This window comes from Columba livia, chromosome 11 (assembly GCF_036013475.1).
Source record: "Columba livia isolate bColLiv1 breed racing homer chromosome 11, bColLiv1.pat.W.v2, whole genome shotgun sequence".
Taxonomy (NCBI): Eukaryota; Metazoa; Chordata; class Aves; order Columbiformes; family Columbidae; genus Columba; species Columba livia.
Window position 1 is genome coordinate 8473291 of NC_088612.1, and position 72089 is coordinate 8545379.

The window sequence follows — 72089 nt, forward strand, 5'->3', positions numbered from 1 at the left end:
GTGTCTGCCTGTCTCAGTCCTGCCCATCTTCTTTAGCCAACTTGACAAAGTGGAAGAAATATGACATGTGAATTATTAAAGAGTAGGCAGTTGACTCCTAACCTCTGTTGCTTTTTCTCAGAACCCATTACCTGAGAATTTATCTTGCAGGAATTACAGTGTCTGAAAGCTTTGGGAGGAGCAGCGAGGAGGAAGAGGGGCGTTTGAATAAGAGTTTTGAAGAAATACCGCTGAAAAGCACCAGGTTTCACCTTAGCATTTGCACCACTCAAGAGATGGATAACGTGTTAGAGAAAACAAGCCATTCCTCCTTAGAAGCGGATCAGTTCGCCACAGGGAGCCGGGGAATAAAATCCGAACTGAATTTAAAAGGGCTATCTCCACTTAAATACTTTCAAAAGTAGGAAGGGAGAAATTGAGAGCTTTTTGTGGTTAAAGTTTGTCCTTTAGCCTCGTCCTTAAAGTTAATGAGGGCACTTTCTGGGCATTTGACAAATAATCTCCCAATCCGCCCCGGGTGAAGCAGAACTCTGCAGTGGGTCCTGCTCAGCCTTCGACACCCAGAGACATTATTCACCTCCCTGGCAGGAATGCAGAGCCCGAAGTCCTGGGAGGAAAGGCACAAACTATCGCTACAGTTTTCAACGTTCAGAGGACCAGCAATAATTTTCCCTACAGGAGTTTCACAGTGCCCATGTAACAGGCCGGGTAGTACGGGGACTGATTTTTTTTTTCCAGGAACTGCTTGCAGAGGGGCGTGTTGAATGGCACGGATATTTTATATTTTTTTTATTTATATTTAATTTAGAAATGGGGAAAAAACACACTCGGGGGGGGTGGTGGTGGTGGTGAGGTGTGATTATTATTTATCTATTTATGTGTTTATTTTTAATTTAGAAAGGGGAAAAACCCACTCTGGGAGAGAGACAGAGGGGATGATTTTTCCGGTCCTTTGGGCATAGATTTGTATCTACCGCTGCCAAGCTGAATGTAATAATTGAATCTCTCCCAAATCTTGGTGATAGAGCAGTCAGAAATGACTCCATCTGACAGCAGAGCCATGAGGCAAGTGATGGATACTATTGTCCAAGCCTGACCCTCCATTAACACCACCTATCAGCATCTGTATTCTGTCACCAATTCCCATGCCGGAGCCAAGAGGGGTGACTCTAATATTCTGAGCACATTGAAGGCTTCCATGCTGAGTTCAACCCTGCATCAACTAAATGGGTGGAGAGGATGACCTAAGCCTTGCTCTCTCTATCTCCACTCGCCTTATTACCCCTCTTCAATCCCATTGTTTTGCAGGTGCCTGCAATTTGCTCCTTATCTCCTCACTGTTTATGAGGGCTCCTTTTTATTAATACAAAAGGAGAAATGTTATTAATATTAATTAACAAAATAAAAAATGAAGCAGTTTTGGGAATCCACCAAATGAATAATCTCATCCCCTAATTGGAGATGAAGTGTGGGGGGGGAAGGAGGTGTAAGAGAAACAGATGACCTACTGGGTGACAGGCACAGGTTGGAAGGGTGACATTTTATTGTAAGCCTCCCTATGAAAGGAAGAAAAGGAAAGGACCAGTCAATTTAATGCAGGGACCAAGAGTGCAAGAGTGTTGCTAAGAGACAGAGATGCTGCTAAAGTTCTGTGAGAAGCTGTACCCTGACCTTATGCAAATGGAGGCTTCCAACTCTTTGTGGAAAGGCTGCAAATTCCACCCACTGTGTCACCAATACCTGGCATCGAGCCTTTTATTCAAATGTTCTCTAAAAACACACACGCAGAGGATGTGACAAAGCATGACACATTTAGGGCTGGAAGGAGGGGACGCGGAGTGGGGAGCGGGAAGGGGGGAAGGACGGATCTCGTGGTGGAAATGTCACCCATCCGTACCTCCTAGAGCCTGTCATCTCCCCGGGCTGAGAGACGAACCTAAGGATTCGTAAATTACCTTAATCCAAATCTATTAAGAGTCATGAATAGCGTTTATTCCTTGTGTGTGTGGGAAGCTTTGGGAAAACAGGAACCACCACGATCTGCTTGCTAACAGATATATCTATACCCACATCTGCAGCACCTATAGCTGGCCAGGGACTTCCTTCTGGCTTTGATTACTCTCCGTGGTCAAAACACTGCAGGGAAAAATCAGCTCTAGGTACAGTTTAGCCAGGGCCCAGACTTATAGGAAACCGTTAAATCTGGCCAAGCAGGGAGGTGAAACACCCAGCGAAGTTCAAACACAACCTTCACTAAAGATTCAAGGTGAAGAGAGTGACTTTACAGCGGCTCTTACTGCAATCAGCAGAAAGTAAATACCCGTGTATATCAATATGATTCCTGACGGAAAACAAGGCTGATTTTTTATATTTTTTTTAAATTTTTTTTTTTTTTTTTTTTTAGGAATCTGAGTTGCAGACCAGCATCAATGTAATTAATTATCGGGCTGGGGTGGCGAGGTGGGGGAAGCTATAAAAATCCCAGGTCATGCCAACTTTTTCCCTAATAATTTAACACCTGCAGCTGCTACATGCGGGGTCCCTAAGGCACTCAGACTTGGGTGAAGAGCCGACAGCCACTCTGGTCAGAGCTGCATCTCGGCTTCTCCCAAATCTGCTCCTTCCTCTCCGTGCACCTTGCTCACATAAAAGTGGCAAATTTATATTTTCCCAAGAACGTGTGGATTTGCAATAGATTAAAAGGAAGGGCTGTTTGCACTCGGAGTAAGAAAGAAAAAATAGCAGAATGATGCTGGGTAGCCCCTCTCTCAAATGAAAGCACATAAAGTGCTCCAAGAGAGGCTCCTCATGTCGGTCTAAGTTTGCACCGGTTAAATTCAATACTGCTCTGTTTTCCACGCGATCTGGAAATTATCGGTTTACTTTCATTTCAGTTGATCCTTGGGGCACTTTTGGGACTCTGGCGGCCAATTTTCCTTTCACAGGAGATAGGGTTTCTCTATCCGCCCTAAGAAGTGACTCAGCTGCAGTCTGCAAAGTAAGTTGATGCCCGATTACTCATCTTTTAGACGCACAGGGTTTGCTTGTGCTTCAAACCGGCTCGAAAAGTCGAGCTGAGGGGAGACGGTTAAAAAAATCTACAACTCCTCTGGCCCCATCGGATCCACCCGGCAACCCCTTAGCCCCATCCCTTTGCGGGAGAAAACATCTCCTGTCCTCAGGATGCCCCAGGCCAGATGGAAAACGTGACCCTTCAAAAGCAAACGACCCAACGCCGTGGATGGAGGTGGCACTGTGAGGGGCGTGTTGCTTCCTGCGGTGCTACCCGCACTGCCCCGCGGTTCGCCGCGCAAACACCGCGCTGCCGGGGCTGCGGATCCTCTGGTGCGAGTGGACGCAGTAAATGAATTTACCCGTGCGAATTGCCCAGTAGATATATTTTTTAATAGTAAGAATTTTCATAATGTGCACAATACTATTAATATTTCATATTAGCACTGTGTGTACGTTGAACTTTGTAATGGGAAATTCAATCGCCGCTGTAAATATTAATGGAATATGAAATGAAGCCACAGCTTCCATGTAGCACTGACAGTAAAACGGAGTGAACATGTGGTGGCCCTGGGGCAAGATAGGCCTTTCCTCTTGTCTCTCTCGCTTTATTACATTAGCCCGAGCCTCTCCTTACAGTTCTGGGCTCAGAAGCTGAAGTTCACAGGTCAGCCATGACAAATGTCCCTACGTCTAGCCAAACAAGACCCCCTGGCCTCGCCATTACATCTGCCCAACAAGCCCCTGGAGAGTGCTTAAGGGTGTCTGTTGCAGGTAAAGAGCCTCTTTAGCGCAACTTTCCAAACAGATTAGAGGAGCGGAGGCGTCCGCAGCTCCTCCAGGGCCGGCTGCGGGGACCTTGCCGCCTCTCCTCGCCCCCTCTCGGCCCCCGCGCCCACGCGTGGGTTGTCCGTGTCCCCGGCCGTGCTTTCCCGGCGCTTTCGTGCCTTCCCGCGGTGTCCCGACGGCTCCGCGGAGCTCCGGGCATGCCCGCGGCGCGGGGCGGGGCGGACCCGCTGGTCCTTCCCGGCTGCAAAGCGCTGGCGGCCGCACCTTGGAAAGGACAGGGCGTCAAACGCCTATTTTGGCTCATCAGCCCCGAATTTCAGCTCCTGGGATGACATCATACCGGCACTGCCAGCCTCCCGGGCTTTTATTTTCCCCTCTTTCCCCCATTTCCAGGATTTCACTTGTATGAACATCACTTCCAACCGTTTCCTTTTTTTACAGTGGGCATTAATCTTCATTTGTTAGGGGAAGCTTTGTCAGAATTTCCTCCCGCCTTTCCTCTTAGAGGTCTCGGCTGCCCAGTGATTTATGCCTTATCTCCTAGAGGTTTGGCGCTGACTTTTCCCGTACCTTGAGAAGCTTCAGGTAGGCGGGAGAGAGGCTCGGTGTCCGGGGGAAGGTGTTTAACCCCGAACTGCTGCCGACATCCCCGCAAACATGCTGGGGGCTTTACAGCCCACAGGGAGGGGACCGGATAGGATCGGGGCCTGCCACGGGGTAAAAGTGGCACAAAGCACCGCGATGAAAATTGAAAAAGGGACGCGTTTAAGTGAGTGGAAAAGGGGAAGACAACGAACGGGCGAGAATCCCAAAGCGTTATTGGGCGACAGCCCTTTTTATTTCAGTAGGCAAGACTTCTTCCATTTTCCCTTGCCTGAGACGGGGAAAGATCATTGCACCCCAATAACCCCACTCCTTCCTACCGGCAGCGAAAAAATAAATTCCACCCAAAATCCCCCGCGATCAGTCACTACCAAAAACTTTTTGTTTCAACAAATACGCTGGAGAATAGATTTATTTTAGGAAATTCTAATATTTTATTATTTCTATGACAAACTATTAAAAAACTAAAAAAGCATCAGTGTCTCTTCTGTTCTTTCAAGCGCTCGAACTGTCCAGCAGCTCCGGTAAAAGCTGAACTGGGACGGAAGAGCCCCCGGTCGCTTTCTCCTTGGAGGTGCTCGTTCCTCACTTCATGTCAAGAAGAAACAGTCCTCGGGAGCCTTTCGGCCACCCGGGTTGTGAAATCATGAACGAAAATGAAATAAACCCTAATGCGCAGCCTGGAATCGACTCTGGCCACTTCTACATAGACTTGTTCTTTTAACAGCTTCTGTATTTTTCCAGCATCGTGGCTCATGTGCTTTGTACAGTGTCTGTGGCTTCATTAAAAGCTTTCTATTATATCCCGCAGGAAAATGCAACTGTCACCTCTCCTCGCCTTTCAAGAAGAGTTGCACTTTCAAAGAATATTTTTCTCCCCCTTTACTAAAAGAAACAGCACTGGATTCAGGTTTTGTAAGTGTTAAATAACTTTCCCAGCGTGTATTAAAGGAAGATTGTATTTTATCAACAGCTGATTGATGCGGCCATGTGATCCTCTCGGTTTGTCTATAGTATCATATTTATTTAACCTGCTGGGGGACTGTGTTCAGGGGCCGCTTGCTCCCGCTGGCAGGAGCACACACATTACACACTACCCCAGGTATTCTGATTGATTGTTCCCACCCCACAGCCTTTGGATCATAATTTAACACAGCAGGTCCTACAGCACAGAGGAGGTTTTCGGGAATTACAGTGAGGAGTTTCTGTGAACTGGTACCGCACAGCTACTAGGCGTTTCTGAACTAAAAATTTGAAATACGGGGAGAGTTGGAGGAGTGACTACACAAGCATGACGCGCACGGTCGCACAAACAAATACCTTTACCCTCCTAATTTAATCCAAGTCCTTTATTTTTAACAAGTTCTTCCTGCAAATGAGCATTTTCTGGGACTTCTGAAACACCTGATTACAGCGCCATCAGCCACGTCAAATGCTTAATAACGGCGCTCCGTCAATTATATTCAAGCATATTTAAAATGCGGAGAGTCAGACGTCAGTTTTCTCCTCACTTTCCCCAGATGAAACAGTTCATAAAGTCTTTTGGCTGTCAGCTGCTGTTTGCCCCTAGAGAGGAGTTAAAAACATCCCCCCCCCCAAAGGAAAAAAAAAAAAAAAGAAAAAATCACCCAGCCCACAACATTCCCGCCCTGCAAATTGTTTAACAAGCTCTGTGATGAATTAATTTGCGCAAGGAGGTCTGCTTCCTGGCGGCTGTTCTCCGCAGCGGGGCTGCTGGTCCCATCCCGGGCAGCCCGTGAGCGGCGGTACCGAGGGGGGCGACCCCGGGCGGGGTCCGTGTTGCTGCAGCCCCCAGCCCCCTGTGCAGCCTCGCTACCGTTAATCTGGGGCAGGTTTAACTAAGGTACTACTTTTTTGTTATTACTTTGCGTGCTTCCCCTTCGTGTAGCCACGCTCTGCTACGGGGAACAAACTTTTCCACCTGCCTTTTTTTTTTTTTTTTTTTAAGATATTATTATTTTTATTCCTCCCCCCCCCCCAACCCCCTCCCCGCTTCCTCCTGCAGGTTCAGGGATGAGCTCCAGGGAAAGTTCTCGCCCTTCTCACCCCCGCAGCCGGCTCTCCGTGCCTGGGTGACTTTTTTTCCCCCTTCCCTCTGCCCCGTATGTGCGCTTTGGAGAGGTGGGGAGCTGAGTAATTTGCTCTCTGAAAGCTGCCCTTCAGCCTTCCAAACCCAACCTAAAGCCCACGCTCGATGCGAGGCCGAGCCCGTGACTTGGGCCCGGGGCAGGGAGGTTCTCCCGGCCCCGGGCAGGTACCCCTGGCGCAGCCTGGTACCCCGCGGTGTTTACCCGTGACTCAGGGCCAGGCGAGGGATGCAAAGGCTTAGCAAGGTGAGGGAGATGGCAAAAGAGGTGCCAGGTAATAGATCGGTTCCAGTCCCGCGGGGCAAAGGCGTATTGACAGATCACGTTAATCAGTAATTTTTTTTTTTTTTTCCTGTTGGGTGCCGCTGACAAATAGCTCCAGTTGCTCATAACCCTTTCGTGGCCAGCACCCCCTCTACCTGCCCATCCTCCCGCCTCACTCACCCTTTGGGAAGCCTCCGGCGGGTGATACCCAGCGGGAACACCCTCCCCCGCCTCTTCCCGAGGGAGTCCGGCTGAATTGCCTTGGCATTTTCCAGGACATTTCCCCTTTCCTGCTTATTTTTGCTCTGGGGAAATCCTGTTATTTAGGGCGACCTGTACTGGAACCTCTTTAGCTGTCCGGGAAAGTTGGTTTTATGGTCCAAAAGTCTGTTTTGGAGGAAGGGACGGTGAACGCTTTGACTCTACACGACAGGGACTCCCCACATTACCTGTTGACAACGTGAAGTTAATCCCACTTAAAAACATGATTCCTGGGATCTGTGCGAATGAAGCATATATGTTTTTAGGGCTTGCTAGTACCAGGTCATATCGACTGATTTCTGAATTGTTGCCATTGTGCCGCGCTTGCAAAAGAAACCCGAGCAAACACCGCCCGAGAGAGGTTTGCGGTTTTCCTCCACATGCCGGCTGCAGCCTCGCACCCCACCCTGCCCCTCGCAGCCAGCCGCTCCCTCCCCTTCCTAATCTCTGCCTTTTAAATTTGTTTGGATAAGGGGGGGAGTAAAAAATAATTGCAAGGAAGGTGGGGAGGGAGAATGGATCAAACAACAAGGGGGGTGGGGGTGTTTAATACACCTCCCAGGCAATCGCGGTGCAGGCGTCCCCTTGCCGTAATCAAGAGATGGAGCGCGATCGGGTGTTCCCATCGCTTTTCCCGTTGAGAGGTTGTTTCTACCTGCCCAGGGAAGGGGATAAGACATCCCGCTGGTGGGCTGTGGCGGGGCTGGATGTGGATTTTGCCCTTGGCGAGGTGCCGAGCCGGCTCCCGGAGCGCCGGGGCTGCGCAGGGCCGGACCCGCCGAGAGCCCGGGGGTTCCCCCCGCCCCTCCCCGAGGAGCTCTGGGAGGAAAACAACAACGTTTGTTCATTCCAAGCCTCGGCAAACAGCTAAACTAGTTTACACAGTTGGTTTTGACGAACGAATAAATTGTTTTCTTTAAGTACACCGTCCTAAGCAAGCACACACTTTAACTAGATTTCCTATGAGACAGCTTTTTACTAGATTGCTTTTTCATTGCGTGGCTATCGAAATGAGATAATGACCAAAGAGGTGGAACCTAATCAGCCTTTTAGTTGAGTTTAAAGAGTCTAGAGGTAGTTTAAAGGTAGCTTTGGTCATGTTTGCTGGCCAGCTGCGATGTTTGCACTGCCACGTTATGATGGGGAGAGTAATGTGTTTGATAGATAAGGGAAAGAGGCTAGCCAAAAAGCAAGGTCAGATGTGATAAGACTTGACATTTTTACTCATTTTTCACACACATAAAAGGAAACTTTAAAATATGAAGAAAAAAAAAAAAGAGCAAAGCCTCGACATGCTAACATCTATCATAAAAACTGTACATTAACAAACCTTACCTCTTATTTAATTAGCCCAAAACCTTATCATAGTTTGGAACATGTCATGCCATTAAAAGAAAAAAAAAATCTATTTTGTTAGCAAATAGATATGTTCTCAAAAACCTCACACTATTCATGGGATAATTACACAATTCCCTTTTTCATTTTTTAATGTTATATCTTCACTTTCTAAATAGTGAATCAAATAAGTTATAAGCTGAAGATAGGAGCCTGTGAGTGTAATCAATAGCAAAGGGAGTACACAGGATTTTAACAGAGGACAAAAATCGTGGAGGAAAAGAAAAAAAAAAAAGTCACTCTGGAGTTAAAATCTGTGCAAAATAAAAGCACCAGGTACCGATGAAGAAATATAAAGTGCAATGTAACCAAACAATCAATGGAAAAACTCCCATTAACTTAAATAAGACCTGCCGTGACTTGAATGGTATTTTAGAAATACTGGTGTCCAGGAGCCCAGATACATATTATTGATCCTACATTCTATAAAAATGAATTGACTTTTGCTATATACACAAGAATTCTAAATCAGAACTTATTACATTTTTCTTTCAGGAAACATTTCTGCCATCTTCAGTTGAAATCTAAGCTACACAGTGAAGATCAATCTCTCGTCAACACACACCTTCCACAAGTGAATAATTTCAATCCCCATTCAACAAAGTAATAGTAAGATAATATTTGCAGAGCCATCTAAAACCAATTTTCAAAGGTGACTTAGGGTAGGTGTACAAAGGCACTTACACACCTATGTCCAAAATGTGGCTTCTCAAAATGTCTGTGCAGCTGCACGTCAAAATAAACCCAGAGTTTGTAAGTAGTGCAGCTTTTCTCCTTGGTGCCTGGCAAGAGCCTAGAATTTGCCTGCGGGCAGGTCAAGGGTTGTCTGTCCCTTGGCAGTGCTGAACAGCTTGGTGTTTTCTGCTTTTTCTCTGGTACCTTCACAAGTGAGGCCTCTGTGCTTGCTCAAGGGGTCTTATCGAGAGGGAATTCCCAGGGCTTTAAAAGAGAAAATGAACTGGTTGAAGAAAGAGGACTGACCTGTTGTCTTTTCCCTCCTGGAAAGTCTGCTTTCCCTGCCCTTCCATCAGCCCTCCAGGGACTAGAGTAGACCCAAAGGGATGGTGATCTGTGCTCAAGGTCCTCCTCCACCTGAGAGGTTCTAACCCGTGCCCCAACTCTGCTGGGAGATAAAGGGGAGAAATCGACCATGTTTTCATCAGTTCCTCCTCAAGTGGTTCCATTTTGCAGCAAAATTGTGCCAGAGAAAACGTGCAAGTTATGAGCATGGCGCTGTATCTCTGTGGCTAGAGCAGGGACCGGGGAAGCAGAGGAGGAAATGTAGCTCTTGGGTGAACTTGGTAAATCCGGGATCACCTATGGTGTCAGGCACCCAGTCTCTAAACTCTGCAATTGCTCATGTTTCAGCTTATAATGGAAGGAGACAGGCTGTTGCTTCCCTTCTTGATTCCCACTGTATGTTGGGCAGCAGGGTAGATTCCCAAGGATGGACTGGAAATTCACCCAGGGAAGCCTAATCTTGGCATAGCTTTCCCACAGGGCTGAGTTTAGAAGTCCCTGAGCAAACAAGAACTCCCGTCCCATGGTTGGTACGGTCAAGCCAGCATGGCCCTGTGCCAGCAAACAGCTCCTAATCATGTGTGGCTCAAATACCTGCATTGTTCCCAAAGCAAGTGCATTTGATGTACACACATAGGACACACTTGAACTCAAATATAAGGCTTATGGGATTTTGGTGCCTAAACACCTGCAATACTTTGGAAAATAAGTCTTGCGTGCCTGAATCACTCAGACATTTTTTTATAATGCTATTCTTAAGCACTTGCTTAACTAGTACTACATGGGGGATCTCATAGATTTCATTGAGACATTTTGTATCTAAAATAAAATATGAGATGGAGGGCTTTTCTGAACAGGGAGGAGATCACTCACCCACTTAGAGATCATGCGATGTCTTAACATGCTGCCGAATCATGGACAAGGCAACGTAAGTACAAAAAGCAAGCATGGGGCAAAGAAGGTGAAGAGCAGTTTCTCAAGCTTAACAATAGCCTCAAAAATAATACAGCCCAGTGTCCTGTGCAAAACTTATCACTTCGCTTCCAACAAGGACTAGTGTAGGAATGACCAGGGCTTTCCCACATCACCAGTGCATGGGACACATTTTCATTTGCATTGTACTTTTCTGCTCCTGAGTCCCACAGGCAAATGACTGGTAGGTGCAAACTTTCCTTAGAGTAACGGGCAGGCAACTGTGGCTCCAGACGGATTACAATTTCAATTAAAAAAAATATAGGAAACGTAGGTCTTCAGTAATTATTTTCTTCCTATAGGGGCCACCTTGTACACTTTTTTTGGTCTCATTTTAATAATCTATATCAGTGTTGTTTTTTAGCTGATTTTAATGTCATCTAGGGATTAATGTGTATTAATTAAATTGACTGTATTTTCTTTAATGAGCACAAAAGGATTTTATGATAATACTGATGATCCTAATAAGGATTCTCTCTACTTATCTGTATTTTCTCAACATCCTGAATTATTTTATTAGGAAACAAATTAATTTAGTTGCTAGCACAGGGTAAAAACAAAAGCTATCAGGTTACTGCTAACTGGCTCTGGCAATTAGCAAGCTATATGATGATTAAGCTGTAAACCTGCACAGAGTTGCAGAAACATTCATTGCAATGCATTATTTTAGACTTAATTTATACCTTTGTTGTTTGTCATTGACCAACTCTTTTCTGGATTTAAAGCCACCAAATACCCGAGTAACCTTAAAGGAGATGCTGGAAGTGAAACGTGAGTTAGGGTCTGTACCCCTTTCCTTGGAGCGAGCTGCTAACAAGTAGGAAACAGAGGATTAGCTGGGACCAGATGCTACAGAGTGATTACAAACAGGTAGGCAGGTATTAATGTGTGACCCCCTTTCAGCTGTTCAGGTTGATAATGTAAATTAGTTTCCAACTTGTTAAAAACCTATAATATAATAACAATCATTCACAACAAATGAAAGAAATACATTTATTTGCATGCATGAATATATCTGTGTCAATATATTTTTATACATCCACAGCTGTTCCGAGCTTGAAAGACACTTGACTTGCTGAGCAAGCATTTAATAAAAAGCCCATGGAAATGTTAATTAATGGTATTTGGTACTAAATGCTCACTTTGATTCTAAAATGTTACGCTGCACAGATTTAAAATTCATTCTGCATTTTTTACCCTTGTTACCATCTGCAAATTTCTACCCCACACCCATTCTCACATCAGGTTGCTGAAATAATTTCATACTATTATAGCATATGCCAGTGATGAGCACCAGGGCTGGATTCTGATCTCACTACACCTCTTTAACATTGTGGCTTTCCATTACATGATTTTTGTCAGCTTTTTGGCCCATTCATCATGGTTTAGATGATGATTCCAACTTAAAAAGCCCTTGGTTCTGCACAAACATAATGCACCTCAAAGAACCACCAAGAACTTCAACAGCTGTCAGCTCTTCGATAAATAAGAGCAATTCCAGTGAATTCAGAAAAAAAAAATACTCTGCTGAACAAAGTTGCTCAGGCATAAAATGGTCTGTGAGACCCAGCAGCAAGGAGAGATGTAAGAAACCTGACAGCTGCTCTAAGGTGCCCTGAGAGAGCGCGATCTGAAGGATTTTGGAGGTTTGAAGCCCTCTTTGCCCAGCCTGAGCATGGAAAGGAGCTGTGTGAATCAACCCTGAGTCTTGCTGAAGGTAACTCTTGTTTTCTAAGCCCTGTGGTATTAGGAAATGCGGCCAAGAAAGTTGTGAATAAACTTTTTAAGGGCTGATAACAAAGCAAATTGCAAAATCTTTGAAAACATACATGATTTAAAGTAAAAGTTGCTTACATTTTGAACACTTTAATTATAAACTGTGTTTATAAAAATGTTACTGACATGTTTGCAGAACTACTTATTTTTTGATTTATATTTGTCCTCAATAAGAACAATTCTCCATGTATCTCAAATCACAGTAATAATTTAAACATAACTAAAAAGAATTCCTTTTGCTATAATATTTCAGAAAGGAATGATTTCCTCCAAGAGACCAGAAAATTAATTTTTTTTAGCTTAAAGTTCCCATTGAAACAAAAAAAAGTTGCAGTTATCTGATTTGTGAGTAGAGAAAATAACCTATTAGAAATCCAACTATTTTATGAACTTGCAGTAGATACATGTGTGTGAATACATGTATGTTTAGGTATTTGTTTCTTTATAATGTTTCTTTATACTTAGGTCAAGTTTTGAACTGAATGTTTATATGGGGCTTTAAAAACATTTCTGTTTACCTTGTGTCTTTCTTGACAAATTAACCTTTTTCAACAGTAACTATAAATTACATAATCGTATCACATAATTAATTAAAGATATTAATAGACTACTTATAATTAATATAAAATAATTGCAGAAATTATTGTTAGCTTTGACAATCTGGAGCTCAAACTCTATTTATAATATCTCATGTCAGAATTTCTTAGTGTGATTGCAGTGTATGTTACAGTAAAATATCCTACTATCATTTTAATAGTGTGCACAGGAGAATTAATTTTTATGCCCGATATCCCCAGTGTGTCCAGTCATTGATTTCTACAAAATGGACTGAGGACCTAATCGTGAGCAGTGCATTTTGCATAGGCCACCAAAGAGCGTCAAACCATACAAATATAATCAACATCTTCCACCACATGGCAGTTCCCCACTAAATCCCATGGAAGAACAGGGCTGTGGCTCATCTCCCAACACCTTTGTGATAATAACATTCATAAATGGTAAGTGAGGCTGGGAATTGGCTTCGTTTTATATACTCTTAATCTGAGTACACAGCAATCTTGCGTGTTTGAATTAAAGCCATGTAAAACACAACATCAGAAAAAATGATCTGCTCTGTGTTGTTACAAAAATGTATTTTGGAAGACTGAAATTTCTTTGTTTGTTAGGATACTTTAAAAATCCTGCACAGACTGAAATTTCTTATAGAGCATTATTTTCTGCCTTTAATCTAAAGCAATTTTGAAATTAAACTTTATTAAAACCAACAAATGTAAAATAATATTAAAAAAATATTCCCCTAAATAAATCCATCAGTTTCAGTTTACACCACTGGTGGACATTTAGAAAGGGAAAAATTAATGAACATCTATTCAATCTACTATTTATGACTTACAATTTGAAGAATGAAAGAAAACATTTTGCTTTCAAGATGAAAAAAACACCTTCCTTAATGTCATGGTATGTATAGTTTAGTAGTTTCCACGTAGTCATATAGACATACTGTTTTTGCTACAAAAGCATCTTCCAGGGCAATATTTCTGGAGCAGGTGCTTTGGTCCTATGGTGAGAATTAGGGGGACAGAGGCGGAGACATTCATACCAGTTAGAACAGCTGACGTACTGGGTGAAGCGGTGAGCCTGCACTGCAGCTACTGCAGCACCGGTCAAAGGTTGGGATGGCTCCTGAGGATCACACCGGTGATTTCCCACAGCCGAGGGAAGAGAATCCATTTTTAGAACATTAATCCACTCCAAAGCTTTTTTTTTTTTTTAAATTTTATTTTTATTGCTGTTGTCCGTGCAGGCTGCTAGTCTTTGAATACTCACTGATTTGTGCTGGCATCTGATTGTTGTCCTCTAAGTCTGCTCTTTTCGGTTCTGCCTGGCAGCTTCTGACACATCCATCTCAGTCCTTTTGGAGCAACTCAAATGTAATAGAACTAAATGTCTAACTTTGCCTAAGGAAATTCAACTGTAACTTGACAAATTGGCCAAAAAATTGTCTTAGGGGTTGCTTCTGATTTAAAAAAATGCTTTCTGAGACAGTTAATGACCTACCCTAGCCTATCTAACAACTGGACATGGAAGGTAAGAACACACCAGAAGTAGACTCGAGTGACTCTGTTTAGATCTCCACTCTGGACGATTTCTATACATGAAAACTAGACCATAAACTGATCAAAGTCCATTTTCCTTGAATTATCCTTCTAATGGTGTTCTATATTTCCCTTTTTTATACTTTATTCCCCATTTAATAAAATACATAACTCAATATACTGACTTGAAACCTTGGCTTGCTCTGCCTTCAGAGACTGACTTTGAATTCTCGGTCCTAGAAACAAGGTGAAACTTGCTAACAAAAAGAGTAAGGCAGGCTTCCAACTCCAAACTATGGTCCTTCTCTTTCCGTGATGAATTGTGAGATTCAGTCACCCCACAGTTTGAAGGTAAAACTTTCCATGTTAAAGTTTTACAAGGAATAGGCTCATTTGCAAATATTCAGCAGGGCTCTGTAGCCCTCCCCAGGGGCACCCTGGGCAGAAATGTCAGCCTGAGAACTGTAGGACTTTCAAGAGAGTAAAACCACAAAGCTCTGATCTGACTATAAATGTTACATTGCATTTCATTATTGGTTTGGCACATGTGTTCACAAATGAATATAGACGGCTTCATCTGTAGGTTTGAATCTCTGTACACGTATCTGTCACGAGTGGTATTTTTGAGGTTGCTGCCTTGGTTAGATGAAGACAATAACATCTATTTGTGCAGGGATGTTGGCATGTGCATAAATGGAAGCTGTAGTCAGAAAATACAATCTATAAAGGTTTAGGGGATGTTGTTCAAAGCACACGAATCTATGCCTTGTTCACACACATATATAAATACCTGTGTATCGAGGCATCAGTGCCCAGTCTAGATCATGGCCTTATAAAAGCAGCTCCTGTGCAAGAGTTCACTTTACAATTTCCTCTGCTCTAACCACTTCCTTTCATTGCAAGCTTAATGAGTGCTTTCAAGTGCACGACAAAAATGAGATGTGAGAGTTTGGGGAAACCTCCTTGTCAGGGAAAACCAACACCTTGAATTAAAGGCGTCAAGTATTTGAGCCTCCGCAGTCAAAGCTGTGTTTTCAGAGTATAAAACTAATAATATGCACTGAACTACTGAAATACTATAAAATAAAGGAGAGAAGTCCAGTAAACACAGCCCCTAAACCTGCAAAGAGATGCTTGCTTTTGATCTGCAGGAGTCTCTGCTTCTCTGTGTTTTGTAGAAAGAACCACTCAGCTTAACCTGTGGGTGCTGCCTACAGCAATATTTTAGCAATTTGATATTCTGACACCCTCCCTGCCGTTTCTCGGGACTCTTATCATTCCCTTTTCCCTGTATTATTTTTGTGTGTGTCATTGAACTAAAGAACAATGGGATTTTTTTCTCTTCTTGTTTTGTCCATAAATTGATTTTTGTTACAGTGGGTAGTTGCATTACACACCCTTGTGTAAAACATGCTAAACACTAAAGAATAACTGGCTACCTACCACCTGAAGATTAATCTTCTCTCTGTTTGAGTATCTGAGACTACAGGGCACTCACAGCTGGAAAAGAGCATTCCAGCTACAGGTTTGTGTTTTTAATAGCATATGAAAGTTGTTGTCAGGGTTTGTTTTTTTTTTTTTTCTGTAGTATTTATCAACATCATCACCAGAATAATTCATTGTAATGCTACTGTACATTTAATCCAAAAACCTCAGAGTGTTTCACAGGCATTAATTATCCCAACCAACTCGTGCAACATGTAAATGAAGCATAGGGATAATTTAACAACTACTAAAAGGAGCTAACTGTGAGGTAGCTCTATAGAGGTTGTAAATTAGTTGTATGAGCTATTTGCATGAGTTAGTTGCAGCCTGGGAGAGCTGAGAGGTACACTACCCAACCGAAATAGCAACATGGCATTAGCAGGCAGACTATAATTATGATTTGGTCAAGTCATAGGATCAAATAATCACACTATGATAAGATTCGCGCTGAGATCTGTAAGGGCACTCAGTGCCATGTGGCATCTTTGTGTTCTCAGTTCGCTAAGGATGATGTGCATTGATGCAGTTGACAGAAGAAAAATAATTTTCATCTAGGCAGGCCAAACGTGTAACTTTTGGCTCAAAAATTCAAGGAAGAGAGGGGAGGATTCCCCCTCATTCCTTTTTCTTTTTTTTCTTCCTAAGAAAATGAAACCATTCTTCATAAATTGCATTCACAAAGCTGTTAGTTCTCAGTTGTATCCCAAAGCGTGAGAAATGCCACTGTTCTGCTGGTATACAGGTCACTTTAACTCAGAAATGCCAGCAGCAAACCATTACCTGGTGAAATGTGGCAGGATGACACAATAAGGCTGAATGTATATATAGATGCAAATATTTCCCTTATACCAATACAGGACCCAGAGGAGATGTCTCCTGCATTACTAGGCTCTTGATGTGCTCCTAACCTCCAAATGGAAGTAGCTTAAAAATCATATTTCTAATGATTTGTGGAAACTTTAATTAAGAAACAGGAATCATCTTAGTCTTGAAGGGATTGCTGCTGTTTTTAAACTTTACTGAAGGTGTAGTCTGTGGAATATTCATGGTTTAATAACAGTATTAATTTTCTCTTTTCCCCAGGATTTATTAAAAGGTAATTGGCCATCACTACTTCCCGTCAGCCGCTCACCTCAAAATGGTTGCTGTCTCTGACATAAGTCGGCTGTTGCCATGGGAAAGATTAAGTTGTCTTAATTGCACATGTTGCCACTTAAAAACATCAGGGAAAAAAAAAAAAAGGGCACAACCAAAAGGTATGATCAGCGAACATTTAGATACACTTGTAACAAAGGCTGGAATAAATACACAAGCTATGGAAACTATTACTCGTCTTAAGATCAGCAAGTTCAGTTTGCAAACAACAGTGCTGAAAGTGAGGTTTAGGGATGCATCTTGTCTCATCTCACCTCTTCTCATCTCAGCTACAGCAACTCGCACCCAGGTATTTCAGGGGGAAGACACAAGCTTTCACCAGCTGAAGATGCGACCCCTGTGTCTCACTGAGATGCCATGTGGGTACCGCTGTCCCCTGGGCTTTGAAGAGATGTGGAGTGCTAACCTGTTCACATGTGTGGGTGTCCTAGCAAAAGGCTTGTCAACAGGGTTCAAGGTCAATGTATATAAAAAAATGAGGCTTGGCTAATTTGCTTTCATTCAAGCACTTAGAGTTAAGCAGCAAAGAAGGGGTTAACCAGAAAGTATTTCACCTTGAACCTTGCACTCTCTTTATCTAGCACACCATAATAAAAGATCAAGAGTTCCTGCTTATTATCTTATTTTTCCTCCTTGTTCCACTAGGCTAGGGCCCAGACTAGTTATGGATTAACACTGTGATCAATAGGAAGCTTGCTGTCTCACTCTCGGCAGGGGAAAATGAACTCAAAATGCAGTCAAACTCTTATTGATCAAGGATATAGGTCTCACTTTCATTACCTCTGTCTCCTGATAACCCACATATAATGTGATGAGTTGCTAATCTCTCTGATTTTCAATGGACCCTTCACCCCTTCTGTCTGCACAGCAGAGCTTTTATTTTTGCCTCTTCTATGTAATGTTTGTAGCATTAACTCTCACTCTATTACCATCAGACCTTGTCAATCAGGACCCATAAAAAGACTTTCAAAAAGAACTGGGCCAACTGTGTTAAGATTATATTTGGGTATATCCAAGAAAGGGAGTTATCATTCAGTAATAAACAGATGAGAAAGGTAGAGGAGAAGACTGCTCCAACTACAGCCTTAACAAAGATTGGGTAGTTTGGGCCACCCAAACCCATTTCAGAAGATGATGTTTTAATGAATGCTTGCATTAAAAACATATGCTGTGCCATAGTGCATTTATAGTTTTTAATCTTTTGTCCATTGTGGATAAAGACCTGTGTCACGTCCATAGGGCTTACCTGTAATTTTGTATACTCACAAAGAAATACAAATAAACTTTGTTTGGTGTACACAGATGAGTGCATTTGGTATGCGAATATAACATTTCCTAATATCCCCTGGAATCAATATCTCAGCACCAAAAGAAAGGCAGAAAATCAGTTTATTGACAGTGGTACTTATAACCAGGGAAATGCTGAGTATTCGGTCATCTTCTGCAAATTTTTAGGAAGCTCGGGAGCAACTTTCAGTTTAGAATTTTCAAATGAAGTATTTTCCTTCTGGAACAAAATAAGTTGTTTGACTGAAAAAAAAAAAAGCTTTATGTTGATTTCTTCATTGAATTTTTAACTCCAAATTATAAAAAATGTTCCTTTTTGATAAAATCTAGATTTCCTTTATATATTTCCCATTTATATTAACAGTTAGAATGACAAAACTGAGATGAAATTAAAAGCAAGTCAGAGGCTTGAAAGAAAAAATAATAATAAAAATAAAATTGAAGGGCTTTTTGTCTGATTTGGGGACAAACAAGTTTTTAGATACTGGAATTCTCTGCAAGATGAGATTCCCAGTGTCTGCTAACCCTGCTATTCTGAAAAAAGATAATTTGCTGGTGAGCTAAGTCACAGAATTAAAGTAATCAGAACTGTGTTAGAATGTGTTAATCGATGTCCCCAAGCAGTGCTTTCTCCAGTTTGTCTCAAACAAATAGTCTACATACTTCTATCAGGTAATTGAACCAGGTCCCCTCACATACAGTGTCACAGGAATTCAAACGACAGTCCTTGTAGATCCAGTCCTTGTAGATCCTACAAAGTGAGTCTTTATTTGCATAATTATTTGTGTGATCTTCAATCAAGGATGTCATCGCATTTTCTTAAACATAATATAGATTAAAAATGAGACATTATTGATTGGCTCTGAAAGAGAAAGGTCTCAAGTTTCATGTGTAGTGTTTGCCTTCAGTGGTAGTTTTCTTTATACGTTAGATAACACTCATAACCTTGTAGCCACCGTGAATGCTGAGCTTTCTTTTGAAGCTTACATCAATCATATAATTAAGACATCTTAGTACTACTATTGCAATCTAGCCAGATTGCGATCTGTGCTCCCTGGGCCTGTTTCTGAAACTTCAATTCATGTTCTCTCTTTTTTGTATGTGTGCATGTGTCACGTAATTACTGGTCTTCTTTCTTTATGCTTCTTCCAGGTACTCTTTGCGGTTGGTCCAAATTTCTTTAGATTAGCCTTCCTGTTAGCGCTAAGTCTTTCTATTTTATTACAAAGAAAAATTAATTGGTTTCTAATAATGAGGTAGGCATGCAGGGCACTTACCAATGAAATACAATTGTTTGTGCATAATAGAATCTCTATGGTGGCATCTGCTTGAACAGCTAAATCAAAGACCAATGAAAATCACTGGTTAGAGATAATTATCTTTGCTGTAAAACATGCTCAGATCTAGATGGTAAGATAAAAGCTCACCCATGGTATCACTAACCAATACCTTTTTTGGGGAGGGCAGTGGGGTGGGCACTAATGCGTTAGTTAAAAAAAAAATGTCATCTCAGATCAAAATATTCACATGCTCCAACATTAAACACCTGACCTTTCATTTTATCATCTCAATAAAAAGGGGTCTGAGCTTCAAAGGGGTTGTTGACACTTTATACTACCCTTGCTGCTATGTCTCTTTTTTGTTTCTTCTCAGACCTGTCTTTTGATACCCAACAATCTCTGCTAAATGTGACATGTCATCAGTTTGTGTATTAGAGTTGAAGTTTCTTAAAAATCGTTCATTTAAAGGTAGTAGACCTCCCCATATGATTTTCTTCAATACTTCAATTCTACATTGAACAGGCATGAATAGAAAACGAAAAAAGCAGATGTGAGAAGGAAAAATATTTTATAACAGAAAATATTTTTGTAAGAAATGATGAAGGCCTCTATCATCAAGAAGAAAAGTGAGCTGAATTTTTGATGTATAAATCTGAGATACAGTCCTGCGTGTGTCAAATGGATATGTCAGAAAAAGTGACAGTGGTATTTTGTCACTTTATGACCCAAACTGATTCTTATCAAAGTCAGATGTGGCCCATAGAGATCATGGACATCGACTACCTGATAGACCTAATAAGGCAGGTTTTGTCTTACAGTCTCAACCGCATTTTGTCATCAAAGACCTAAAGTACACTTAAAATTTTGCATATAAAGCAATGTAAGCCCAGGGTATGATTTTATAAGACATGCGAATGCTGGCGAGACCCTCAATTATATCTCTAGCAGGTACACTCACAATGCATAGATTTGGTGGAATAGCTGTAGTGGTGAAAGAAAACCGTTTAACCTTTAAATACAGAGAAGGGTTGAGTTTGGTACCATATTTGTGCTACTTCTTCACTCAACTCTAGGCCCAAGTTCTACATTTAGTTATTATTCCCTCTTTCTCCAGAGAGACAAGCAGGGACAGGCCATCACCATGTGAGTTAATGAACTGCTGGCAATAATTACAATTATAGTTGACAGTCACGCTGCAGTGCTCTACCTACTAGTCATGACACTATGAACAATACCTGAGAGGAAGAATTAAATTTTCCAGAAAGGAAAGAATGGGTTAAAAAGGCATATGGAAATTTACACTAGGGATAATTTAAAGCAACTGCTAAGATTAAAAAAAAAAAAAGTATAATCACAAAATGTCCACCAATTAAGCCTGAAGAAAATATCCTTTTTTTTCTTTTTACTTTCGTGTTTTGAGATACAGAATTCACCCTAGAGCACTGAATTTCCATTCATGAGCATAGTACATACATAATTAATGCAATCTGCTGTCTGTTATGACTAGAGATGACAGGAATTTATGTGACAGCTACCAAATACGTATATATTTGGTTGTTGTGTATGTGGCCGTTAATAGGTTTGACTGTATCTGGCGCTGATAATATGCCACCAATGTGGTGAAGTTAAACCTATCCCACGTCTTTCAGGCCTGGTGTGTGGTAGGGCTATCCGATTTGAAAAGCTCCTTTATGTTCTTTTTCAAACCAAACGTTTTTATTTTTGTCAATAAACTGTGTCATTTATTATAGTTAAGAAAACTCATGTTGTTTGAGGTCTTTATCAGAGTTCCTACAAATCAGGTTAATTGGTGATCAACAGAGCTTTTCTGCCTTTAATGAGGCCTGGTAGCCTAAGGCAAGGCCCAGCTCTTGATAAGGGACTTTCCCTTTCCTTATTCAGGACTCTTTGATCACTTTTTTTTTACTGGGAGAACAACCGCCGGGAATGTCATTGTTTTTTAATTGCCTGATTACCGAATGTTGGAGATAAAAGATAGATGTTCTCAATTAATAACATTTACATAGATTAGCATCACTAACAAGCCTCATTAGTAGCTGCTGACTTTTGTTTAGACTGCATCCCATGTCAGTTGTGCTCTGATAGTGCACTGGTAAGTATGTTCTCCATATAAAAATATATTTTTTTTCTAATCTATTTCCATTAATCAAGCTATATATTTGACATTTTAAGGCACAATGAGACTTTCATTAAAGTTAACTCTTACTTCTCGGAGCATTCAGTCCAAAGTTGGGTGTATTAGGAGGCTTTGCATCAAAAAAGCCTTGCATTCAGGAGTCCTGAGGTAAGTTAACGTATTTAGCATAATAAACAAGTCACAGCAGCCAGTTGTTTAGAATTCTTCTGCAAGTTCTGGTGCTTGTATAGTTATTAATTTTGAACCACCACTGTGCCTCAGTCTATTCATCTATAAATGGTATATAGTGATAAATTTTCCTTAAAAATGCTTTGAATACAAGGGCAGAAAATATACTGGTGGCATTTACAACACATTTGATAAATATCTGTTTTGAGAAAGTAAATCTCTTGTACACTGTTCTTTCACTGCAAGTGTTGTCCTTGAAATCTGTACTTCTGCTGAGGCTGTTCCTCAGCAAAGCACCTCGTCCTAATGATTAAATCATAGGAGAAGTCAACAGTCTTCAGGTTTTCGTTCCAGAGAGATGAAAGGGGAGTTAGAATTTTCTTGGTCCTTACCCTGAGATTGACTTTTCCATTGGCCAATGCACTTGCAAGCGCTGTTGGGATAGGAGGAGAAGCTTCCCTCTCGCCTTCAAGCAAACCCTCATCAAGTTGGTTGTACTTTAAACACACTTGATTTCTGGCCATAAAAATCTATGGGAGAACTTGTGCTTTTCTGCTTCAAGAACAAAACAAAATAAACAAAAACATGTATCAAGCAAAAGAAAGAAAACAGCACAAGAGCACTGTTTAAAAAAAAAAAAAAAAGCTTAATGTGTGTAGCTTGCCACAAGGGAAGGGAAAACAGTATTCTGACTGAACTGTCAATGAAATCAAACCTAAAGCTGAAAGATATATAAAACGCCAAATATTTCAGGAGATAGAGATGCATGTCTTTGTATGTATGTGTACAAGTGGAGATACAAACATGTATGGACTTGTGCAGATTAAAACATGCTTCTATTATTTTGATCAATGATCTTCTTTCTTATATTTTCAACACCTACTGCACCGTTACACACAAAACCAATATTTTTTACTCCATCTGCTTGAAAATCTCTAGTGTCATGGCCTTTGCTTCAATGTTGAAGCTGCTTTAGGATTGCACAAAAAAGTAAGCTCTATAGTTCAGCGAAGCATCAACAGTGAAGTGCTAAAGCAGAAGCTTTCGTGCTATCAGTGGATGGATTAAATAAATAAATCAATCAATAGTGGATGTAAACTTTTTTTAATCTATCTTTCTAGTAGAAAAACTAAGGTATAGATTCTTCTACCTTTAAGACAGAAATAGCTTTGTTGAACTCCACTAGAATCTGCAATGTAAGATATTTATCCCTTGTCAGCAAGGAATATCAGAATGTGAAATCAAACAGAACTCAGGAGGGATAGCACATTTTTATTTGTCACATTTTTCAGCCTTTTGGTCATGCATGTTTCATTGTTATGTTTTTTAAAAAGGGAGAAAACAACCCCATCTCTTCATTTTATTGATGAATGTGCTTCATAGGGCAATACAAAGCGTGGAACAGAAAACAAAGGCAAGAAAGACATGGGAACGGGATATTCCATTTGTGTCTTTGCAGCATAAGATGACAGGACTGTGATTACAGGTATGTACATGTATTTATTTTTCAATTAAGTATCTGTTTTAGAGTAGAAAACGTAGTATTAACATTCTTAGTGTGCACAGTACCCAGACTACTAAGCACCATCATGCATGGTGTCAGACCCCTAACATGACAGATGTTTTCAGAGAGGGAAATTCATCTTGGTTCATAAGGCCAATGCGGAGCCTGTGAACCAATTAAAGGCTGTTATAAGGCAGGGACATGGACCAGAAACCCACCACATTTTGGCCCTTGAACAGCCCATGGGTGGCTATTGCTTCAGATGTCAGCTGGGTGCAAGCCATCTTCCCAAGGGAAATGGTTCTGTGCCGTTATCTGTCTCCTGAACTATCTACTCCACAAATACAAGTTGTTATTACTTACATTTTAGTTCTTCCACGTTTTTTCTTTGTAAACCTCCAACCTTTGTTTGTGACCAACACAAAAGAAAAATAGAGAGAAAGATGAGTGTAAATAAGCAAGCTGGGTCCTTCTCTATACTTACATTCCGAGTCCAGGTAATTCCAGCATTCTGGTCCTCCAAATTCTTTGATTCATGTTCAGCCAACCAGAATGTTTTCCCTCTTGACAAGGTATAATTTTAATGGAGCTGTGTTTTGTCTCTGTATGATGCACTTCATATTTTTCACGATTTTGCATCCCTCATACAACACTCTGTCAATTAAAATGATAGCTACTTATGTGGGACAATAAGTGACTAGGAGGGAAGGGATTTGTGGAGGCAATTTACAACCTCTAATTCAGCTCCAGGGATGTGCTCCAACAGAGCTATCCTGCAAAGGCTGTGCCAGGTAATTTGCTGGAACACTCCACTGAGGCATCAGCCTGTTGATTGCCTGATGTGTAAGAGGCCTCAGACTGGGTCATATTCAACAATTAGTTTTAGTAAAAAAATCAGGAATATTTCTTTCAACATACGTTTCAAAATATCTTGCATGTTTCCATATTGCAAGGGCTAGAACATTCAGAAAGAGGGAAGCTTAAATAAAATACGAAACAAATTAAATCACTGTTTTGGTCAAAAAAAACCCATCGCAGATTAACCTAAGATAATTTTGTTGCATTGACATAAACCTTTACATCTGTACTTAAGTACAGTGTGACACAAATACTGTTTAGATCATTAGGTTCAGCCGCAGAAACCCCGAACAACTATTTATCACCTAGATCTAATCTTGACCACATTTTTTCTTAGCTAGTAGGAAATTCTAAAACGAAACAGATGGTTTTAACCATATTTCCAGTACCAAAATATAAAACTGGTTTAATTACTGTGTAAGCAGTCATGGCCACGCACTACATGTGCAGCTCCCTGCAGCATGTCCTCCCTCTCCCTCTCCTCTCCCTCTCCTCTCCCTCTCCTCTCCCTCTCCTCTCCCTCTCCTCTCCCTCTCCGCTCCCTCTCCGCTCCCTCTCCGCTCCCTCTCCTCTCCCTCTCCTCTCCCTCTCCTCTCCCTCTCCTCTCCCTCTCCTCTCCCTCTCCTCTCCCTCTCCTCTCCCTCTCCTCTCCTCTGTCAGCAAAGCTCTGCTGAAACCCTCCCATTCCCATTACTCCTATAAACCTTTAGGCCAGACCTTTGATTGATATAAATCAAAACATCTCCACTGACTTGGATGGAGTTATGCCAATCTGTGGAATCTGGGGTTCTGTGTTCATGTCTTACTTCTTGTACATTTTTTTCCTCTGCTCTATGTATTAAGAAAATAGGGGAATGTAGAGGAAATTCCAAATGCTGTTGTAGCATTCGTTGGTGGTTTGTGCCTTTCAGCAAATGCAAACACACCAGATTTTTTTTCTGAACACTTTTTTTTATTTAAGTACACACTTTTAAACAAAATAGGTTTGCTAATGATGCAATTGAAAGCATATTCTTACAGAATCTACCCAAAGGAGAAGCCCAGAGAAGAAAAATTTAAATAAACCTATTTTCTACTGTATAGAAAACATTTTTTTTTTTTTTTCCAGTATTTTCTACCATTCCAGTTCCTACAGAAATGACAACTTTTGACAAAAACAAACCGATCCTATTTAAACCACATACCGATTCAGGGCAGCTTAGTGGATAATGCAGCCAGAGTTCACCTCCAGGACCTCTGTTTGAACCAACTTCAGGTTATAACCTAATTGGCTTCTTCGTCTCAGCTCAGTGTCTCCAGGTCAGGCTATGGATCACTGCCAAGGCATTAGGGAAACTTGCTGCAGAGTTGCATGGCCCGAAGACAGACAACTCCAGTTACAAGCTCTGCCTGTCCTGACCCTGAGCCTTCACTTGCACAAATATTCGCTGCCTGTTTAAAAGAAGAAAGAGAAAAATCCACGCTCTTTCCAGATCAAAGATATTATTTGTCTTTGTCTTGCAAGGCATCTGGACGAGGAAAAAGGTATAAAAAGGTAGTTTTGTTTGCTAGCTTCTAATCTGCATAAGGAGCAGATCTATGGGAAAAAAAAGTCATAGCAACTAAATGAAATCAGTGGAAAAATAATGGTTGTGATGCAGTGGCTTTGCAGCAATTTGACCCATGTGATCAAAGATTTATGATTCCTAGAAAAGAAATAAAAGGATAGACCTAAGAATTGGGACAGATCTGGAGCCATTGCACTATCACAGCTGGAGGAGATTATTCTTATTTTTCAATTAAAACAAACAAACAAACAAAAAAGGCTTTCATTCTTCAGCTTAAATTACACTATATTTGAGCTAGATCTGTGATGGAACCGGTTTCAGTGGAGCAGAAAATCTCTACCTTAACACTAGGGTATTGAAATGAGGAGACAGTAAAGAGGTGTCAGTAGAGAGGGACCTACACTAGACAATGTTTTTTGAAGAAAACAGAATATTTTAATTAAAGGATCTCTCTTGCTTTATTCATTGTTTCTCCTAACTGAATAGATAACCAATGAGCTCTTTTCATGTTTCTTCATAGAAGGGCTCTCTTTTAATAATCTTCCATTGGTTTTGACTGATGTATATTAAACAAGTATATTAATTTCTTCAGCAAATCTACCAGTAGATATTTTAAGCCTGATTATATTTTTGATTTATTAGACCAGCTTGATTTTTTTTTTCCTTAAAATGTCTGGCAAGAACTATTTTTAATAAAAAATATGTACTTATGAGTGAATAGGTTGGCAGTCACAAAATAAATTTTTTTCTGTAGAAGTGTGAAATATAACTATAAAACAATCACCTGAAGGTGAAATTTTAAAATTCTATTCTCAAAGAGTGATTTTCAAGAAGATTTCGGAGTTTTATGTTAGGGTGGGAAAGGGGTGCAAAAGAATGTTAGTGACTTGATTTTCCTTTTTTTTTTTTTTTTAAATTTTTTAACCTTTTTAAAAAAAATTATTTTGCTGCTTCAGAATTTTTAAGTATTTTCAGGCTTTTGGAAAGCGGCTGGAGGAAAGAGGAGGCTGTCATTTAGTCAGAATCTAATTTTTCCAGACTGGAGGAAGATACTGAAGTTTACAGAGTGGACAAATGCAGAGGAATAAGAAAGTTATTAAGTGGAGCCACCTCTGTCCCTGCAAATAAACAAACCCAAATCCACCAAATAAAAACAAAACCACAAGTCATGTTGTTTCAAATTCTTTAAAAAGCAAGCAGATGCCAAAAAGGGGAGCAGAGATTTTGAGGGCATTTTTACAGTAATAAAATGCAGGACTTCAAATGAATTACGGTGCCAAGTATTTTGGAAAAAACCTAAAATTTAATTATGAAGAGCATTCCCATTTCACACTTTTCATGAATACTTTTTCCCTCCCCTCCAGCATTCTATCCTTGCATCTCTTTTTCTTTGTACTGCTTCTAGTAATAGTGATGTTTAGTTTTGTGGGGTCAGATGTACCACAATTTATCCAGTTTGTACTGGGACATGAAGCAGTTCTCTCCAGTGTCTTGTGCCCTGGGGCAGCCCCTGTCACAGAGCACTTTTTGTGAGAACATCAGGATGGGTGAGAGGCAGGAGACAGAGCTACAAGCAGTGGGTCCAGCTGTCACCTTCATCCCCAAAATTAGCACAGCTGGAAACGAACACCAAGAATAATTTTTGGCAGCCTCAGCATCATGTGGAAGAGGTATTCGCTACATCTCAGCACAGATCTCTGCACCAGCTGAGAGGTGAGTTGGGCCCTATAAATTTCCTGTTTTTCCTAGAAATCAAAACCAGAGAAAATTCTTGGATTGGTGATTGTGAGGAAGGAACAACTGCTGTGATTCCATTTCTTAAGAATACACACAGAAGCCACCAACAGGACAATTCAAGTCAAAACTTGACTAACAGGTAATTGGTGCTTCTCACAGTCCCTCATCTCCTTATCTGTCAAGCCCGGCAGATAAGGAGGAGAAGTCACCATCTCATCCCTGTGCCCTTGACACTGAGACAGCATTACCAGGCACCTGTGCCACAGGCTGAGATTCATCTGCCATTGATTCACCTGGAATGAGACTGAAGTTATCTTTTCTTTCATTTTGAATATGCCATTTATTAAAGGCTGGGGATTTCCCGAGCACTTGCTAAGAAGAAATATATATATTTTTAAGGCATCTCGCATCATTTGCAGTTTCTGATGCATCCAAATACTACATTAGGTCCTCAGAGCAAAACCTCCCTGTTGATAGACCTCATCTGACAGCAATCTTTGGAGGGAGCTTTAGAACTCAAGCACTAGTTTTGAATGCTGGAAAAAGCTGCCCAAGAGATAAGAAAAGAGGAGATAACCAGTAGTTCTCTTAAAAGTGTTTCATGTCACTCTGAGAATCTCTTGAATATCTTACAAAAAGAAAACAAAACCCAAACCAACACGTGGCAGGAATTATTCAAAATTAAATACCATAGAAAATATTTTCTAGATCAATCAAAATGCCTGTTACATAAATTTGAGCTGCGAACCTCAAATGATTTTTTCCATTGTGTGTTTCTCACTATTTGAGTGGGTATAAAAATCTCCATAGATACCCCTGTCATCCTTCCCTATCACACTGCAAATATGTTTGTGCTTGAGACTTACTGCCTTTTCCTACAGTGAAAATAAATAGCGAATGTTCTTTTCTACTCACCATGTTATGTGTTTTAGAAACTTCCAGAAATAAGTCAGAACAGCAATATTTATATAGTTAGGCCTGGCATATTTGTGTATGTTAGGTAAACATGGTTATTTGGAACCAAGCTGTGACTGTATGGTTTCTTCATGCTGTTTTGTTGTCTAGAGGCACAACGAGGCCAATTTTTTAGAAGAAAAATGTGCCATATAATTGCCACTTCGTGATGCATTCAGCTAAAATCATGGAAAAAAAAAACATCTCGGTTCCCCCTTTGATGCATTGTGCTGTTGTTCCACTCTTGCTTTTACAAGCTTTCCAATGCAACCGTCCTGCTCAGTAAGAGAAAATACCTGAATTACATACACAAGTGCACACGCATACACACACACGCATATTGATCAGGTTTGTCTAACCCCTGACTTGAGCACACATTTCAAAAATTGCCATAGAGGAAAGGATGTATTTGTTTGAAGGGGAAGAAAAGCAACGCTGTTAAGAAAGGTGCGAGCTGACATGGTAAATAAAAGCAACACAAGCGAAGGCACAATTGGAGCAGGAAATAGTTGGGAGATGTGATTCAGCACTCAGGCTGGGAGATTATGTTTAACGTGAAGAATGGGAAATGTGAGACAGCTCCTCCCGCTATATATTCATCCTAATATGTCAAATGGAAAAATGAGGGACCTTGCTCATTTGAGACCAATGCCACAAAGGGAAATACTGTGTAGTTCCAAGTTTTCACACATTTCCATTAAAACAATGTGAAAACTAAAGGACAGTATTAATGGGGCAGTAAATCACTCAATAGATCCACACAATATTCTGTGGCACCATTTTTTAAAAGGATGCAATTATGTTTTCTGTAGAGATGTTCGTCAGGACAAAGATGGTCCTTTGGAAACACCTAGCATGTGTTTTTCTCTTTTTTTTGATATTGTCACAACAGAAACACAATAACACGTAACTCTTTCCACTGCCTGTAGACAGTTGATTTATGCAAGAAGAAAATAGGAATAATGCTAGGGTTTTTGTGTTTAACATCAAAGAAAAGCCTGATTCAGGCCAGCACACAGGAAAAATTGCTGAAAATCTGTTTATCATGGACAGGCTATCTCTTTAATGCTGCCAAAAGCACTAAAACATCGTGTTACCTGTGATGTGATTGACCTCTGATTAAAGGGATGGAGTTACCTTGCTCTTACCACTATTTCTGTACAGTTTGTGCATTTGTGGTGGTTTACACCTTCTTACTTTTTCTGGCTTCTTCACCATTCTCTCTTGCAGATCAGAGACTGGGAAATGCATTCAGTGTATCTATAGTGTTCCCAAAATTGCATTGGATTTCCAGGACAAGCATTTTGTTCCTGCAGCATGTTGGAAGATAACTCTTACCTATGGACTGAAAATTAAAGAACCTGGAATTTAGGTGTCATTCACTTTTTGACATTTTGTTTCTTCCTGCTTGGGTTGAAAATGGAGAATTTCCACTGTCTTGAAAAAAGCTGATGCCTTGAAAATATTTAGCTTTGAAGGCATCAAAATAACCATTTTACAGCAAATGCCAAAAACAAGTTTTCTCTATTGAAAGCATAATTTGAATGCTTTGTGCTGAAAACTAGAATATTCTTTTTATTCAAAATATTTGAAAATTCCTTGTTCAAAATGTAAAGTTTGTTTCATATTTTTTTTTTAATTTTCATACAGATGTACTGATTCAGCTTCATCTCATTGCACTACTAAAGGAACAGAAATCTCTGCATGTGTCAGAGGATATGTAATTTAACCCCAAAATGTTAACATTTAATCAGAACAGTGGAGTCAAAATGAATCTGATGGATGATACATAAATAAGAATAAAATGAAGTAAGACTCCATTTTACAACCAGTCATCAGAACTCTAGTCAGAGTTGGTAAAACAAGCTGTTTCAGCTGAAATGAAATGACACTTTTCACACTTTTATTTTTTCTGAAATTTTTAGTATGTAATATTGATTTATTTTCATATGTAAATAAAATTCCCCTGAGTCCAGAATCCAGCTCAAAGCACGCACTCTCCCCTTGCCACAAGGCATCTAAGTTACAAATCAAGTAGACATAAAAGACCATCAGACTGGTTTCAACAACTGGAAATTCCTCCTGATGGCTGGATGCTGACCAAAACTAAGTGCATCAATTCACCTTTCTACTGAAAGAATCAATCTTTAATAAAAAGAGACTTTTTCCCTTCTCTATTTACCTGAAATTTTCCAAACATGAAAAATGGGAACATCTTCTACTCCTTGCCACTGGACAGAAGTGGTAGGCATGTTCTAATTTTGTAGGGGGCATGGCTTGAGCTGCCTGCCAGTGGTTTCACAGCTCAGTTTAGATCAGCCACATCAAGGAAAACTTACGCTCAAATTATTTTTCATACTTCAGGAGACAGGGTTTACGATACCTCTTGTTCACAGGTGGTCAGTTCAAGGACTCATTAAAAGTTATACAAGTTTCCTATTGATAAATATGTGGAAATTATAGTCAAAGTGTCTTACGAAGTCACAACCATTAAAGAACATGTGCAGCATTAAAGGAAAACCCCAGATTATTATTTAATGAGATGACTAGTCTTGCTATTGTTGCTTTATTTTCAAGTAATGTTAAAACTGGCTCCCTGGTGTTTGTAGTTTCTGGCTATCTTTTTTTTTCCCCCTCCTCATTATTAATTCTTTTTTTTCTCCATGCTAATCAGCCAAAGTGCTATGTGTTTGGAAGACTGATTTTTTTCCCTCATTCCCGTTGGATTTCAGGGTTATTTGTACGCCTAGCCAAAGACTTCGGCAGCAGGTAAAGTCAAGGGCACACCTCATGACCACCACAACATGCACTCACATGCCGAGTTTATGTGACTGCTACACCTCCAGGTTAAAGCTCATCGGGGATTTCCATAAATCCAGTGGGTAATGTGCCAAATAAGATTAGAGAAGACTTCGCATTATTGCACAATCCAATGAAAATATCATCTGCTAAGCTCCTTCTGGTGATAACTGGAAGGAGGTAGCTAATACTGGCAGGTGTTTGTCTCAGGGGCAAGGAGAAGGCAGGAACACCTGCTTGTGCCCGTGTAGAAAGCGGGAGCAGCTCTCATAACTGCACCCATGGCAATGTCTCCAGTAAAAATGCAGTTTTTAAGAGCTGAAATTCTGATTGTTGCCTTTTGTCATATTATTTTCTCTACCTTGGATTACATTATGTTTAATCTCACCCTGTTTTATATTCCCAAATGTATCTTTATTCAAAAGTCTGTTTAAATTTATCTAGCTGTACTTTCATAGGCTACCTAATTCCTGACATCGTATTTTCACATGTAGAACTGCATTAATAAATGTAGCAGGTGGATTTTTACATCTGATCTGTGCCTGTTTTATTTATACACATATTTTCCTTTCAAACCTTGACCTGCAAGAAAACAAGAAGGAAGAGTGAATTTTGATATCTACATCCTGGCACTTGCACAATAATCATTCAATATGTTTGTATTTGAGAATAAAGCAAAACTAATTTTTTTTGTTCCATGAGGCAGTAGTAGAGAAAGCCTTTACGAGGCAGGTGCATTTGCATTCTGCATTTGTTTCTTTCATAAATGTGGTTAACTAATTGCTTCTACTTTCATCAGTTCTCGCTCCTTTGTCCCTGAACACAAGCAGAATCAGACTGTGATACCAACACTGGACTGGATGAGCACCTGACTCCATTAGTCATCCTCTTGAACTCAATGGTCCAGATTCTCAAATGGTTTAGATAAGCATAGCCCATTCCCGTAATAAAAAACAAACCTAAGGAGATTATTTGTGCAAAAAGGTCCTACGTGGTGAGAGTAAGGAAATCTGAATCATACTGTTCTAAAATTTTACGAAACATTCTTATCGATAAAGTCTTTACAAAGTTAAGTGGGAATACAGACTTTTGGAAGAATTAGCTGTGCTATTCTTAGATAACATAGTTTGACACAACGTGCTCTGTATTTCTGCTCAGGAGTAGAAATTTATATATATGACATGCAGAAGTTTATGTAATTAATTTAAAACATTTAACCCATTTAAAGATTGTCCAAGAACAGGTTGTGACTTTTTTCAATGCGGCGGTCATTTTTCACAATTGTTTGATAACAAATGTAATCCTTGCTGTTACTTGGAAATAACCCTAAATGTTACTTGGGATCCGTTATTGTGAATATTGCATGCTAACACTCCCATAACTGAGAAGGAATGTGTGAATAAATGGTACTGTTATAGCAGGTCTAGACAGTCCTTAACTTTAAAAACTGCCATATTTGCATAAAAAATGGTTTGCTTCATTGCAGAATAAACCTGACTTCATGCTGCCCAGAGGCCAATAGCTTGTACAGTCCCAGAAATACAGCTGCAGTAAGGTTTACAAAAAGTTGAATGGAAGCAGACTGAAAAAAAGATCCTGTCTAGAAGTGACCAAAAGCAAAATTTTGAGTTGCAATAAATGAACAGTTCTCAAGTCTTAATCCTCTGATGTTGACATGAAGGAATGATGGATGAATTTCCACAGTTGGTGTGCAAAAGTGTTGTCCCCAACCACGGCCTTGGCAATCAGTCAGGCCTCGGAGTAAATTAATGCAGTCTACAGCTGTTCTAAATTTTGCCAAAACAAAAAAAATTTTAAAAAAGCATGTATCCCATTTCTGGCGTGATTCTCATTTGCTTGTTCTCCTCCTGGCTCTCTGCCATTTGCCTTCCACTGACTCTGTTATAACAAGGAGGCATGGAAAACATCTCTCATCTCTACTTCTCCCAGATCCTTAATCACACAGTGGTTGGGAAACAGTGGTAAGAGATTGGATTTTAGTGTCCGCAGGCTGAGGAAGAAACAGACTTCGGATCTCTCTTAGGAAGCATCCAGAATATGGCTGCTGTCACTAGGGCCATGTCTGGCAGTCTTCAGTTCATACGTAGGGTATGGAGCTCCTCATCAAGCAGCGAAGACATGGTAGAGCTCGCTCAAGTTACAATCACGTGTTCCTGCGGTAGGGAGCCCGTCTCCTAGTGTTTATAACTTACATAGTGTACTACGCAATTCAGCTTTGTTGACTTCTCTGGAAACACCGTTAATCCAGGACTGGGTGTTTGTAAAAGACCAACCTGGTGCATGATGAGGAAATGCTGTAAAAATACTGCTTCCAAAAGTACCATCCTATCAGTGAAAGTGGGAAAGGTCTGCTAAGGTAATATATCCCACACTGGCCAGAGATGTAGGTTCATGAGGGATAGGATGAACTTTATAAAACACTTTTAATCTTTGGCCTTTAAGCAGCATAGCCAACAACAAGTTCACATCAGGATAGTGGCATTAGCCAAGACAAGTTTACAAATCCCTGAGTGTGCTTCCATCATCCTGAGCTTGAGATATCTGTCAGTCCACAGCAGATGCTGCTGTTGCTGTGCATGTGTCATGTTACTGAAACCCCTAGATAATGATTACGACCGATTATACAAGATACCATGTTCCTTAATCATATCACTTACATTTCTGCTGAACGGCAGTGACAAGGTTTTGAAAGGGGAAGATCACAGCTGTCCAATAAAAAAAAATCAGATAAAACAGACAGTGTTTGCAGACAGAAGATTATGCAAACCTGAAAAGTAGCTTTAGTACTGTTGATTTTTGCACTCTTCCTAACTGAGCTGAGCCCTCATTCATCCTCTCTGTTTGGCATCACATCTGAAATGGAGGTGATTGATGCACAGGCATGTATATTTCTGATTTTTTTTACACGTCTTTTTTATGATTTTCTGTTCTTTTCTGTTCTCCAAGTGAGCATTTGAGTTTGTTTGTTTGTTTTTTCCCCTGTCCCTCACCAAGATCACCGATCTCAGAGTACCAGGAATTGAGCACCAGTTCTGCTGCAGACAGCTGGAGTGAGAAAATCCCCTCCTTGCCCTAGTGGTAACCCCAGCTCTAAGCTGAAGACATTCCCCTCCTTTATATGCTGGCTCATTTTGGAGCCTCTCTTGTGCAGACACTGCCAACTGTCCTGAATTAAATGCAATGCTTTTCGATATGAGTTACTGCCTACTAATGACTGAGCAAAACCAGTGTATTCATTTAAGTGAAGAGTTCAAGTGGGGTTCCAGAAATGAAGAGCCGAGTGCCCTACTAACAAAGCTGTCTAGTTCAGTGCACAATCTGAACTATGCAAAAGAAAGAACCTTATACTTTTAAGCAGTTATCAAGCCGTCCTACACCACTTAGAGTTTTCAGTAGAAAAGTCAAATGTAATTACTGTTTGACACAAAGGGATTTTTTTTCCTAGCTCTGCCAGTGTTGTATTTTAAATAATTAAAAGTATAATTTAAAACTTAAATTGATGATTTCAATAGACATGATCCTGTCCTTAGAAGGAGCCACTTGTGCCATTGTTAAACTGTTGATCAGCCCAGTGTCACTGTTTCTCCTTCATCAGAACATGTACCATCAGATCTGTAATTATTTTTTGCTTATGATGGCAGAGCTCCAACATGGGTGTAGTTTGACCCAGGTTAAGCAGATTTAGCTAAATGTATAAATTGTTCACATTCTGTCATGTGAAAGATATAGGCCTTGAGCCAATGTCGGGAATGCAATTGATAGCCCACCCAATGAAGAAAGTAATGGATATATGTGATTTTTCATAGATTTATGTGTCTGGACAACGCTTTCTTTGGCTCCTAATTGTTCAAAGGAGGTACATGGGTTAAAATGATGTCTTTGATTTTTATGAAAGTGTAGGTGATTGTGCATTCTGGCATTAACATTCATAGAAAGCAAATTTTAAGGCTATACAACTCATTGAAAGCGTGCTTTTCTGTTTCCCTTTGGTTTTCTGGCTCATTTCCACCAATAAAATCACATGAAGAATAAGCCCATAAGCCAACTAATAAGTCAAATGGTTTTCATGGTATATAACACAGAGCTAACCCGATACCGATGGCCCCTGGATACAAGGTCCATTCCTGTGTGTTTCTTATGCCATTACATCGGGTCTGGTTCTCAGTGTCCCTTTGTCCATTGACAGCTTTGGTGGAGCTGGGCTATCAGAGATGTCCTCCAGTGCCTGTACCATCTTTTCAGACTAATTTTCATCAGTGCACAAGGGAATTATACTTATCCATGTGGCAGAACTTCATGAAAACAGAACTGAGCCCTGAAAGTATCACTAATTTGTGCCTTAAACTATCATATTGAACTATTAATTTTTAAACCAACAGTTCAAGGAGTTTCAGTCTCCAGGGTTTTCTGTTCTACACGTTATTAAAGAAAATTCTTCAGGAAATGTCCAAGTCGTAATGTAAATACCTAATTTAAACAATAAACCTATGTTTAACCTGTGATCAGCATTAAAACAATCCCTCTTATAATCAGTGTTACACATGATGGAGATTTGCTCCTTTTCCCTTTAGAATACCCTCAATGCTGGGTACTGGACTTCACTAAAAATCAGGAATACGTATGTAAATTAAGATATATAGCCCTATAATTACTACTAAGGTAAGTTATACCCTCCTAAATAAAGTAAGGTGGTTGACTAGGGTTTGCCTAAACCCCCTAAGATGACATCTATGGCCCATATGTGACCACATGTGGTATAAATAAAATGGAAGTATAAAAGAGAAAGAGATAAACATATAATTAAAACCAGCGTAACAAACACTTGTGCTCATTCATTTTAATGACTGTATGCTCCAGTTTATAGAGCAGTTGCAGATCCATGCTGTAATAGCTGTGTTGACCACATGCCATAAAATACATCAGTGTAGGCTTGGTCCAAATTATTCAATACTTGTAATAAATCCATCCCATTAACTAGATAAATATGCACGAGCAACAACGCTGATAATAATGCTGGAAAGTGGTAGATTGTTATTTAGTGGCAGTGCTAGCTAGCGGGACCTAATAAATAGTAATAGTTACCACCTTTTATTGAGAAACAAACAAACAAACAAACATTAGTTTAGCTTTTAAGATCTCATAACTATGTCTTTCCTTCCCTTATCTGTAATTCAAACTGAAAAACAGATTATAGCCTTGAAAGCTTCATTTCTGATTACTTTTTTGTAAGCTTAATAAAAGGCATCAGTTATACCATTTATTTGTGAAAATGAAATCTTCATATATTGAAGGTCAATTTTAGTTGAACTAATATAATCAGTAAAAGTCAAGGTTCCTTTACCATCAAAATTGTCCATGCTATGAGTCTTTTGATATTCTATGCTTAACCTTGAATCATGCTGTGTATGTTGTATGAAGAGAGGATAGCGAATTCACGTTACAGTATAATGACTAAGTCATCTTGGCCTTGATTTTCAGCTGGCTAAGGCAGATATCCAACAAATATAACACTTCTTTAAAATTGTTTGAAATTAATACACTCTTGAAGTACTTCCTCTCACCTTGGAATAAGCAGCAGGTCACCCAAAGTCTACAAACAGCTTTTAGTTACAGTTTTATGAAATATTTATTATCACTCCTGCATATATTTCTTAAAGTTGAAAGATGATTACATATAACTAGAATGAGTATTGATATGGAGGAGCGCTTTGAGGTTTGCACAGAAGAAATCACACGATAATTAAATATTTACTGCAGTCAGCAATCAAAATGCTCCCACCACTGCAGGCTGGCTGGCTCTTCCAGGTGTATGGTCCTGTGTTACCATGCCGAAAGCTGCCACGCTGGGCCAGCTGCAAGGAGGATTTGTGTAAGCAGCTCCCTACTCGCCCTTTGAGCATGAGAAGTGGCACTCGGGCTGCCCTGCTCCTGCCGTCTCAGCTGAGAGGAGGCGAACCGAGGGTATGTGGGCTGCTTTGCGAGGACTAGCGGGGCAAAGCTTGTCAGAAGATACGCCGGCTAAAGAGCTTATAGATTATACCTTTGGAAGGTGCACTCCCCTTGGGAAAAGGGAGTGGAATAGCATTAGGCTGAAAATTGTAATTTTTTTGGTAAAGATGCAAGATATATAGCTAGAATATTGGTGCTGTGTTGCAATCTGGAGTTCCCTTTGCACAGAGCATGCCTAAACTTGAGCTTAATTATATTTAGTGTTCAAACGTATTAAATACACACATGCCTTCAAGCACATGCTTCAAGGTCTCTGGAGTATGGTGAAAAAGAATGAGATTGTCCCACTGTCTGTGTTCCTTACTTACAGTGAAGAAAAATAATGCACAACTTTCTCTCTCGTCTAACTCATGATGCCATGAGGGAAACATGGAGCAGAAAAGATAGCGAGAAGCTGCTCCCTGAGAAATGATGCTGGGTGCAGCAAGTGGCTAAGGGGTACTTCATCTACCTGTGACCTGAAGACAAGAAACAAGCCAAAAACATGCTGGGTTCAATTATAAATGACTCTTAGACCTGTGTTTCACTTAGTAAACTAACCATAACACCAACACAGTTACTTATAGAGAAATAAGCTTTTGAATATTGTTGTCTGATGTTTTTAATATTCAGATGAATCATTAACAAAATAATTTCTTCAGCTAGCTGACATGGTACTTGAAAGATATTCTAAGGATTTCACATTTATGAAGTGCTTTACTAAGCAGATAGCCAAGAACATATATTCAGAGACTTTCTAGACGGAGTTCTGGCAAAGAAGATGGCAGAGCAGCTTTATTATCATTCTGCAGCTCCAGAAGATGCAAATCTGAGTCCTCTCTGTGGTTTGTTCCAAAGGCTTCCCTTCTCTCTGTCTCCTCCCTTTTCAGTACAACTATAAAATAGGTATTTGACCATTTGCACTGAGGAATAAAAAGACAAATCAGTGTGATATTGCCAACCCCAGAACAGGGCAGGGTCAAGCTGAATGGTGGCCGGTCATGAGGGACACTGACCTCGAAGTGCTGGCAGGGCAGAGCTCTTCACAAACATGAGTACCATCTCATTTTTAGAACCAAGGTTTAATTAAAGAATACATTCAAATCAGTTGGCTCAGAGATGCATGTAAAACTGGCAAAAGCAAGAAGCAGTGCAGGTTTCCAGCAGTGTCACACCACTTAGTCCAGCGGAATGAGTTCTGATTTTGATCTGTGTAAATGAGATCAGACCAAGGTCTGCATCTTCTCTCTCTGGAACTGGATAGCTGGTGATGACTTAAAAATATCTGTTTTGTGTTTCTGAAGTAGTCCTGCACTGAGATACAGTTTGAGGGATTTCCTTGCTGAAATACCTAGAGAAAAGATGTACAATGGGGAAATGAAAAATAGATACAAAAATAATCAAGGATGTACAGGCTGGAAGAGTCTTTCTATTCACGATCATTCTTTTCCAGCAAAAGTAATTTTTAACCTGTGGACTAATTTTTTTTTTTTTTTTTTTAAAGTCATTTGTGTTCCTCCTGAGAAAATTATTAACTAGATGGAAAGGATATGTTGATTTTAGTATTGATTACCCAGTTCTGAATTTTAACTTTAATTTCAAAGTTTCAAGTATAACGACAGGTGAGAAGAATTCTTAATTGCAAACCCCATGCTGGCAAACCAAATTTTCTGATGCAGGACTGAGAGTTGGTACTGGATGCATAAAACAAACTCTTTAAAACCTTGTTTCAAAATGATTTGAGCTGATTTTTTTTTTCCTGAATATCTGCACTAAAGAGGCAGTGTCAGGCAGTCTATAAATAGAACAGTACAGTATGAACTTTTGAACTGTGAAATCTGGGGGATGTAATCTTCCTGCTAAACAGAGGCTTACAGCAGATATTAAATGCTCTGATAGGAGCTTCGCCAGTGTTTGAACTATCTCTTAGAGGAAGGGAAATTGTAAATTGTTGCTAGCACTGTGTGCTGGTGCGGTAGCGTTAAGGTTGTTACAGAATTGCTCGTCCTAGTTAAATAAGTTGGTCTGGCTATTTTTCTGTGTGTGTGTGTTTGTGCACAAACATAATATGGCCAAACGGCTTACCAGCATCAGATGTAAAAAAAAAAAAGTCTATGGATCTAAAACAATTGATTTAGCAGACATGTAGGTGTTATGACACACTCCTTAAGCAATGGATTCATTGGAAGAATCAGCCTATATTACTGTTAGCATCACTTTTATTGGAGCACTGCTTATTTTCATCATCTGAGAGTCTGTCCCACGGGAAGTACCACCCATAAGACTTCACAGCAATTTCCCCAGTGCTGTCAAGTTCCTGTCCTTCAGACTTTGAGTGCACACAGGACAGTGCCCCCTTTTACACATGAAGTCCCTGGAAAGCAGCGTCACTTCCCTATAAAGCCGTTACGCTATAAATTAACATTCACGTCATGGCTAAATCCTTGTAGCAGTTGTGTCATGCGGAGAAGCTGCTTTTCAGATATGTTGTGTGTAGCCTGGACAGTTTGTGGGGAGAGGGAATGGAGACCCCTCAGATTGTGTCCTCCAGCTCTTATAAAATGGAAAGACAGAGGCACTTGTAATGCATTTTTTAATCTTTATTTCTGGTAGCACCCATGTGTATTTGGAGTGTTTTAGCTGTTGATGTTCTCAAGCAACCACCATGGCCACAAACTGGACTAGAAATGCACAAATGCCCCTGACTCCAGAAGCTGGGATTCTAAGAAAAACTGCCAGCATCCTGTGGATATTCAAGAAAATCACATCCACAGGTGGTTTTCTAGAGGCTGGATCAGCCAGGGCAACATGACCAAACAAGGAGATGAATACCCATGGCAAAGTGTCACAGTGAGATGGAGATCCCTCCAAATGGGGCCACCCACCAAATAGGAACACCCCCTGACTGCTCCCACAGGTGCCATTTGGGTGGGTGTGAAGACTTTTAGCCCCTGCCCCACCCTGCCCTACCACAAAAGAGTGGGAAGGAAGGCCTTGGGGTTTGGCCGATGAAGGGGTGAGCTGTTGTGTGCTTCCTCATGAGTGCAGGCAGCTGTGGGGCTTCACCAGGACCTCGTTAGGACTGGGCTGTCCTGCCCTTTCCTTCCATCAGTCTCCAACATGGAGATCTACAAGCATTTCGGAGGCGGAGACTTTCCTACAAGGTCTGGTCCCATCCCTGGATGGATGCTGATCTGAGGGCAGCAGATGTGTGAGTAACCTGGGAGCTACTAAGACTTATGGTTCCTCTTGGTTGTGTGAGGGTCCAAGTGTGCCAGGGGCCGTTGCTGGGAGCTCTGGGGAGGGCAGACTGGGGGTGCTGATGGTTCTCCCAAAGCCAGCAGCAGCTCTGGGTGCTCACATCCTTAAGACACCCATTTTTGGCTGCGGAACTTACTCTGTGTGGGGTGGTGAGGTTTTAAATCCCAATGACCATCACCCAGCTGGTTGGAGATGGGGTTGTGGGTGGCCCTTGAGGCCACCAGTGTGGCTGAGACAAATTGTGTCTCAATGGTGATTTCTTCACCCTCCTGCACAAGTGCTTGGGTTGTGTTTTCCATTGGCTTCTTCAAGCTTGGTGCTGTGGGTCATGGTGGTGTTTGCAGTGGCTCTGGGGTGTGGAGTTGTGTGGCTTGCTCCTGCAGTGAGCAGGTCTGCCACCCACACACCTTGTGGGTTATAAAGTTCAGGGAAGAGGGGTTTGTTGGTGCAATTTCTTGAGTCATTGCTTTGCCTTTGTAAACTGAAGCATCTTAACAAAGGTCAGACTGTTCTTTGGGTGCTGAGTTTCTTTGGTGGGCTACAAGTGGCAGATAAGCTGAGTGTGACACCAACATGACTAAAATTAAGTTTTGAATTTAGCATGGGCTCCACAGACCTCTGAAATATGGTCCTGAGAACCAAATGCTGTTCTCTCCAGTGAATTCAATGTGTAAATTGCTAGAGACATGGGTTTTACTTACTTTACTGTTGTATATAGACTAACATATTGATTTTTTTTTTTTTTTTTTTTTTTTTTTACCATCTTTCTTTTTAAACCTAAGGAAAAATTCAAGTAAAGCCTAATTACGTCTCTCTGTTTCTGAACAGTTTTGGAAATTGCAGAGCAATCAATATTAAGTGTACTTTACACCGATTTAGAGACCTATTCTGTCCAGACATGTGTTTTATAGGGCTCTGATTTTTGTGTAATTTAGGCTGAAAAGTAGGGTAATGTGGATTTTCCAATTAGCTTATGTTAAGTCAGTGTTCTTCCACCTGGATATTTTTAATAGCTTGGTTTTTAAAAGCCTGGGTGTATATGTCCAAAGGAGATGAATAAAAAGGAAGATAATCTTTTCAGAAGGATGAAAGACAAGTAGATTAATGTGGAGTTTGAGATTTTTATGAGAAATTCAGGCATACAGGCTAGTGCTGCAGAGAAAGCTTCTACTTGTGAAACTGTCACTTGTTAATTAAGTTAATGTCTATGGTGCTCTGAAAATGTAAAGCACTATGTAAGTGCTAAGTATTATTATTAATGATGCCAATTTTGACAGGTTTACTGGAATAGGCTTTGCAGTACAATATAAGCTAATGCTTTACTCATTTACAATGAAACTGTTAAAAATAAGAAAGTGGGAATAGAAGGCCAGCAAAGGCCAACAGAGTAGATAGAGTCCCTCATTTGGTGTTCTCTGCAAGTGCTGCCTGGGAACAAGGTTAAATCAAAGATAACATGGAGCTCTTTCACCATCTTCTACAACTCTTCAGGAGAAAACTTCAGGTGTATGATGGGCTGCACTGGTTTATTGTGAATTTTGGTTGTCCTGTTAGGAGATCCACCAGACTTATTCTCATCAAAGACTGCAAAAGGGGAATGGGGTAAGATGTCAGTCCTACATACCCTAAGAGTGCTTTCATCTCCAAGGGAAATCCCTACTGGCAAATTAAATTGGTTTTTGGCCCTTTCTTGCCCTAAAGGGGCTGCAAAAGAGAAGGGATGTTTCTGGTGTGGGCTGTATTGGTATTAGTACCTGAAAAGGTTCTGAGAGCTGGTCAATAACATATATATAAACATGCATTCAGAAAGCGCATAAATTATCTTTCACAGCTAGTAGCTTGCATGTCATTTGGATATGGCAGAATAGCTGCATGGTGTTTCTGACCCAGTAAATGGAATAGTTTCCTCAATGTCTTAGGCACATTTCCTTTAATAACTATAGGCAATGCTTTTTCTCTGAGCAAAGCTATCAAATTTGACCTGTAAAGGGGGCAGCCTAATCTTCAGATGTTTTTCTTAGATGATTTTAAAATTATTTTTTCATTACCAGGCTTAATTCTCTCCTGTCTCAATGGCTTCTAACCAGTGTAAAACATTGCAAAGGACAGAACAAGGCCTATAGAATTAAAAACTCAGATATTTTTATGCAGATGCCTCTTTGTATATGTCCCCTTTCAAACTTAAAGTAATTTCCTGAAGAGTCAAGTTCAGTGGATGTCCTACTGGCATGGGCAGAACAAGGGTTTGTTTAAACTAATTACTGCAAGAGAAATTTGTGGATTCTTTTGCAGTTTGGCTTAGTTCTGCTAATGTGCTGAGAGTGCATGTGCACACACACCTATACTCAACAGTTCCAGCCATATGAGACCGACCGCTCCACTGCTTAATTAAATTCATTTACTGGCTGGCAGACATACCACCTCTCAGTGCCATGTGGATCCTGGTTGTGCTGGGAGAACTTCAGGGCCAGTTGTTTTGTTGTGTGTTAGGGACTGAATTGTTGTATCCTCATTTAATATGAACTTTGGTATTGTGCTGCATTAGTCAAACACTGCAAGCCGCATTGGAAGCGGGATGATGTGGTTGCTTTGTAGGCCTGGGAAATTATCTCTTTCAAAATAACAGTACCAAGGGAGGTGGACTTTAATAAAATAATTTCCTTGTCTTTTACTTTGCATTCAGTCAGTTACTTTTAGAGTTGGACTTGATCAAAGGCTGCCAGGAACCAGACAGGACTCATTCCCCCTCATGCATCCAGAAAAGTGAGAAGTAATATATTTTTTCCTTTTTAATACTGGACAATGATGTAGTGTTATGAGAATATTGCACTCTTTACAAGATGAATCACTTATCTGGGTAGGAATGGCTGTCTAGAATCAGTGCTTTCATCTGTCAAACATCTAGAAAAATTACTGCCCTCCTCTGCAGGCAGGTAACAAGGAATGGTGCCTTGGGTGGAAAGGTCTATCAGTTCAGCCCATTTTCTTGCCCATCAGCCACCAGTCAGGTGTTAGTCAGTGGGTAAAGCAGTCTTAGCATCTTAGGGGGCAGCTTTGAATCCCTGCTACTCAGGCTGCAAAAAGGGGTTTTTGCCTTGGTCTCCTCTGAGCGGTCTCATCTTTTGATATCCAGATGTCTCTTGGGTCAGTTGGTTTACTATTTACTGAGTAGCAGCGCTGGGATTTGTAAACAAAGTAGATTCACATTATCAAGACTTTGCAGCCTATTCCCCAGGCAGAAAAGAAAGCAAAGCAACACAACAGAAGCAAAAATAACAATAGACTCCAGTAGTTGCTGGCATTCCAGTGTGGCATGTGGAGATTTAAAAACCTAGGGACGATGACTCAACGTTGATACTGGAAATACATTAAATATAAGTTGTATTGAGATCTGAGTCTTTCAAGACACAATGTTGAAAGTTACAACCTTAAATATTAAAAAAGGGCAAGCCTCTTGTCCTTTTCTAAAGTGCAGTAATAAGCTATAATTCTAAAACAAGTATATGGACGTATGCTTTTGATGCTCTAGTTACTGAGTACAATGCAGCTAGCACACCCACCCTGTTGTGAAAGCACAAATAGTCAGAATAGGGTCCTTAAGGCATTGCTGTCTATTATAAATCAGTTAGAATAATTCATACTATAGATTTCCCAATGCTGAAAAGCCTCTTATTTGGCAGAGTATAAACATATATCAAAACTTATAGATTTTTCTTCTTTTCCTTCTTGGTATGAGTCAGGCTTGAAGAATTTTGCAGGAGAAGAACAATACAGACAATTCCCTAAAAACCTTAATAAATAGAAGGTGGAATGGAAAGATATAATTTAGCTCCAGGATCATTTTAACAGCTCTAGTAACACCTTTGTTATTAAGTTTGGCGCATGTTGTGTAGGAGCCAACAGTAAGCCTGTATGTAGAACATACAGGGGCTGTGTCTGCAATCAGGCTGAAAATGCAAATGGGACTTTCTTTTCTGGTTTGGTTTCTCAGCACAAGTTAGAGCAGCTTGCACCAACTGGTAAAGGCTGCAAAGGGCCATTTTGCCAGCTGGGAGGTGCGAGGGTGTAATAATGCTGCTGGCTCCTTGCCTGTGCCAGCCACAGGGACGAGTGGCAGGGAAGCCAATGGATGTCTCAGTGCCACTGAAGAAGAGAGATGTTTTTTTCCACAAACCAGGCTTAAAGACAGCTTGTACCACTTGGGAGTGGGGCATCGTGGATCTAAAGTAACCAGAGCCCTGCCATGAAGTATTTACACTGTGACTCTCTGCATACTTCATATAACTTTTACATTTCTAAAATTTTAAAAAAACTCCATGAAATCCAAGTGATTTAAGTCACAAAGAGCTGGCTAATGCACAGTTCTCTAGGTTCTGATAAATGGCCTTGGGAGCGAAGGAGTTAAGTGACCATCATCAATTACAGCATCAGAGGGGGTGATTAGGACTGAAATTGCAGGGAGGTTTTTAATTTAGCCGAGTAGAGGAGACGCCCCCAGCTTAGCCAGGCTCATCAGATCATATACTTCTTACAGCTTCATCCGCTTACCATGCGCTGCCACTCAGAGCTATTGTGCACCAAGAGGGCACCGAGCAGACATGATGATATTTATTCTGTTGTCCAGAAATCCACCTGAGACTCACTGTCACTTCTGCTGCAGAAGTGCCTGTCTTACAAAATTCTCAAATAAAACACCCCAAATCAGGAATCAATCAGCAAATTATGTAAAGGAAGGAATGACAGTTTTTAAGCTTAACATGAACTAATTTATCTGCATGATTTCCCCCCACACCCCGCCCTCAGCAGAGTCCTGTTGAAGTAGCTGGGATTACTTCTACGAGTAAAGATGCATACAGGCTTATGTGGTAGGATCATGGATGAGTCAGTTGGTTATTTGTATTTTGCCTGGCTCTGTGTGTAATTAACACAAATGAGGTGTATGGGCCGCCACATATAGACAGCTTTAACTTCTCCAGCGTGTTTTCCTGGTAGAATTGGTTGGTGAGATCACTTTGGGCATTGCCTTTGGAAAAGGGCAGCAAACTTCAGTCCCTGGAGAGCTGCCTGAGGCAGAGGAAAGGGGGTTTCAGCCCTGCACGAAGCTTTTGGGGAAGCTGCAGTGGCTGTTGGTGGGAGTAGCCAACTCTGCTCAGCTGAGCATGAACCGCTGGGGGTGGATGTGGGGCCAGGGGCTCTGGCTGGGCCCCCCCGGGGGTTTTCTGCAACCTGGAGCCGTGATGCCCCGGCAGGGACCGGTGCTGCCTCTGGCTCGGCACATGCTGCTTGTCAAGGCTGTGAAATGCAGGAGGGGAGAGGAAGAAAGAGGGGAAAAATATCACACCCACACACCCATTTTTATCTGTTTTTATTTTATGTTTGTGGTAAATTCTTTGAGTGTGTTGCTTCTGGATTTTAGAAACTGGTGGTGTTCGTAGGGCAAATTCCTGTTTAGAGGGTCAGCTTTCGTGTTCTTCCTGGACCAGGGAGAAAAGGGGAAAGGAAGACAGCAGAAATCCTACCAGAACATGCCTGGGGATAAGCCTGATCCAAAATTCAGAGATAGTTGGGCTTTGGTGATGTAAAGGTGCCTGTGTTTGCAGGCTGCTTTCGCATTTCCAGGTCTTGAAACAAACCCCTTACTTCCATTGGAAACTTGAAAATAACAAGAACTGAGATCAGGTTTATATTGGTGTGGTGTTAGTGGTAAGAAGGCAGTGGAAGCTCTAGTAGCCCTATGGGCTCCTTCCCTTGGGTTTTGCTGCTTCTGATGTTGTAGAGCTCCTGCCACTGAGGCTGAAGTTTTGTATATGATCATGTAATTAAAGATTGATTCATAGTGTGCAGGCATATGGAGGCTAAAACAGTTGCCTGTGAAGCATTCAGCAGCACTTCGTGTAGTGTTTGACAAACCGTTTTTATTTTGATTTTTGTTAATATGGCACTTTGTGCAATCATGGAGACACTTAGCATATAACATCAGTCACCTGTGTAATCCTAATGAACTCATGTAAATGGAAATAAGGGGCTTCTGAAGGGTATTAACAATGAGCTGCCATTTTTCAGTGTGCCATGATGCTGGAGGAGACTTGGCAGCCCTGTCAGCCCACCCCTGATTTTTGAAATGTGAGAGCATAGCTTTTTCAGTTCCTGGGGAAGAATAATCAGAGCTAGTCCTTGAAATGGTCTGTAGTGCAGCAATAGATATTTTAACTTCAGGGTCATCACCATGCAAACCCTACTCCTAACTCAAGCAAATTCCCATTGATTTCAGAGGAGCTACGCCTGAACACAAGGAAGAGCAGGGCTTGAGTAAGCCTTGGTGTGACCTAATGATGCGATTCTTCTCTGGCCCACAGTGGTTGTGAATTGTTGTGTTACTAATATAAAAACTTGGACATATTGATTACTAAAGCCATTTTACAACTATCAGTTCCTCTTGTGCAGTAAAATCCATGTTATTCATATAAGACAAACTAGAAAGGAAAATCTGCCTCCCAAACCTGAGAGCAGGCTGTGGAGCTGCAGTTACTTTGCCCTTCTCACTATGCTCTGAGCAGTGTCTTCATATGGTTGCTTCTCTCCCCAGTGCTCTTTGCAAAGGTGGAAAAGAGGTCTTTTCTTGAGCAGGTAGAATTCAGGGCTCTTCAAGCTGTTTTGCCCAGTTCTGAGTGATCCATTGTAGGGTCTGCTGTGGGAAATTTTATAGCTAAAGGATCTATAAATGTCTTCCATGTCAGAGATGAAGCCTAAATTTTCTGGGAATGGCTACTAAACTAGGGCTTAATGCAAAGGGCTTGCAAGTTGTTAAAGAAATTCAAGTGGAAATTAGAGATGTGCAGTGTTTCCTGGAGAGCTGGGCCATTCTTTCTCCCGTCTTTCATGCAAGCTTATATTTAGTAAGAAAACATGAAGGCTTCATTCCACTGTGCCGTTGGAGACCTTGTGGCTCCTCTGCAGCACCTCTTGCTTTCCTGAGGTTTTGCAGACCCTAACGCAGAAGCCACAACGTTTGCTGGGACCTACCAAAGAGCCTCAGCAAGTGGTTGCTTATTGTACATTTTGGGAAAGCTCCTTGGTCTAAGTGGGCACCAGTTTTTCTTCAGAGGGATGGGAAAGAAAGAAGCTCAGTATGCCCAAAACTGCTCTAAAAGGTGTTTCTGTAAGGGCAGCATCCCAGAGGTTTCTTGCCACAGAGCCTTAATGTGCAATAAAAAGTAGCACTCTGACCCTGGGAACAGACATATCTTCTCATGCTGTTTAATTCTGGCGATGCTCAGGCAATAATATCAAGAGTTAACATTATTATTCATCCCAATATAAGCTATAAAAGAAAAAAAAAAACTGAGAATTTGTGAAAAACTGGCAGAAAATCAAGCTGCAGTAATTCTTTAATTTGATAATAGCTCAGATCGAGAGGAAAGAAATTTTGTGAGCACACTAAGGGTGTTGGTCGGAGCCCTGCTGGATTCAGGGAGACCGTTACTAATATTTTGATCAGACTGTAGGACTGGGACCTAATTAACATTTTTGTATTATTTGGAAATAAAAAGCTTTGGATTTTTCGCTCTTAAAGTTTGCTGAAGTGATTAATACCTGCGTTTTCTAGCGCCAGCACATCAAATTTCCTATATGTTTTTCATCATTTCTAGTTTATCTTATTAGGAAAAATGAGCAAATAGTACATGTGCAAATATATAATATTATACTTTAATATAAGCTGTATGATGCATTCAATAATGAATGTTGTTGACTATAGTAATTAAGTATGATTCCAGCTTCAACAGTTATTTACTTGTCAATATTAGTGAATCTAGTTCATCTAAAACTGCAGGCAGTTTTCTGTGTACTATATAAACAGTAATTGCCTGTTTAAGTATTTGCAAAATATTGTTTAAGTCTAAAATCAAGATCACAAGTGAATTTCAATAACCTAGTTAATTTACTTTAATTTTGGAATTCTCTCTGCATGGGAAGAGAAATATGAAGAGTAATTTCATCTCCTTATAGTTGATTTAATTGTATATACTTTTGATGGATTAAGTTTCAAGTTAATTGTGGAAAATGCAACAACAAGGTTATAAAAAGAGATTTAAAATAAAACAACTGCTGGCCACTTTGCATGCTATTTAAAAAAATATTTAACATTATTAATTTTACTATGGTAATTTGTAAATATTAGTTACATCTTCACACTTTTACCCCCCTCAAATACATGGTTTTAATTATACTTATTGATATTATCTATGTAATTATTTTTCATTATGCAAATATGTCTCAATTGCTGTGTAATAATAATGTGAAGGAAACATTATTCAGTGCTTTAAAACATGCTTAACTAAATCCAGGCGACAGCAGAAAACTTGTATGAAAACCAGGAAAAAAAGCAGGCAAATCTTTCCATAAAAACAACAGTAGCTTTATATCTATAACATTTAATATGGAATGTTCAGGTAATTTCAAACTATGGTATGAAATAATGAACAATTCCATGCACATGGCCACCTCAAGTTTTTAAAATGATGATCTTCAGACATTTTACTTTCTATTCTTAGTTAAAACTGACACTAGATAAAAACTGATTTCTAGTTAACAGCGTGTTTTGTTAATCTTCACATATGTGTCAAAGATGTAAACAACCAGCTTCTCATTCATGTGCATTTCTTAAAACGTTCTGAGGGTGCCTTTTTCCAGGGAGAAGCAATCCACAATGTTAGAGGATTCTGACAAGTTTATTTCAAAGTGTAATTAAAAGAGCATACTAAAATAAAAAGAGGCATTCAGAAATGGAGAGTTTTCAAATGAAGGCTTTTTTTTTTCCTGTTTGGAATTTAAAGATTGTGAAGAGAAATCCGATGACGGGGATTGCTTAGGACAGAATGACAGCATTAGATCTAAGTTTCCTGGCTGGTTTTTAGTGTCACCGTATGGCTAAAAATAATGTAGGCAATGCTCTCTTTTGTCAGAAAAGAAGTATTGTGATTTCTAGCAGTTGATAACTTGCAATTTGTTCTTGTTTCTTTTGTGTAGGTAGTTAAATAAGAAAATGAAGACAGCTTAGTGTGCTGTGTAAGGATTCTAATGAATCTGGTAGAGTTCTAGTTTTAAAACAAAGTAAACGGTTATTACTTGGTTAAAAATATCAGGACTGTTTGAAACAAGTTACTGGATATATGTTCTCTGTGGATTTTTCTTGTAAAAAGTTGCTCTAGTGCTTTATTGTTTTCTTAAAGAAATTTATACATATATGTAAAAAAACCCCCAAGTGAAAGTGTTGCTTCAGCCTTTATTGCAGCATCACTCTCTGCAGCTACAATTTCAGCCCTAAGCTTAACTTTTTTTTTTCAAAGTATGTGGTTTTCATTAAACCTGTAATTAGTATAATTAATAATTATTCACTAATTGAAACGCAGGTTAACAAACTTCCATATGTAAAAGTAAAGGGGGAAAAATGTCATTCATTCACACAGGGCTTTATAAGCCTATAAAACTCTTCAAAGGACTTCAAGATATCAAGTAATCTTTTATTCAGCTAAACCTACCCCCCACCTTCACTCTTACACACACTTAAATACGCAGTATGCTCACAGCTTGGAAAAAAAGCAAGAAAAGCCTTAATGGATCACTGATTTTAACCAAAGAGGTAGGTATGTATTCCATCTAAATGGTTCCAAAACAATTTTTTGTGTTAGTATTAATAATTTTTACCAAATGAAAACACGCATCTTAATGCTATAGAAAGCAAAGCTTTCAACTGTGCACTTATTAACATAGCTTTTATTTCAGGCTCTAAACATCTGAAACAATTACACTGGAGCAACTGTGTAATTTGCTCCTTTCTTTACTATACAGGTATAGTCTTGTAGACAGAGGCTAATAAAGATTTAAGGGTAAAGTGGAGAGTTAAAGTCCAAATTCTGTTCATCTTTACACCGTGAGTAATTAATCCATTTGAATAGATTACAAGGCAAATAACACGAGGAAAGGTATTCACATGTGCATAGGTTGCAATGCCCAGTTCGAGTTGGATGCTTTACAACTGATGTAATAAATCAAAGAATAGAATAATTATTTCTCAATTTACCATGACATAGATATCTTGTCATCACCCTGGTTGTGTGTACCTTTAAGAAGTGCTGAATGTTAAAGATCTATTTAACCACATCAGTGAAACAGAGCTAACACAGCAGGAAATATTACTTTGTCTTTTTTCTAAATATAAAATCACTTGTCAAGTTATTTGCTTCTATTAGAAACCAAATATTTTCCATCTGGAACTGAAGATGAGAATTTTATACCTAGGATGTGACTATTTGTTCTTAAATGGTTACATATTTAAATAATTTAAAATATTTGCTGTTGGCTGTATTTTACTTTTTTAGAAGCAACACTAGAAAAGTCCTCTATTTAGTTATACACTTCAGGAGCTGTCCATTTATCCAAAAGGTTTAAAAACATTTTTTTGGTAAAATTTGTGCGATATTTGTTATTTAGATTGATTAAGTATGAAGTGAAAATATAGGCACCCTCAGAGCATGCGCTTTTTGCAGCTTTTTGGAACTGATGGGGTTATTCAGAAATATTTCTTTGATAATTTTAATCTGCATTTAAGAGCATAACACTGAGCTAAAACTGAACATTATACTAAGCTCAACACTAAAGTGTTCCCTTAATATCATTTTTTAAAATATAATTGAGGTAGTAACAAGTCATGGACAAATTACTGCTGCACAGTCCAGTGGTGGGCACTGAAATATTATAGGCTGCCTTTCAAACCCTGTTATCTGTAGTTATCTTAAAATTTGAGTGTTTTCTAGAACACATGATTTAAAGTTTCTCAGGAGAATATACTATTTCAATCAGATAAATTTAGAGTATACAATAAAAATTCTCTTACAATTCTCTTACAATTCTCTGCTATATTTGTATATTTTTTTTTTAAATGGGAGAGAAAATGCAGAGGATAATGACTTCTGCTCGGATGCATTTCAGTGTATTCTCTATGTATTATTGATGAACATACACATCTACATATATAAACACAGGCAGAGGTATATGTTTATTTGTTATTATTGGAGTTCCCCTGCTAAGACATAGCAAGTTTGTCCTACTTGTTTGTTACTGACAAATATCAAATCCTGCTCAAATAGTAACCAAATGTTCAGGATGACTGAAACAGCATCTTTTCCTGACTTCATCTGCCTAAACTGTTAAGGATGTGGTAAAAAAAATAAATCTGAAGACCTCTCTACCTTCAGCGTCCCTGCTGCCACCTGTCAGCTTTTTAAAACAGTTTTTTAAGCTGGGTTTGGGAAGTGGGGGAGAGAGGAAGAGAAGCTGTTTTCAATTATGGATGTTTACTGAGGACTGTGGTATGATGATCAAGCTTCTCTTAACTCTGAAGGGTGTCCTTCATAGTTCACAAATGTACTCAAATGCTCAGGTTTATTTCTGAGATGCACACTGGTGGGGTGAGTCATATCCCAGTTCATACTGAAGTTCTTCAGAGTTGCTAAGGGATGATACCCACCTACTACAACTGAATGCATAGGCTGCATTTAAAAACTCGAGACCAGAATGTATATTTATTGCACTCACAGGAACCTACTACGGTATCTAAATAGACAGCAACGGTTGTTTCTGATTTTAGTCCGTGGTCTTACTGGAAAAGTTTGTAGTATGCACTTGTTATGAATTTCAAACTTGATACAGAATGGAAAATACTTAGTAACTAGAAAATTGATAATATAGTGTATTCATACCACTTAAGAATGTGTGGTCTCTAAAAAAATCAATACAATAAACTTGCTGTTTGTTTATTATCTGAATAGGAAAGTGTTCTGTGTCAGTAGGATTTAATCTACACTGGGTAGATCACCCAGGAGAGTAAGAGATTACTAGATTTGGTTTTGATTCTTAATTTGTGGGTATCAATAATAAAATATCCTTAACTATTTGTTTTCTTATATGAAAATACACCAAATGCATTTGAATGAATCTCTTGCATGGATTTTTTTTCTCACCCAAGCTGTAAAGATTTCATGTTTATTTTAAAGATATTTTGAAGTAATAGTTTAATTTATTACTTATTATTTGTAGACACAAATATTCAAATGGTGACAAAATCACTGAATATCCAGAACACAGCATTTATCTGTCCTTTTCTTTCAAGTCTTCAAATTCAGTCTCCCAAATTTCATTTATGAAGTAATTTTAATAGGCTACGTCAGTCTAACAGAAGTATTTTACAGAGTAATTCAGATACATTTGTGTGGCCGTATAGAGACTTCAGAAAAAGCTGTATCTATAAGCATTTTTTTTGTTGTAAAGAATTTAAGATCATATATGTGTGAATTTACTCATGTCTGAGTTGGAATGTGTAGGTAGTATATGGAATGGCTTATTTCATGTATTGAAAAATAAATAAATATAAAATAGTAATTATTTAAGGCAGGGCATAGTCCTGGCATATATCTAGGCAGCATTTGGCATCTGTGGGCATTACCATAACAAAATAGTAGTATTAGAAATTAACTCAAGTTAATGTAACTTATAAAGTTGACTTTTGAGTATAAAATATGGGTTTGAACCCTAAACCTGTATTTTCCGGTGTGCAGAGCCAAAGCTTCACCTCATATGTGCAGACAAAACACTTCTGGTTTAGTTGGCAAACGACTCATTTATATAAGATGAAGATGTAGCCTACATCAAAAACCTCATTCTGATTACTCAAAAGCTTTTAACACTTAACACATCTCTAAGCACATACTGGAATACTACTTGGGAGGAGATATATGTACATTCATCTTATCCTAGAACACCCTAGGAACTGATTAATCTGTTTTGCTAATCAAAGATTTCATCTTCACATTATAGCATAGCCAGATTAGTAAAGCTGTGATGGTGGGACACATGATCATTTGCTAAGTAAAGTCAAAATTAATGACAAATAAAATTAGGTTCCCTTTGTGGTTATTTCCAGCCAGCTGCATCCAAATATAAAAGATCTATCAAAGGGAGATACCCATTAATTATTAACCCAGAACAACTTCAGATAGCGCTTCTTAAACCTCCATTGACATCATCCTGACAGGCTCCTTATCTCAGAAAGTTGTTGGTAAGAGTTGCATTAGACGCAGCATGTCACCAATTTTGACTCGAACAACTGCAACTCGAGATGCGCTGCAGCATAGATACAAACACATGGGACAAACTACTGTTTCTTAAGACATCTGTGAGTAACACTTACAGCATCACACACTATATAATTCCCTGTGTAGCTCTACCTCTGCTGTCAGCATAATAGAGTTGTCAACACTCTAATTGCAAGATGCAATATGTAGGGAGGGTCATCCAAAAAAAGAAATCTCAGTGGAAAGTAACACAAATCAGCTGTCATTATTATAAAGCTGGACCAACCTTTGGCTAAACCATTTAAACCTCCAGATTAATCCCTAGATTTATCTGTATAGATTGGATCAAACTCCAAGTTTGACTGCAGACAAAAGAAAAACCTCAAAACGAGCTTTATGCCCATCAAACAATGCATTCAGTTAATGATCTGCAACGTACATTAGCCTGGAAACAGTGTTTTGAAAACTTAACTGTTGCATCTTTTTCTTGTTATACTTTGGCCTTCATTTCCAGCTTTTGCTGCTTAAAACATTTTTGTCGAAAGGTGAATCTTTTTCTTTTTAGCAGAAGATTGTTCTAGTTTGTGCCTTTTCCTTTCTGCCATCTTACATGACTAAATACATACTTTAGTCTAAAACTTAAACTATAAAGAGCTTATTTGGTTATTTGGCATCAGTAGAACCTAGATTTCTCTACTTTAAGTTCTCCTTATTGCAAAATGTATCTGTTAAATCAATCTGTTAAATTATTTTGAAAAATTTTATAGTTTTATGCCTCCGATAAAAAATGAAAAATAACTAACATGGCAGAAGTAGTTACACAGTGAATTAGATTGGGTTTTAGAGCAATCATCTGAAGTCAGTAAATTTATTCTTATATATAGTAAACTTTAGACCATGAGACTGTTTTAACTTTGTTCTTTTGTTTTTAAAAAACCAAGCAAATTCAGACAAAGCCATCCAGCCTCCTCTTCCCCCTGCTCAACAGGACAGGCTAAGAGTTGGTTTTTTGTCTTTGTTTTTTTTTTTAAAAAGTACTAACCATCCTCTCATCTTGTGGGGAGACATTTAAATTTAGAACAACTACAGGACAACAAGAAGCAGCATTGAGCATGAATGACCAAACGCAGTTCAACTTGGTGTTTTAATGCAGTTTCCCCCCTCTCATCAGTGATACTAACCCTTCTGACTACTTCACTGAAGATTCTTCCACTTATTTCCTAGACCATGATGTGAGAGTATCAGAATACTAAGTTGATAAACATGGATGAATGAAAAATGACTTCGAGTATTCATATTTCTATATACTAATTCAAATTTCAAGACTTTGTATTTTTTGCTGTTTATCATATAGGCCTTGCAAGGAACCAGGCTGCAGATCGGTTAGAATAGTTACTAGCTGGTTGTAAAGAAGAGAAAAGCAAGCTTACTGGCTCATCTCAATCAAAATAATTAGTCTTTCAAGTAAACTAGAATCAATACAGTTTCCTCTTTTAAAAAAATGTTTCCTACCTTTGCTGGCCTGTTTCTCTGTTTCATTAAAGTTGCAACTTTTACTGATGCTTCTGCTCATCTTATGTTTTCATCAGTGTGAAACCTAAAATGCTCTTTGCCTAAAGTGTAGGTTAATATAATAGCTACTTGAAGCAGGAAACCTCTGCAATGTGTCTATAGTTGTCTTTATTTGGGCCTGTGCAGCATTTTGTTTGTCCTCTAGCCTTTTACGGCAGCTGGACCCTGACCTTCAAGTTCTTAAAAAGAGGGGGGGAGAAAAGTATTCTTTTCAGATTCCAAGTTCCTCCCTTTTTACCCTCCCACTGACACCGTCCCATTCAATACTAGAGATAACTTTATTCATCTCTACATCATTGTATCAAATTCAATAGGCAAACTGCTTCAACATGCTTCAGAACTGGACAGGGCAGTAATGTCTTCATTTTTTCTTAATGCAATGAGTTTCTTATCGGAATCCTTTCAAGCACAAAACAAACACTGTAACAAAAAAATGATCTCCAAGTTTTTCCCACCCTGCTATTTCACTGTGGGCTTATTTCTTTGTTCGATCTTTTAGTGACAGCTACAGATAAAAAGCTGTAAAATTGATTACATACATCCCTACCTAACATGAGTTAAAAAGGAAATTGTGGGGGGGATCTTTTATAATTACATACTGTATTGAGAAGATTTACTTTGGGCTTATACTAAGAATGTGGAAGTAATTTGTTCCTGAATCTGCTATCATCCTTTAAACAGGATACCAAAATTAAGTTGCATCTAGAAAAGCTAGTAATGTCATGTCAACTGCAAATCTAGCTGATCGCTATCTGGAAAAGACTGATCTTTTTCCCGACCATGTCAGTGTGAATTCGATACACCTAATCTCTCACAAAACTCCCAATCTGTCATTAACTGCCAGGCTTGACTTAAGGCTGATGACACTGACTCCACGGATGTTAGAGCAAATCTAGCAATGAGAAGCCCAGCTTTCCTACTTGATCTGAGTCCTGCCTACCTGCACATTAGTTTAAGGGGAGGGAACCAAATGCTTGTCCCAAACATTCATGGTGTAGTGTGGTTTAAGCGCTCTAGCTGAGCTCCAGAGAAATATGCCATAAATGTACTGGTAAGAGGGACAGATTGGTATTTTAATTAAACACTTCAAGCGTTTTGTACTGCTTTTTTCTAGTAGCATGAAATATGTAAGGTTAGGATACCCAAGTCAAGCTCATGTCTCATTGACATCTTTGTCTTTTAAATGGAAAGTAAAGCTGGAGGGGAAAAAGTTGCTTAAAATAGAGAACTCGTGAAGTGCTTAAACCAGCTAATGGTACTAGGTAATTTCAGATTCTGGGGATGAAAAAGAAATAAATAAAAAAATTCAGACTTACATCCCTGACTGGATGTTTTCCACTATAGACCTACATGTTTATGTAGAGGGTATTGCGAACGTTTGGAGGGATTTGGGAGTTTCAAAAGGAAGAAGTTTATACATTAGTGCTGCAAGTTGCAAAACACTGTTGATATTCAAATGTTTATTGTGTAAAATCTGGGATAAGCTTCAGCATGAGAGCTCCTTTAAGTGCCTACAACTATTGCTAATTCCCCTCAGCATTGAGGCTTGCACAAAGGCCTTAATCCAATTCCACTTTTTCTTTTTTTCAGAAAGCCTATGCTATTTTCTCTCACATAAACTAACAACACTATCCCATCACACTGCAGAATAGGTCAAAGAAAAAGGGCTCTGTGTTTATACTTCACCAACACTTTGTGTTTCTTGGCCAAGTATGGCAAGAAACTTTAAGTGGGTCCCCCAGGCCCCACGCCATCTTTAGAAAGAAAAATAAGCCTTCAGAGATTGAAAACAGACTATTTTAGGCACTAAAAAACCTATGAAATCTCAACTGTTCTTTCAGTCACTATCCCTGAAAAGAAATTGATCACTCAAGCCTCATTCTTCCAGTTCTGATTTAAATTATGAAACACAGGAGTTGCTTTGATACAGTAGGGTATTCTACCTTGCATATAACAACATCCTTGGAGACATATGATTCTATATTCTTTTAAGAGTGTCCTCAGATATTAATATTTTGTGTGCATATTTTATTCTACTACAGCATGAGTACCTACTCATCAAAACAGCTTAAAGGAATAAGTTCTATCAAGGAAAATAAATTTTATAAGGTCTCTAGGTTTACTTTTATGAAGTGTAAAAGAAACTGTCTCACTTCATGAAGTGCATTTGTAAGCTTCACCCATAATCTGTCTTGTGCAGGAGATCCCAGTCCAGCTCTAAGTGGTCAGGCATTCTCTCTATATAAACCTTCACTTATTTCTGACAATCCCAGCAGTGTTGTCAAGGTTTAAACAACACCACAGGCTGAGCTGCTTTGAGGATTGACCTTCCACTAGCAGGAGGGGAGAAGCTGGTCTGGTTGCTATCTGATCATCTACAAAACATAACAACAAAAATTCTGCTAGAACTACTGGGCATGCCAAAACGCCAAAGTATAAACCAGCCTTAAATTTCATTTTTTTTTTTTTTTTTCAGTTTTGAACAAGAATTACAACTTTTTTTTTTAATCAAGACTCTATTTTTTTATTTTTTTTTTTATTTTTTTTTTTGCCATGAGAACATGAGAACCCAGCTGACATTGTATCACACCAGTTGTGCTGAATTAGACAGCATTGGTTCCAATCTCCTGAATAAGCCCGTAGTTTTATATTGCCCCAGAGGAGTCAGAGGAATTCAGCCTGGAAGATAATCACTAACTGAAGCCTTTGGCAGGCTGGAATTTATTTTCATTTGCACTGAATTTGCTCTTGAATGTGCATGTTAGTGACTGAGCCAAAGCTTCATATGTTGGGTGGTTTTTTTTATTGTTGTTTTTTGCTCCTCTTTGATTAAATTTATACTAAAACTACAGGATTGACTGTGGTAAACTCACACGAGGTTTGAACACTTTGCCATGAATCATATGAAATAAGCTAAATTTTCCTCTGGGGTTTGCTTGCATGAGGTTTTAAGTATTTTCCAGGAACCTGTTTTTTTTTTTTTTGTTTTGGTTTGTTGTAGTTGTTGTGGGTGTGTTTGGTGTTTGTGTTTTTTTCTTTTTTCCCCAACCTCTTTTAGGATTTGTTGTCTGTTTAGGGCGTTCAGGAAAGTGAAGGGACCCATCACCCCTCATGGCCTTGCACTGCCACCTAGAGCTAAGTGCTGCCTAGCCCTGGGCACTGGCCCAGTTGCATTTACCTGGCAGGGAGAAGATTCCCACAGGTGTGATGAGCAGAGCCTAGATAATTTGTGGAGGTGCATGTTCTGCATAGGAAGGAAGCTGAAGCAGAGTATTTTGGTGTACATGTGGGTTGCTCACTAACTTAAACTTAATCCACTGTTTTCTCAGAATTGCACCCTTTGGGGATGCGGAGTGATGGCTTCTTTGAGATGCTGTTTCTTATCAAATAATGAAAAAACATGTTTTCATGTTTCTGAGGATAAGTTATTTCCAAGAGCCCTGCTTCTGAAGTATTTAATGTATTTGCATGGGTTCTTCTCCACCAACAGCCTTTTAGCCTTTCTGATCATATTATACCTGTTACCACATGTGGATTAGCTGAGTGCTGAAATCACATTTTGAGGGTTTGGCTTTTCTTTAATGGTTTGAAAGGCTATAGCTCAACACAAATAAGAGGGTTTTAATGTGTTGGGGTTAAAATTATCCTGCATATGTAGCTAACACAAGGCTTAAGTGTCACCTAGGTCCTGTTTAGTTTGAGCTTAATGGCAGGACACAGACCAATCTTGTCACTGGAACTTGTTGGCAGAAGACATCTTGCTGGAGCACCCCTTTTATTTTTCATGAAGGATAAACCAGAAGAAATACCTGTGCAAAAATACTAATATGCTCCTGCAAAGGACATGCATTAAAATTAAAATCCTAAATATTTCAGAATAGGCACCAAAAATTCTTCTTGAGATTTTCATTTTGCTGTGCTACAGAAGTTAGATTAAATACATGCATTTTATATTCATAAACACATGAAGAAAAGTTCATCTTGCCCCAGGAAATAGAAAATCTGGGATGTCTTTTTATAGGATCATCAAATGACTTAAATCTTTCTGGTGAGAGATTAATTTCTTCTGCATTGTGCTGTGTGCAGTACTTATTGTGGAGAATTTATGAGAGTTGATATTTTAGTTGACTGACAAGTCTCTCGATGTATTTAACAACTTTAATTATACTTGTCATTTTCAAAATGAGTGAAAAAAAATGTACAAACCCAACAGAAATATGTCAGTTGGTTATTAGTTACAGCAAAGTCTCTCTTTTATTTCTCTTCTCTCAGGTAGAAACCATCCTTTCTATTAAATAGTGAGCCAGTTGAAAAACTTGAGACCCATCACTGTCTTCAGGGTTTTTAATTACTCCTCTCCCTTTTTCTTTTTTTTGGGTTGTCTCTGCGCTAGGTGACTTCTGAGTTTTTAGATTTCCTCCTCGCCTTGCTGTCAGCATGTGGAGTCTTTCCTTTATCATGGCATACAATTCAGACCCCTGATTGTCTCGCTTTGGTGCCATACTTGCTCAGCAAATGCAGCCCTTTGTGAGGGGAAACATGCCTTGTCATCAAGAGGAAAGGGAGAAATGAGCTATGGTACTGGGGGTAAGGGAGGAAGTGTGCAGAAATTGGGAGGTGGGTTATTTGTCAGCTAAAAAACTAACCCCAAGCCCCACTAGAACTTGTTAAAGCAAACATATTGCTATTTTATAAATTGACTTTCTTCACAGGCTGTTTTATTTTCCCTTCAGTTTGCGTCCCAGTCTTACTTGCGTGTGCAGGTTCTTTCTATCTTCGCTCCTCTACTACACTTAATGGTTTCTGTGAAATGTAGATGTCTTAAAGGGTTTCCTTTTGGCTTGGCATGATGCTTGGAGGTTCCTTCTGTGAGCACTGGAGGTTTGGATCTAATATCAAAGGGTTTAAAGCTAATGATTTTAAGTATGGTTGAATTTTACTGCTCCTCTGGTGGGCTAAAACCTTCAGCAACTCTTTGACCTCTTCCCAGTCAATCCAATTCCATCTAATACTCTGTGACTAATATGGTGGATATTTAATCTACTTTGCTGCTGAAATTACTTTTAGAGCCACTTTTTTCCTTAAATCTTCCTCTTTAGAGAAATTGCTGATCGTAAGCTCTAAAAATGTTGCCCAGTACAACATAGGTTTTCAAAGAAAAAGCTTTTCTTTCAGTAGAAGAAAATTAAAAGATGTAATTTCTTTTTATAACATAAATGAAACTAGGGGATATAATTATATTATGAAAGTAAAGGCCAGGTTAAAATGAAAAATTGACAGAAACGTCTCTGATCATGCTGTTAATATAGATACCATGATGAACAGCCACACCTTAGCCAAATATTTCCTGTAATGTAATTAAACTTTGAAGAGAAAATTAAAGGAAGCTCCTGAAGACAGCATTTCCACCCTCTAGGCAGTGCTTATCGAGTTAAAATTTGGAACACGGATCTTAGTAGTAGTACCAAGAAGCTGTACTGAGTTTAGTTTATACCATACTTTTTTTTTCTTAAAAAGTGACCAAAGTAAATAGTTGAGGCCACAGTTACAAATTAATTGTAGTGTCTGAGATACCTGGCTGCTGTTCCCTGTTTTCATCTCTTAAGACATCCAGCTTGAAAGGATTCTGCACTCTGCAAACATGAGCAGAAGGGATTTGCTTATCTGATTTATGTGAGGACCCACCAAATTGGGTCATGGATAATGATCTCTACATCCTCAATCCTGTGCCTTATAATTTAGTCATGGGCATAGGCACATTGAATTCAATGGGCCTGAGTGATTTGAATTTAATGGAATTATTTATATGCCTGAAATTAAGTGTTTGGGCAAGTTTTTGTGGGATTGTGGCATTAACCTTTTCCATATGTAACCTATTTAAATAAGTGTGCCATCTAGCAATGTATTGGGTGAAGACATACAGACTTTAAGTCTCAACTTTCTGTGTGAATCCAGAGCAGGCTGATATAATAGCAAGGTTGATGTGAAATTACATTTCTGGTCATAATGTTAACTATAACACCAAGACAGACATACTTGTGGAAGCTGAAGCTTCCAGTGCAAACAGTGAATAGAAAGAAGAATCTAAGTTATTTTCCCTGTCTGTAACACCAAGAATATTATTGGTGCAATTATTATTGGCTAAATTAAAGGTAGAAGCAAGAACAAATCTAAGTGTTTGAAGGGTGAGTCTCAAAGCAACCTGAGAATAAAAGCAATGGTGGAAACAGAAGGTGAACCCCCAAGCCAGGTAGTTTTGGTTGTGGTTTGATTATCCTGTGAACAGGAATGTGTGATCTGCAGGAGCTGGAAGCTATGCTTCAGCTTTCCTCTCTTCCTAAATAGTTACATCAAGGGATGAAATGCATTCAAGTATCAACAATGGAAAGACTCATGCTCTACTACTCTTGGAAGCAAGTGAAGGACTTCAGTCTTCAGAACTGTCCATGTGGTAAAATTTCATATGCACTAAAATTAAGAGGAGTGAGGTGATCCAGCCCACATCTAATAAACATCCGGCCCACTTTGGATGGAAGTGAGTGTTGAGTGAGTTGGTGGAGAACTTGGGGTTTTCTGTGATAAGGCCTTTCTGAAATAAGACACCTGGCTCCCAGGAGCAGGAGACAGGCTTGTGATGTGTTTGGAGTTATTCTGCATTGGGAATATGTGGGCTCTGTTCTGAGATCTGTGGATTTCTTTGAGAAAAAAATCCCAGTCATAGCATTTAGCTGCTGACATGAATACTAACTGCTCACCGAGAGCATGTAGATGTGGGACAATCTTACTGTACAGGCCAAGAGATAATGGTTGATGTTGAGGCAAAGACCATGAGATTGTGTGCATCTTACTAGAGTTCCTACCCTGTAGACCACCAAAGCCATAGCTCAATTCTTCTGTCTGTAAAATGACATCACTTTTTGATGCTTAATACATTGGTATTGTAAGCAAGTTCAGCTCTTCAGAGACACATAGAAGCTCAGACTTATTTTTTCACTTCTTTATATATGGTTGATTCCTTGGGTATAAATTCCACATAAAAATGCAAAACCATGTAGGTATGTTTATATCCCTCCTCTTTTGTCCACTGAATAGAACTGTAGTTGATGAAACAGAAACGATGTATGAAATTTCTTGAACACACAGATAAAATAAGCCAATGTGAAAACTGCCATGTGCAGTTAATTTATAGATAAATATATTTGGAGCAGGTACAAACAAAGGTGTAAAGTACTACGTTTTAACAGATTTTCGTACCATATGCATTTGCTTCTACTGCCTGAAGAAAAAAATGTTTGAACTAGATATCTTAGAAAAAAAAAGTTTAAATACCTTTTGAAGAATATATCTTCTTTTTAAATTCCAGGAATCTTACTCTTCATGGGTTACTAGTATGTTTAACTGTTTTAAATATTACTTAGATTATTTTAATAAATTAATGTTTTTGCCACTTAATTTCATTTAAGAAAGCAAATTCAGAACAAAAACCCCTGAACTTTGACATTATTTCTCATATTTATTGCATATCTTTGCAAATGACCTAATTTTAGCAATTCATATGAAAACAGTGGTCAGATCTCATAATTTCAAATTAAGTCTGACAGCTCAGAAGTTAAACCAGTTTAGCTTGTTTTAACAGCTACACTTCACTGATTCTGGGTTATTAAACTCTTTGGGAAACCTTCCACACTTTATTAGGGAGAGGAAATTTATATAGTGGAAAGAAGAAAAACATATGTAGTTGCCAACATATACATGGTGACTCTGGTAATAACATCAGTTTATATAGATTGTTAGTACCCAGCACAAAACTGTATGTTAATATGCTTTTGTGTGAAGGAAAGATATATTGGCATGAGAAACAACTTCCTGTAAAACTATCATCAAGGCAAATGTGAGTGACTATTCAGAAACTCATTTGGGAAGATAAATTCAATGAAGTGAATTTTATTCACAGCGTTATTTCTTCAAACAGAGCTCAATACTCAAACCATACATATTAAATTTGGTTAAGCTAGCAAACAAATTGAACATTAGGTTTGTCCACCCCTCGTATCCCATGGTAAACCTGTGGGAGAAGATTGAGTGAAGGTTCATTCCATCTCCTGTCCCAGGTCCTGTTTCACACCATCTCCTTTGAAGGTCATAGACATGTTCATTTGGTAGGATGCAATGTATCTGTCAGGCTCCTGGCTCTCTTCAGAGAACAGAAAAGCATCTTGCTCACCAGATAAAAATGACCAGGTATTGCATCCACTTTTAAATCTTCTTGGGAAAGTACTGAATTTTCCATATCAAGTATTTTGGTAGTGACCAGATTACTGCTACACATATTGCTAGTTCTCCTTCCTTACCTTTCTTTCTATCCTTGTTTATACATCCAAGAATTAGAGCAAATTTTAGTCACAGCTGGTAGTCTATCATGACTCTTATCTGGTCTTGAAAATTTCTGAATATAGCCCTGTTCCATTTCCTTCTGGTTCACTGATGTGTACACCTTGCAGTAGTGGATCAAGTCAGACTGTGCAAGGCACATCTTCACAGAAATGCTGTTTTATGACTGATTTCCTGTGAACAACATGTTGAGAGCCATCACCCGTTTATTAATCCCTTTAACATATGCACAATTGGTTTTAATAGAAATATCATGTAGTACTGATTGTGTATGTAAAGTATCAACAAAATGTGCAGCCCAAATTATCCGTGTCAAAGCTGTTTGCCAACATTTTCAGCATGTTCACTGGCTAGCTTAAGGCCAGCATCCTTGCTCTGAAATAGGTGTTTCAAAGGCTGGAAAAATATTTAAGTGACAATAACTGATAATATTGGCTGCTAGAAGATAACTAGGAACATATTTAATTGTACTTCATAGTCTAGATAAATACCAGGGCTTCAATAAGCATTCAAACATATGTTTAGTTGTTTTTTCACTATCCCTCCTGAAGTATTACTCTGTGTAAGACTAAAGCAGAGCAGTGACTCAGTTGTTAAGTAACTTCTGATGTTCCTGGGTTCTGGGTTCCTGCAAGTGTGTGAGGAGCCGCTGTCTGTCTGGCTCTTCTACCAGAAGGTACTGACTGTGTAGTGAAGTCAGAGGACTGCAGTAAATATCTGATGATTAACTGATATAACACAAAGTCTACTGCTTGCTTGAAAGCCACCTTCATTGATGTAAATGGTGAAGACAGACCCAGTGAAAAGCAGTGCAGATGTGGATTTGTTTTCTCTTCTGCTTTTCTCTTGGGGCAGCTCTGGCAGAGGCAGTTGCTTCCAGAACCTCCACAATTTCATTCACTAGAGCTGTCAACACGTTTGTACTACGAGCTAGAAACTAAGCATGTTCATGGGTTAAGCATGTTCAGAAAACCCAAGGTCATGCATGACCTATGTTGCACTGCACAAAATGGTGCTTGATGTATTTTCTTCCTTTCCTTATATCCATCTGAAATAAATGGAATGCGTTAGTACTGTTTAACTTTGCCCCTAACTGTCGAAAATGGAAAAAAAGCCGACTGTAGTGTTTATTTTCAAAATCCTCTTGCCAAGACTTTTGTCCTTCAATGGAGAAGGAAGAAAGAACAAATCTCTTCTTAGCTGCCATGGTCATTACGGTTTATTTTTAGTAAAATAATACTGTGTCAGTATTGGAAACCTTCTGTACAGGTGGGCAATGTGATCCTGATTGCAAGAAATCATTCCAAGCAGTTAATGTACAAGCTAATTATTAGGACAGGAGAGAAGAAAGGCGGTTTGAATGTACTTAACGTATCAAGGGCTAGTGTTATTACAAAAGCTGGTTGGAAAACCACATATCATGATGATGAGTGTGGTTCTAATACTTAAGCAGATGTTGAGAACGTAATGTAATCAAAGGGTGAATGCAGATAATTTCTGGGCTGTTTTGGGATTTAGACTGGTGAGGATAACTGGAGTAATGGTTTTAATCCCTAGTAAACAAAGGGAGAGGCAGAAGGTTGTTAGCATATAACTAATGAAAATCCATGGAGAGGTAAAAATACACCAGTAGAGCACAATATCTATTGTGGAATGGTGTTTATTCTCCAGGGGATAAAAATCCAAGATTATATTGAATTAATTTGGAGAACAGAAAAATGTAAGCATTGGGAAAGACTGCCCCATAATGTGGCCTGCAAGAAAGATGAGTGAAGCAGTCAGAATGTTCATTGCATATATATTGCATATATATATATAGCGCATATATATATATTGCATATATATATAGATTGCATATATATATATATATATATATATATATATATATATATATGGAACCAAACCAAAATAATGAAACTGCTTTACCGTAGAAACATTTTTACAAGTCTTGTGTTTGGTTTAAAAAAATGACAGACCAAATTTGTGAAGATATTATAATTTTTCCTGTTTGGCAGATGAGAAGTCAATTTTCAGACTTATAAAAGCAAACCTCTAGGAGTCATCTTTCTAGGAGTTTCTCTTCAGAATAATTTAAAATGATTGCCTGAGAAAAGTTAATATAATTAGGCTCACAGTAAACTTCCAGGTTTACCATAGACCTTTTGCTTAGAAAAATAAGTTGACACAGATTTCCTCTTCTCAGGATTCAAATCTAGGAATCTTTTTGTCACAAGTGATATCACTTTGTTCTCTTTTCCATTTGTGCATCCATAAAGATTAAGATGGCATCTTTATTAAGGAAGTAGTGATTTTCTAATTCTTGTGGATAATCCCTTCCTCTGACTAAGGGCAAAGTGGCAAGTGAGGAAGCTGATTTGATATGTGTACTTTGGGACTGACTAGCTGGCATCCACCATCTCCAAACTGACACAAATGTATTTGATATATTTCTGCTTAGGGATTTAGGCAGATATAGGTGTATGTGTGTAACAATACACTCATGGTCTCAGTGTATCACTGGATAAAAAGTGTGTTTCAAAAGGATATATCTACCCTATAGACCTATGCACTTGGACATTAGCAGATGTGAATCTGAGTTGGGAAACTGAAACTTATTTTGCAGTGTTAAATATACTTGAAATATATATAAGAAAATATTCTAATTATCTGTCATTCAAATACAAGCAGCACTTGGGTTGTTTTGGGGGTTGGTTTTGTTTTGGTTTTTTTTTTTTTTTTTATTAATGTACTGTTAGGCTTACAATGATGGTGTGGAGAAGGGTTTTAAAAGAAAGTCATACCAGCAAGTCAGTGGGAAATGCTAATCTTTTCCAACACAGGAGCCAGATAAAAACACAGGGATATAATCAAGGTACTGTAACAGCATCAGGATTATTGTCTTTGACAACACAATGGCTCTTTGCATGTAGTGTAGCCCCAAAATTGGACTATGCTAGTGAGACTGAGAAAATGGCAATTAGAAAAAATGGAGGTAAAGTGGTTTTGAGTGCCAAATTATCCCCTCCTGAGCCTGATCAAACGCCCACTGTAACTAGAGCAGACATCCATTGACTTTGGCAGTCACTGGATCAGATTCTAGTTCAGAATTTTGTGTTGGTTTGTGCTGTTTATTTTATTAGACTGCTACCAGAATGACCTTGAGAATGACCTAAAGTAAAAGTTGAATTACGCTTCTGACTTTTATTTTGGTTTTGGGGGAGATAAGAAAATCTGAATGCTTAACTCACAAATCAGTCATGAGTGGAGGGAGAAAAAGAATCACACAGAATGGTCTCCTTCTCCCAATACGGTCAAAGAAAGAACATTTAAGAATCAAAGACACAATAAAATAAGATGTTTCCCTGGGAGCGAGATTCTGTTCTCCTTTACGCAGATGTAAATCAGAAATGGCGTGTGAACCATTTTGGGTCATACCTGTAAGAATGACGTAGTAGCACTGGCTTCACCTTCACATGGCATGAGGTCCATGTGATTCTCTGTCACTTTTTGGAACACGCTTTGTCACATACTTTTTCACCAAGGCAGACTTGATGGGTGCTTGTAATACCTCATGTGAGAGTTCCATGACAGGTTTCAAGTGACTGATACCACACCTTCCAGCAATAGTGAGATAAATACTGATCATCAGCCCTTTCTGTTCTTGGATTCATACACGTGGAATGCAATTTGTAGCTCCTTGAAGGCCTAGAGCAAGTTTTATGTGATAAACAACATGGAATATGTAAGATACCTATATGGGAAACTCTGGACTATATAGTAGTCTATATTGTAGTAATAGCTACATAGTAGTTGTACATTTAATAAATCAAACTGAAAGAGGGAGATTAAATTTCAAGTCTGCTGAAGTGCCTTCACAATCTGGGCAATCTGTTAAAGGACTGTACATAATGAATGTTGTCCCTCTTTGAAGCTGAATGCTTAAAACTCATTTTGACTCTCTGTTCTCTCAAACTGAGGTTGTCAAATTGGTGCCAAGTAAGACAAGTTTATGATATATATTATGTACCTTGAAATTTGGTGGATGCTAGTTCCACTCAATTTAACTTTGTTGCTTTTGGGGACAATTTGTTCTGACCTGGAGTATGAAGTCTGTATATGAATGAGCTCTTTTAAATATGTCACCAAAAGAACTTACATGAATGATTTTCTCTATTAATTCAAGAAACTTCAGGGGGATGGGTGGGAGAACATGGTTATGCAGAATCAGTTAATGAGAATATGGCTTCACCTACTGGTTGATTTCCCTTCCCCAACTCAACCAAAGAAATATCTTGTGTTTGAATTACTTTGCTTGTACCCAGGAGAGGTGGGATCCATTCTTGTGGTTGTTTTTCAGCCTATAAGACTTTGGACAGGTCACCTTTCTTTCCTGCATTTTTTTTTTAAATGTGAAAAAGGGGATAACTGTAATCATCTACCTATTAATAAGTTACTTTTTCAAAATATTGGAGCTAAAGGCTTAAGAAATTTTGAAAGATTAAAAAAGCAGAATGAGTACATCTTGCTGAATAATAAATTTGAGAAAACTGTAGCCTTTATTCTCTTTGAAATATGCACTTGGATTTATTGTTCAGGTGTAATTTTGCCTATGCATGTGTATCTAGCACACTTCATTTTAGCTGTACAAATCACCTGTGTGGATTTTTATTGATAAGAGGTCAGAAACACATGAGGCCATGCAAGTCATATGGCATTCTTGTCCCTGATTGGATAAACTAACTCTTAAATTTAAAGGAAAGATGTTCTGATTTTCCTAGAAGAAGCAGAAGATTAACTTTAAACAGTTTCAGCTCTGTGTGAATTTTCTAGGAAAATTACTCATAAGTTAATGAGTAAGGCTGTATTCATAGAATTTCTTTTGTACAAAGCTATTCTATATAATTTTGACAGCTGCTTTGATTTATCTGAAAGCTTTGGAGCTCTGGTAAGGTATGGAACACAGAACCATACTGTCAGGCAAGGGAGGTGAGCCCATATTCTCTATTTCAATTCTGATGTGGGGTGTGTTTTACAAAGAAGAGCTATGTTCACTAAGACCCCATCCTTGTACAAATAACAATTAGTTTAAAATGCAAAGCCTAAGTTGCATAAACGTACTATGTAAGATCTACCTGTGAAGTGTCTGGTATATCCTGCTATTAGAGAGGAAACATCCAATCCATCTAAAACCAGGAAAACAAAGTCATTAGTTGTGTTTTGTGACCTCTCAGGCATAATTAGATGTTGACTGAATGTCACCTGTGCAGTGTTATAAGGAGGTATGTTGCAGAGAATACAAATACAAAACAGTCAGGCTGGTCATGAATAGTTACGCCAGTTCTGATTGTACTGCAGTTTGCTGTTACATATCCTTTAAGGTACAGCAAAAAGAAGTCTGCCATTTTAATGAATGTTCCTGGTGTGTGGAGAAAGACAATGTAGTCAAGCATAGGTCATCTATAGCCCTTAGTATCAGCTGTAGCATATATGCCATTATATCATAACACCATTTTATCCCTCGTGATCTTTGATCAGTGCTAATGATCAAAGTTTGCGTAGCAGCCAAGAGAATCATGAGACGGTAGATATTTATAGCTTATGGCCAATTTTGATTACTCTATAGCAGCTTTCCCAGTGTTCTGTAGTTTGATTGATGTCATTGGCATGCTTCAGCATTCGGAATATATCAAATAAATTTGCTATGCTTTGAACATGAAAGAGAAGTAGAACACTGATAATTTAAGAAACCAGAAAAGTAGGGGAGATAGGAGATACACATTGCTGCCTGTCCTTTGGCAACTAGCACCGTACAACGCTTAGCAATACAGTGCGTGCATGCAAATTGCTAAGCGTCCTCTTTAATGCCAGGCTTTACTTCCACTGTAAGAGTGTTGCTATTCAAAGGGGCTGATAAATGAAATCTGAACTGCATATGCTGCAATGAGAGGAGGACAGGAGCAAGAGACAGCTGTTTGGGGTGACTGCTTTACAAGCAGAAGCCTTTCAGTTCCATCAATCAGACAACGTGAAAGGCCCGAATCCAAAGACACCAGTGTCCCACCCCCTTTGATCCTGATCCTAATAGTGTGCCAGTCACTGATGGGAAATGCATTACAAAGTGAGAATGGTCCATTTTCTTCCTTCCTTTTCTGAGAGTCTGTATTTATCAGATTTAACTAGTTAATGATTCTGCCTTCTCTCTTACGTGTGCAACAAGGAATCTCGCTGCAGAGGTGACAATTGTTTATCGTATACGGGCAGTTAAAGCATGAGCAACACATGGGATATGTAGGAGCAGTTTTGTAGTGCTGAGGGTCCTGCAAAGGGTTAAGAATCAGCTTGCTTCAAAATCGATAGCAAAATTATACATATGTTTTCCTCATAGAGACAGTATATGGTTGAGATCTGTGAGGCCATGCCGTGGATGCGTGGATAGAATATTGATTCTAGCGAAAATAAATGTTATGGCTTCATGCTGAGACTGGTTTTGGGAAAAATGTGTTTTGTGCCTATGCCTACCACAGCCTTTGTGGCTTTTATCAGCACTCTCAGCTGATAACAAGCCCAAGGGTGTCCACCAGATGAGGTTTCCCTACCTGGGAGCCTTCAAGCACAGCTAGAGCATGTCTTTGAGCTCACGTGGTGCCTCGTCTGCCCAAATACATCAGTCGTGTCACCACATATGAAATACCTGTAGAGATGCTTAGATGGACAGACAGAAGGGAAATGAAGCATGCCATGCTCATGGGTATGGCAAAAGACGCCCTGAGTGGTATAAACTATATGGGTTTGGGACCCTTAGATTTTTATGGTGTAGGCTTCCTGTCTGCAAAATCGGCATTTCAAAATATTCCTTTGTTCGTCATGCCTATGTAAGCCTCTTTTTTTTTTTGATACCTGTATGTACCTAGTACTTAGGCCAAAAGCATGGATTCCAAGCCCTACAATAAAGAAAATAATACTAGTGTGGAGAAGTGCTCATGAGACATGTCCCTCCATCTGTAAAAGTCACTGTCTCATTTTTTCCAGTGTGTAACTTCTTATTATCAGGCTTTCTTACTGATTTGCAAACATGAACATTTGTAGGATAATAAAGAAACAGTAGCACACTTCGATGATCTCTTTTGATTTTTTCCTTCTTTAAAAGCAATTTTCATAGCGCTGTGTCTGATAACAATAGAGTTAAGCTGTGTCATTAATTTCCATAGATGGTAGATGGAGAATGTTAAATTCCAGGCACCTGAGTGGATCATCAAACTCTTCTACCACATAATGAATCTAAATAATCATATTCATCATAATTAGTACCGTTAATAATGTTAAAAATAAAGACTTGTACCTCAGACCATTAGTAATAGTAATCTTGTCTTTGTCCATGAAAATTGCTAGACCCAGTTATTTTTCACAGTGGGGCGCAGATATGAGATATATAATTAAAATGTGAATTACATATTTGATAGAGTTTAGACTATCATTATATTACCATTGGCCTCATTATTATACTTTCAATATGTTACCTTGTATATATTGTGTTTAATAAAGTGTTAAAAAGTGTCTTTAAGTTTCTGAGATCAATATATGTTAGAAAGAAAAATGTATATGAATCCAGAGGTAGGGAAGAAATGGGATTCAAACTGTGGTTAAATGAATTTCTGTCATTCAACCTTGCGCTAAGAGGTGACACAACACTGACACAAAGCTAATCCTAGTCATAAATCCCCAAAATAGAATTTAAGTGATACTTAGGTGATATTTAATGGTTATTTTTACCTGAGTAGATTAAATGTAAAAGAATACTAGATAGCTGAATAGGAGAGATGAGCTTGAGAAGAAAATGCATAGTATTCTAAATTTTTTTTTTTTTTCTCTTTTAGGTACAAGTTTTTTCTGTGAACCTAAACAGGAGCTCTTCTAATGTGCATAGGGGCAGGTGGTGCTTTTATGTGCTAAACTGAATTAGTATAAGCAAGAGGCAGGTGTAATTTGAGAATAAATAGTAGTGACACAGCACATTTTATTAAAAATGATGGTGCATATGACATTAAGAATTATTTTGTCAGGAGTTTTTCTTGTTTCTATGGTGGTTAACCGCATGTTTATTCCTTACTTGTCTGTAATGGAGCTTTGCAGGATTAAGTCTGTTGCTGTTATTTGAAAATGGTGTCTTAATTTTTCTGTAGCAAGCTGATGCTTCAGGTTGTTTCAGATCAGAACATACTTAACCTAAAATTAAATGCTTTAGAAGTGAAATGCAGACCTCAGTATGATGTCCGTATTCTTAATCCTAAAGGATTTTGAGTTCTCCAAGATGCTGGTCTTGCTGTCTGTTCCTGTTGTCTTGCTCAGCAAAATTCAATTAATTTCTTGGTATCTTTCAGGAATGGGAAATCTCTGGAGCTGGGGATAGTCGTTGCCTCTCTTTCACAATGGCAAATGACAAGAATGCACTTTTCCTATTTTTTAAAAAGTATTTTTGCAAAAATTTTAGCATTTTTCTT

At 39.1% G+C, this 72089-nt stretch overlaps 1 long non-coding RNA gene across 1 annotated transcript; it reads left to right on the forward strand.

Annotated features, from left to right (window-relative positions):
• The first annotated feature begins 5436 nt into the window (after positions 1-5436).
• LOC110356570 (uncharacterized) lies at positions 5437-31763 on the forward strand. The gene is made up of 5 exons (XR_010475393.1): positions 5437-6268; positions 8928-12141; positions 12998-13198; positions 23164-23315; positions 25300-31763. It is a non-coding gene; the product is annotated as an uncharacterized LOC110356570 (long non-coding RNA).
• The last annotated feature ends 40326 nt before the right edge of the window (positions 31764-72089 follow it).